This window comes from Sciurus carolinensis, chromosome 13 (genome assembly GCF_902686445.1).
Source record: "Sciurus carolinensis chromosome 13, mSciCar1.2, whole genome shotgun sequence".
In the NCBI taxonomy this organism is placed as follows: domain Eukaryota; kingdom Metazoa; phylum Chordata; class Mammalia; order Rodentia; family Sciuridae; genus Sciurus; species Sciurus carolinensis.
Window position 1 is genome coordinate 33,103,262 of NC_062225.1, and position 72,089 is coordinate 33,175,350.

General features: G+C 34.5%; 1 pseudogene; it reads right to left on the bottom strand.

Moving 5' to 3' along the window:
* Nucleotides 1-29,929: 29,929 nt before the first annotated feature.
* LOC124962855 (tubulin alpha-1C chain-like) lies at nucleotides 29,930-30,636 on the bottom strand (annotated as a pseudogene).
* Between the last annotated feature and the right edge of the window lie 41,453 nt (nucleotides 30,637-72,089).

Genomic DNA, 72,089 nt, shown 5'->3' on the forward strand with positions numbered 1-72,089 from the left:
CCTCTTGAAATGCATTTGGTCAGGTGGCAAAAATACTGCCTCCTTTACCTCTCCTCCAATCTCTGGTAGCAGAGGTGGGAACAGGACTCCATCTGTTGGGTATCAGGGCACAAATGCTGGCAAAGGGTTTTGCCATAAAGTCTACTGCACAGCATGTTGAGGTCAGGCACCTATTAGAAACTCAAGGTTCCATATACACAACTCACAGACAGAGCCTCTAGACTGACTCTGGGAGAGATCTGTTTTCTGGCAAACAGACATGACTTTTGACCATTCAGTTCCAGCCTTGTAGTGGGCCTTGGGAGAAACTGTTCTTTTCCTGAGACTGTGCAGGTCCCTATGACTGTGAAACTCAGGTAAAACCTAGCTTAGCACCAGCATTGGTGGCTAAAGGACTGTCTCAACCTTTTATCCCTCAGCCTTGGATAGCATAGTTATTGCCAAGTCAGTAGTCCCAGATGGGGATCTAGAAGTGTCTCAGAATCAGACAGAGGCCTATGCTTAAGTGAAATCAAGTTGTATTTTTGGCTTATATCACTGTCAGTTGTGGAATGAGCCATAGTGTACACCTGATACTGTTAGTGTCCTTGTAGCTATAAGACCTTGGCATAAGCCAGTTTTGCATCAACCCAGGTAGCCAAGTGTCAGCTTTACTAATCCAATACCAACTTCAGCATAGTATGGTATAAGACCATATTCACTGGGGATATGACATGGTAGTAAGCCCAAGTTTGCTGTGCCACTTAGTGAAGGACTTGTAAAACCTAACACTGGACATTTCCTAATAGACCCCATTCCTAGGCCTACCTATGGATGAAATCTCTGAAACAACTCCATGTCAGGGGAAGACATGTGATCCCCATCTATCTATTACTTCTATTTCTTCTTGGGTCATGAGTTCACCTCAGCAATAGACAGTCCACAGATGTATGGGCTTTGGTCCTAAACCAGTGTTGTGCTGATATTGATGGGTTGTTAGGTCAGGCTGTAACTCATCTTGATAATGTTAGTGTCCACAAATGTGACATAGGAGCCCGAGGCTGGTCTATTCCTGGTGATCTTATCCATAGCCCGGTAGAGTCTTGCAGTGTGTGACCACAGATCAGTAACTGTGGATGAAACATCCAGACCTGTCCTGGCTCCAGGGAGAGGCTTGTGGAACAGACTACTCTTGTTTGTTTCTGAATAATATACCAACAAAGTAATCTAAATTTATATTATCCTCTACTTATTGAAACAATGACAACTCACCAATCAAAAACCCCTCAGAAATCTGGAGCCATCTATCAGCTAATGCTGAAATAGTGGAAATGATAATATAGTAAGATAAAATATGCAGCCTGCTCAGATTCTCTGGAGAGACAGGCACAAAGTTAGATTACAAAAGTATAATAAATATCTGCTTCTTCAATGCACAGATGATGTCATATACCAACAACCATCAAGAGCTTCCAGGAAACCATGATCTCACCTGCTATTCAAAATAAGATGCCAGAAACTGATGATGAAGTAATCAGTATAGGAACACTAAGAATTTAAACTAGTACTTGCAAGAAAACTCAATGAACTTGAGAATACATAGAGGAAAATTTCGATATTCTGATAGAAACTTAACAAAGCTGTGGAAACAATTAAAAAATCACTCAGAAATTGTTGAGTTGAAAAATGCAGTCAATGAAGTTAAAAATGTCATCAATGAAATAAACAGCAGGATAAATTGGGCAAAAGAAAGAATTAGTGAATTTGAAGACAAACTATTTGAAAATACATATTTAGAGAAGAAAAAATAATAAAAGCTTATGGGAAATTTGGGGAAATATTAAAGGAGCAAATATTTGCATTATTGGGGTCTAAAGAAGGTTTTGAGTGTCAAAAGGTTAAAATGCTTATTCAAAGAAATAAGGACAATAAATGTACCAAGCCCATAGAAAGATACATATATCCAAGTACAAGAAGGTCAAAGATCATCAGTCAAATTTAACTCAACCGAGTCTACCCCAAGACATATCAATCAAATTCTCATGGGTGGAAAGTAAAGAAAAGATTCTCAAGGATGTAAGAGAAAAGAACACATAGGAATATTTCAAATTCACTTGACTGCTGACACCTCAGCAGATTCCTTACAGTTCAGGAGAAAGGGGCATGAGATTTTTGCAATGTTGAAGGAAATATGAACAAAGAGTTGACTGAAAGTACTGTATTAAAAAAAAAATACTATCTTTTAAAAATGAAGAAGAATGAAAAGTTTCCCAAACAAAAGCTGAGAGATTATATCTCCACAGAACTATTTTACAAGAAATACTACAGGAAGTTCTTTAAAGTGAAAGAAAGATTAATGAGTAAGAAGAAAACATAGAGAGGTATGAAACTCACTGATAAGAGTACTTATACAAAATCAGAATGCTACAATATTTTTAAGCATAGTGCATAAATCATTTATTGCTTCAGTATGATGAATAAAACAATAAAAATGTTAACTACATAATATTCTAAGTAATAGATAATACAGTAAGATATGAAATGGGATATTAAAATTTCTAAACATGGAGAAAAATGGAATGCAACTGGAGGATATTTTTTACGAATATATTTTCTGTTGTTTTTTGTTATCTTTATGATAATGTGAATTTGTTATCATTTCTTTTTTTTTTATTGTATACAAATGGGATACATGTTGTTTCTCTATTTGTACATAGAGTCAAGGCATACCATTTGTGTAATCATACGTTTACATAGGGCAATGATGTTTATTTTTTTCCCTTCCCCCCCACCCCTCCCACCCCAGTTTTCCCTCTATACAGTCCTTCTTTCCTTCATTCTTACCGCTCTCCTTATCCCTAACCCTAAACCTAACCCTAAACCTAATGCTAACCCCTCCCACCCCCCATTATATGTCCTCATCCGCTTATCAGCGAGATCATTCGTCCTTTAGTTTTTTGAGATTGGCTTATCTCACTTAGCATGATATTCTCCAATTTCATCCATTTGCCTACAAATGCCATAATTTTATCATTCTTCATTGCGGAGTAATATTCCATTGCATATGCCAGTTTCTTTATCCATTCATCAACTGAAGGGCATCTAGGTTGGTTCCACAATCTGGCTATGGTGAATTGAGCAGCAATGAACATTGATGTGGCTGTATCTCTGTAGTATGCTGATTTTAAGTCCTTTGGGTATAGGCCAAGGAGTGGGATAGCTGGGTCAAATGGTGTTTCCATTCCAAGCTTTCTGAGGAATCTCCACACTGCTTTCCAGAGTGGCTGCACTAATTTGCAACATTTCAAAATGGCTTGTTATATTCAAAAGATGTTTCATAAGCCTCACTGTAAACACAAAACAAAATTCCTTAATAAACAAAACAAAATAATTAAGAAAGAATCACAACAAACTACTAGAATAATTCATTTAACCACCTAGAAAGACTGTAAGAGAGGGAGAAAAGAAGGATTTACAAAATAACCTAGAAAACAAGTTACATAAGGCATCGAATAAACCCTTAACTACCAATATTTACTTTAACTATAAATGGATTAAATTTTCCATTTAAAAGGTACAGAGTAACAGAATGAATTAAAAAAATAACTACATCTTGCTCACATGAAATTCACTTCACCTTGTAGTGCACACAGACTGAATGTGAGTGGATATGATAAGACATTCCTTGCAAATGAAATGCAAAGAAAAAAAACCCAAACAACAAAACAATAGCATCCAGAATAATGTAAGATAAAACAGATTTTAAATCAAAATGAGACAAAAAAGTTCATTATGAAAAAATGGTCAATTCAGCAAGAGCAAATAACAATTTTAATATATATATACCCAAATATCAGAGCACCCACAAATATAAAACAAGTGTCAAAAGGTGTAAAAGAACACATATACTGCAATACAATTATAACTGGGGATATTGACATTCCACTTTCATCAATGGACAGATAATCAGATAGAAAACCAATAAAGAAACAGCAGAGTTAATTTGTACTCTCTATTGAATGAATGTAAGATCTCTGGAACATGGCAACCAGCAGCTATAGAAAACAAATTTTTTCTCATCAGACATGGAACATTCTCCAGGATAGATCTTATGATATGCCACAAAACAAATCTCAACAAATTTTAAAAAGTTGAAATCATATCAAATATCTTCTGACAAAAATGCAATAAAGCTAAAATTTAATAAAAAGGAAAGCTTTCAAAATGGTAAAAGCCACAAGGAAATTAAATAACTTACTTTTAAACAACAAATGGATCAAGGAAAAAAACTTTGGAAAAGAAAATTAAAACAAAACTTCTTGAAACAAATGAAATGGAGATACCACTCAGCAAACACCCAAAACAGATGAATTTACTGCTGAATTCATTTAAATAAAAACGAATAATTGTTCTTGAGTTATTCCAAAACATAGAAGAGGAAGGAATTTTTCCAAACATATTTTATGAGACCAACATAATCCTGATACCAAAATCAGATAAGCAGATAAGATTACAACAACAAAAACAGTAAAAAGGAAGAAAAAGAAAACTACAGGAAACTATTCTTGAGGAACATAGAAGTAAGCATTCTCAATAAAATATTAATTGTTATGGTTTGGATAGGAGGTGTCCCCCAAAAGTTCACATGTGAGACAATGTGGGAAGGTTCAGAGGAGAAATGATTGGGTCATGAGAGTCTTAACCCAATCAGTGATTTAATCCCATGATAGGGATTAACTGAGTGGTAACTAAAGGCTGGTAGGGTGTGGCTGGAGAATGTGGAAATTGGGGGTGTGGCTTTGGGGTATATATTTGTATCTGGCAAGTGAAGAGCTCTCTCTCTCTCGCTTTCTGATCATCATGTGAGCCGCTTTTCTCTGCCACACTCTTCTGCCATAATGTTCAGCCTCACCTTGAGCCCTGAGGAATGGAGCCTGCTGTCTCTGGATTGAGTCTTCTGAAACTGTGATCCCCTAAATAAAATTTTCCTCCTCTAGAGTTGTTCTGGTCAAGTTCTTTAGTCACAGCACCAAAAAAGCTGACTAAAACACTCATAAAATCAAATCCAATAACATGTTAAAATTTTATTCATCATGACCAAGTGATCAAGTAGAATTCATCTCAGGAATGAAAGGATAAGTTTACATATGCAAATTGATAAAGGTGACACAACATATCAGCAGAATGAATGACAAAATCCACATGGTCATCTCAATTAACACCCAAAAGGCATTAAATAAAATTTAACAGCAACATCCCTTTGTGATAAAAATAGTGAAAAATTAGACCTATAAGTAATGTACATTAACATAATAAAGGTCATTGATGATAATCCAATAGCTAACATTATATTGAATGGGAGAAAAATTGAAAGCCTTCTAAGATATGGAATAAGATTGCCCTACACCACTTTTATTCATCATAATGCTGGAAATCCCAGTCACTGCTTTTAGGCAAGAAAAAAAGATAAAAGACATACAAATTTGAAAAGAAGTCAACGTTACAGGATACAAAATCAGTAGCATGGCTAGATGCCAATCAAGAGTTATATAAAACACAAATCAAGGAAGCAATTCCACTTCTGGTAACTATAAAACTTAATAAAATACTTAGGACTACAGAATCCAAGATGGCAGACTAGAGGAAAGTTGTGTTCCTTGTCGCTCCATAACTCCGGATTCAAGCAGAGGAAAATCTGTTTCTCTATGACAGTCTTTGCTGCTCATTCATCCTCTACTGTTCACCCCATTTGTCCACTGCAATTACCCACCATCTACCTGCATATCGCTTACTTTTGGAGTGTAGATCGCTCACTGACTGATACCTAGCATCCACCATTTGCCTGTTTGCCTGCCTCTTGACTGCCCATCACCTGTCTTTCACCTACCCATTACCCATTGCCTGATGTGCACCTGCCAATTGTTCATTTTTAGCCTGCTGGTCACTCACAGAATGCCAGTGAATTGTCTGCTGCCCACCGTTGTCTGGAAGTCCATTGTCACAGTACCTGCAGGTTTGGTGACACGTGGCTGCTACTATTTTTGGACAGTAGCCAGGACCTGCAGGACACCCAGCCAGCCAGACAGCACCCTGCCTTCAAGACCCCAGATCCATACCCCTCCCACACCCTGGGCTGGGACTCCCCATTTGCCAATACGTTTGGAAGCCAGTTCAGCCATCTTGGATTATCCTGGAAGTGGATAATCTTTATGTGGGGCAAATCCCATCCTGAGATGCCTGCTGGAGACTGGAAGCTCATTGTCAGGAGACGTTTTGGAATCCTGAAGTGTGTCTATAAGCCTATAGGGGGGAAACTGTAATACCCCAGATCCGCATGGGAAGAAAGTGTTCCAAACAAACCAAGATTCTATATTAATAGAATCCAATGACAGCATGGTAGAAGAAATGTCAGAAAAGGAGTGCAGAGTATACATAATTAAATGATCCATGAAGCAAAGGATGAGATAAGAAAGCAAATGCAGGGAATGAATGATCACTCCATTAGAAAGTTAAAAGGGCAACTGCAGGAAGCTAAAGATCATTTTAATAAAAAGATAGAGATTCTGAAAACAAACAAAGAAACAAACAAAAAACCCAAACCAAACAGAAATCCTTGAAATGAAGGAAACAATAAACCAAATAAAAAACTCACTAGAAAGCATTACTAACAGACTTGATCATTTGGAAGACAGAACCTCAGACAATGAAGACAAAATATTTAATCTTGAAAATAAACTTGACCAAAGAGAAGATGGTAAGAAATCATGAGCAGAACATCCAAGAATTATGGGATACCAAGAATATACTTAGGAAAAAAATGTAGCCAAAGAGGTAAAACATCTCTCCAATGAAATTTCTAAAGCATTGAAGAAATAAATTGAGGAGTACATGAAAAAGTGTAAAGTCTTCCTTCTGATCAGTATGGTTAAAATATTCATACCATCCAAAATTATTTACAGATTCAGTGGGATTCCAGTGAAAATGTTAAAAACATTCTTCATGGACCTAGAAAAATCAAATTTAAAATGTATATGGAACTACAACAAATTCAGAGAGACAAAGTCATCTTGAGAAAAAGGAATAAAGCAGGAGGCATTACGCTCCATGACTTCAGAACATACTGCAAAGCTGTAGTAGTCAAAATATCATCTTGTCATAAAAACAGACACACAGACAAATGAAACAAAATAGAGAGCCTAGATGTAAGCCTATGCATCTACAGCCAACTGATTTTGGCAGTGGGACTGAGAACACACATTGGAGAAAGGACAGTTTTTTACTAAATGACACTGGGAAATTTAGATATTCACATGCAGAAGTATGACGCTATACCCCTGTCTCTCATCACTTTCAAAAATCAGCTCAAAATGTACTAAAGACTTAAATGTAAGACCTGAAGCTGTTAAATTACTAGGAAAAAAAAAAGAAAAAGAAAGAAAAATAGAAAAATACTTTGGGACTTTGGGATTTTTTTTGGATAAGATTATAAAAAAACAGGAAATAAAGCAAAAATATACAAATTTTATTAAGTAAAACAAAATTTTTATACAAAGCAAATACTCAACGCAGTGCAGAAAAAATCTACATAATTGAAGAAAATATTCACAATATATACATATGATAGGAAATCTATATCCATCATATGTAACTAATTTAAAAAATCAATAACAACAACAATAGCAACAAAACCCCAAATAATCTAGTGAGAAACTAGGCAATAAATCTAAACAGACATTTCTCAAAGGAAGATATACAAATGGTCAACAGATATATGAAAAGATGCTCGATATCACTATTCATCAGGGAAATGTAAATCAAAACCACAGTGATATATCATCTCACCCAAGAAGAATAGCTATTATCAAAAAGACTTAAATAACAAGTGCTGGCAAGAATGTAGAGAAAAGGAAACCCTTGTACACCCTTAGATAGAATGTAATTAGTACAGACATTATGGAAAACAATACAGAGGATCCTCAAAAAATTCAAAATAGAACCACCACATGATGTACCAATATTAATCTAATGAAATCAGTGTGTCAAAAAGAGATCTATATTTCTTTGTTCATTCCCACACAATTTGCAACAACCAAGAAATGGAAAAAATCTAAGTGTCCATCAACTGATGAGCACATAAAGAAAATGTGGAACATACACACAATGATTCCATGATTTTATGCAGTCATAAAACAGAATGTAATTCTGTCATTTGCAGCAATGTGGGTAGAATTGTAGATGATTATGTTGGGTAAAATAGGTCAGGTACAGAAAGACAAAGACCACATGATCTCATTTATATGTGGAATCTAATAAAGTTGATATCAAAAGTTGAGAGAAGAATGGTGGTTATCAGAAGCTGGGTAATGGGGGATACTTAATCATTGGTTAAAAAGTTACAGTTAGTTATACCCAAGAAGCTCTTTGCTAGTATTGTGCAGTATGATGACAATAGGTAACAGTTATTTACTGTACATTTCAAAAAACTATAAGAAAGGAATTTTAGTTTTGCCACAAAGAATTGATACCTATTGTAGGAGACAAATATGTTCAACCAGATTTCACCATTATACAATGTATACATGTATTGAATATTACATGATATCCCATTAATATGTATAGTTTTCATTTTTATATAGCAATTAAAAATAGGAATCAATGCATCAATGAGAAATTATATTTCTCCTCAGCTGTACCACATACTGGAGGATAATCTATTATGAACCCTATAGTTCTGGAGAAAGATGATGCTCAACTTAGATATCTGGATCCAGGTCAAAATAAATAAATAAATAACATTATGTATGTATTTAAAAGACACAGAATATTGACCTTTCTTACAATTTTTATTGGCAAGTGATTTGAGAAGTGATAGAAGTCTCCTGAATAATGGTGTTGGGGGGTGTAGTGGGAAGTTAGGAAAATTAGTTTAAGATTAGGTATGCTTAAAAGTTAAAACGTTTCAAGGATGTTATGAGAAAAGTGTTCACACCAGTCTGTCAGTCCTTCTTCAGTGTGGCTAGCAGACAGAATCACCAAGGCATTTCTGTTAAAACCCGTTAATGACATTGATAAATATAAATGACATTACCAGTAGAAGGATACTTTGAGTTTTTTCTTGTAAAAGGTTTTCAGCAGGACATACCTGATTTGACTACACTGCTAATTATAAATATATCTGGGATTATAAATTTATGGGGCATCACTAAATAACTGATGGGACCTAAAAGGGAAGGATATTGGCATGGAGATGGTTTCTTTTCTGAACATGGTTTCTGCCTATATTGCTCAAGATTTATCTGATACTATGAAACCAAATCATATCATTATATGGAAAATAAATTCATTCAAAGCATACATATGGCAGTTTAGGATTTATGAGGGAAAATACTGCTTTGAGCACAACTAATACTCGTGCTTTTCATTGTTATCAGAATTTGGTGTTGAGTAAAAATTATCATATATGTGAGTCCTTTGCATCAAATTAACCAATCATATCAACATAGCATTAAATGCAAATAAAGGCAATTTAAAAAGTCAGAGAAAGCAATGGGCATGTGAGAAAGGTATTCCAATACTAATATATTAATTAACTGCATAGTAAATCACAAGCAGTCATAAGAAAGCAAACTGTTGATTTTCTATCTTTAGAATCAATCAAGATAAATAAAAGATAATAAAATTGGTAACTAAGAACACAGAAATACTAACATAAGCTTATATAAACCCAGATGAAGGTAATGAAAAGAAGACATGTCTCTTCTTTGTAAGACTGAGTATAGTGTAGAAGCACTAGTATGTGCGTACATTGCCTTGGCTACACACACATATGTACGTGTGAGAGACAAGAAAGAGACAAAGAAGGTGGGTTAAATCGGAATAGAGAAATGCCTAGAAAGTGGATGGAAAGTAATACTCTTGACATTCTTCAACTTTAGCAAACTTTGCTAAGGAGACAAAGATGTGACAATACAATGTCATAATCCGTAATAATACCAAAGGAGCAACATTTTCCAGTTACCCTAGTTGCAGAAATGTTTGCTAAATTCTCCTAATTCACCTGTATTCAAACTCTATATCCAAACAGGAATTTTATGAAACCGGATACTCAGACCAGAAAACAGAGGACATGTGAATTATGTATCAAAATCTCAGTGAAATTAATAAATTGGTATTTGGGTGTATATAAAAATCTCTTGTGAATATGATACTATTAAAACTTCTCTAGTTAAAAATTGATTTTAGAAACAATAGAGTGTCTTGACTTGGAGAACTGTGGAGCACTGGGTTACTTACTGCTCATGGTTCTCATGGAGATTGCAAGGGTGAAAGGAGCAAATCCAAGAGTGCTTTTCAAGCCGCCTCTTGTATCATATTTGCTAACATCTTATTGAAAGAAATAGGTCACATTAGCAAACCTAAAGTCAAGTCATGGTGAAGAACATTTGAGGTGGAAGAAAATGTAAAGTTACATGGCAAAGGGCATGGATGAGGGGGAGGTGAGGAATTCAGACCAATTGAGTAATCTGTGACATATCTTGGGACTTTGACAGTTACTTGTACATAAAGGATTAGTACTTGTACATAAAGGATTAGTATTTGTTGTTGAGAGTTTTTATAATAGGCTTTCATTCTGCATGCTCAAGAATTATTTCTTGTCCTTACCCATTCCTCTTGAAATAATGCATGCTAACAGACAAATTGGAAAATGAAGAAACATTAAACATAAAATTCAATATGAAGACATAGTTCATTTCTAATCCCCTGATAAGCAGGCTGGAAAAACTTATATTTGGGCCATGCAAGTCAGCATTTCACATATACTGACTTGGCAGAAATAATTAGTAAGTACGTAAACAAAATAACTAAAATTGTCCCATTTTTAGAAGTATGTTCTTTTTCATTTAGATAAGACAGGAGGCATCCACATGAAGTCTATTTCACCATATACAAAAGAAGACCCATGTATCTCTAAAGTTTCTGAAGTAGGACTCTTGGGATATGTGTGTGTGTGTGTGTGGTGGTGTGTGAAGTGGGTGGACAATTCAGGTACTCTGGAGAAGACAAAGAAATAGGAATGATTGAGATTGAAACTATAAATAAAGTTTGGCTTAAAAGAAGGCAGGTATCTCTTGTCTATCAAGGGAAGAAAATACTTGGAAGGTATGAAGTAATAAAAACAGAAAAATTTAGTCCTTGCCAAATTGATTGCCTATGTTAAGTCAGATTGCATAACATACGGAAGCAGTATAGATTGGCGGTAGACTTAGTCCTGGAAGAAAATGACTGCTATTATGGGACAGTATAAAATTTTTTCAAACACTTTGTGAAAAAGGATAAGCAAGAGTAGAATAATTTTGTTTATGCTAAAAAAAAACAAGCATCGGGAGTGAAACCAGACTGTTCAAAGAGCCTTTCATCCAATAACCAGAGTACCCATATGTAAGTTGACCTGATAAGTACATTAAAATTAATTTTTCAAATTACTTATTTAAATCTGTAAATGTGATTGTAAGCTGTCTAAAATTAAATAGTGTGTGGATCAAGAAGCACCTGCATTCAGGTATTATCAAAAAATAGTTTGACAGAATAGTTTGAAGAATAAGGACTGAGCCTAGGTTTTGTCGCTGCGTTCTAAATTGTGGTTTGAAATGGTGATTTAAATTGATTTGGTTTAAATCAAATTCACTCTAGATCCTGCTGCTTATGCCTGAAACCTTATATAAAGATTCTTGTGTAGTATGTAGAAATACCAACCATTAGCAAATGTAACCAGGAAACAGAGTGCTATAAATCAACCCCCACACTGACAACCAAAGCATGTTTTCCCAGTGACTGTGAAAATGGATATGTTTGCTGCAAATACAGTAAAGTAATGGTATGTATATTTGATCTATCTAAATGATGCCTTCAAATTAACCTTGGGAAACACTTGCCCCAGTATCTTTCATGTATCACATGCATGATTTTCAGGAACAGGAGCTTGCATGTTGTCCACTGCATTTTTAAAATACTACTTCAACAAATGTGCTTGAAATATTGCCTACAAATACCCATATGAATAAATGAGGGTCCTATCCTTAAGGAGAGGAGACACACATGGTAATAATTACTGCTACAACAACAGAAGTACATACAGAGTATTACGGAAGCACAGAGGACCAACCCCTAACCTCACCTTATGTAGCTATGGGAAGCTTTCTAGAGGAGCTGATAATTGAATTGAATCTTTAAAGAGACATAAAATTTAGACACCTGAAGAACAGGAAAGTGTATTCTTGGCAGAGGGAAGAGGATGAACAAAGTACAAAAATACGAAATAGCTTACTGTGTAGAAGAGATACTTACAATTAGGGCCACATGAGTGTGCACAAGACGGTCGCTGGCAGGGGACAAGACTGGGAAAGTCACCTAACAGCCTCACAGACCATGATAAGTTCTGTGCTTTGGCAAATGGATTCCAAAGTGTTTCGTTCAGTACTTTGCCACTAAAATATATTCTAAGAATGTACTTTTAATATAAACATTTATACATGAGTGCCACCCCAATATTATTTTTTGAAACAGTATAAAACACACATAAAATATGCACTTTAAAAGAAGATAAATCATAAGAGGAAATTTTAGTATTTTCTTCCTCAACACCAATAATTTACCATGTGTGTTATTGGAAGGGACTGGGATGCACCTATGTTGGGGATTAGTGTTCTAGGCACTAGAATAAGGGAAGGATTTTCAGCAGGGAATCTATTTGTTCACTCTTGCAGACAAACAGATGTTAGGAACAAGAAAGTCAAATTCAGAGAGGAGAAAGAATAGTTGGGAAAGAATATTAAGAATAATACTGGTAAGATAAGCAAATAAATTCTGAGAAAGAAAAATATTAATGACTTTGTATGACAATTCCTATATTCCTAACAGTTAATTAAATTATTAAGTTAAAGAATCCAGGAAGAAGGCTAAGTTTATAAGGTCAGTGTTCCATTTTTCCAGATCCTTACTCTCCATAAAAAAAAAAAAAAAAAAAAAAAAAAATTCTTGTAGATTTACCAGCAACAAAATGAATTCAGTTTGCTGTGTTCACCCGTTTACCAAAATAAAATCGACATTTAAGAACTTCTACTTCTTTAACTCACTAAGGAAGAAATAAATGAATATTTGAAGAGAATAAAAGAATGGCAAAAGAATAAAAGTCTTGGCTATTTGTCCTCAGTAAATCTATCAAATTCACTAACTAAATGCCAGCATACATCTGTCAAGATGCAGGAGTTGGCCATAGGTAGTGAACAGAGATTGGGGACCTAGGAATTTTTAAAAAATTTCTTCTTTTCAGGATGGTTTTTCAATTTCAGTGCTGAAACTCAGGAAAATTTAGAAGAAAGGGCAGATTTCAGTCTCTATCTACCTTCTAGAATTCTGAAATCATCTATGGTGTTTGAAAAAGCACCAACACCCAACCATAAAAGCAATTTTTTATTTAATAGCCTGTTATAAAGCTTTTCCTTTAGAGATCAAAGTTTTTTATAAATGTTCATTTCAACCGAACATCATCTTTGCAGCAGAAAATACATGAAGGTAGGCTAATTTCATTGAATGAGGAAGCCGGTTAAATGTAGAAGAATTTAGTTGTGGTCTGCAGTAGCATCTTCTGTCAAACTTCTTTAATGATGTGGAATAACTTTTAATGGTATTGAAAATAATAATATTTTCTTACATGTTCACGAGAAAAGGGAAGTAATTGCTTATGGAAAAGAATAGACCTAAAAGGGATAATGGGTATGTAGGTGGTTAAAATATTAACTCTGAGGATACCATGGAATCACAGCAGAGAGGTAGCTTAAGCTTCAGCAGGTACAGCTACCTGCCGGACGTGCAAGGTGTAATTGTTCTCATTCACCTATGACAAAAGTGCAATTGAGAGAGGTTAAGTTCTGTAATATCTCACTATTCAGAAATAGTGAGATATTGGTGATGGAATGAGAAATTAGGCCACCTATATTTTGCGCAAACCTGAGGTAGGTGTTACAAAACACGTTTGCTGTTCAAAAACTAAATTATGCTGTTCAAAAACTAAATTATGTTGTCCATGCTATTTGTTTTCATAGATGTTTTTAAAAACTTTATTTCTTTCCTAAGGAAACATTTTAACTCAAATACAGGTACACATGTATCTATTCATTTATGTGATTGCTATTTATCTACACCTTTAAAAGCCTTATTAAATAAAACCAATTAACTTAAAATTTATCTAACCTATATATTAATATTCTTACAAAATCACAGAATCAAATACTCTATGATATATTTTAAATGTATTGGTCTTTTTTATTTACTATTCAAATATTGAGAAGTAAGATGAAAGTAGGTAAAGATAATTTCAGGTGATTTCCTCACAGTTGACAATATTGTAAATCCTAGGTACAAAAAAATTGAGTGAAAAGATAAGTAGGTGAGATCAATACCCTGCACCTTTTGAGATTAGAATCATCATCTTCAGAGATGTCATGTCCTCTTTAAAAATAGTTTTGGGTAATCCATTGGTTTAGCCCAGGTCTTCAGAGCTTAAGAGAAATGCTGATATTGGAAAAGATAAGTTGGTCTGATTAAAAATCTGGAACCAAGTGCATTTTTGGAGGCAATGATTTTAGGAAACTATTTCTGGGGCCAATGTTTTGTTAGAACAACAATAAAAAAACACTATAGTTCTTTTGCCATATTTCACTTCATATTGGTAATCTTTTGGGATATTTTATAAAAAGTAAGGAATATTTGTAAATGACTTTTCCCATTCCAAGGGCAAATGAATATTCCATTAAGTATTTTTAATGGTGGAAATTTATATTCAGTATCACTGGAAGTGAAGTCTAGCATGCAATATTAGAAAATATATTTTAAAATAAAATTGTCAGTTCTTGTCATCCATCATTCACTATAATGTGCTCACCATTTGTTTTCTGCTTTAAATAGTTTCAAATTAAAAATGTGTATATTCCAAGCACTATGGAAATCAGTATGAAGTTTTCTCAAAAGATTAGGGTTGAAACTACATATGACCTACATTTACCACTCCTGAGTATTTATCCTAAAGAAATAAAGTCATTATATGACAGTGATAAATGAATACCTGTGTTTACAGCAGCACAATTCAGAACAGCTAAAGTATGGAACCAGCCTATGTGTCCATCAGTGGATGAATGGATAAAGAAAGTGTGGTGTGTGTACACAAAGGAGTTTTATTCAACCATAAAGAAAAATGAGATTATATAATTTGCAGGAAAATGGATGGAATTTGAGACAATTATGTTAAGTGAAAGAAACTAAACTTACAAGGTCAAGGGGCATACATAGAAACTAGAGAGTAAAACAGAAAAGAAAGGTGGAGTCCGATCTCATGAAAATTAAAGCGAGATCAGCAGAGTAGAGGAAAGTGATCATGGGGAGGGAGGAAGTGAGGAATAAGGGAAATACTGAGGAATGATGTTGGCCAAATTATATCGCTATGTTGTGTACATATATGAGTATATAACAACAAATTCCACCTTTATTTACAACTATAATGCACCAATAAGAATATGGAGAGGCTGGGGAGATAGCTCAGTCGGTAGAGTTCTTGCCTTGTAAGGGTTCAATCCCCAGCACCCAAAAAAAAAAAAAAAAAAAAAAAAAAAAGAATATGGAAAATATTTAAAATAAACAAAAAAATTATGAACTTCTATGTAAGTGATCCTTAAAGCAGAGATGTACTCTCATTTGGTTTATGAGCAAAAGAGGAAGTTAAAATGGAAGTTATCAACTTAGTTCATTTTTAAAATAATTTTCTTTTGTGGTGATATTCTTTAATGGCACTTGTCTGAAAAGTGGGGGTGATATACTTCAGGAAGAATATCAGTAGACCTTATTAGAAGCTCAACTACAGAACACAGATCTCTTCTTAGACTGGGTAAAGATTTCTGAGGACCATTTTCAGAGTCTTGTCACCTGTACTACAGTGAACGCTTATTGGAGGAGGCCCCTTGAGATGAAAGAGGAAATGAAATCAAGGGGTATTATTGAGCGGGATATTGCTATAGATTGTATGGTTTGCCATAATATCCCTGAGAATGAATAATTTGTAAAGAACAGATATTTATTTCTTCACAATTCTGTAGGCTGGGAATTCAATATCAAGAGGTCAGAGGTTGTCTTACCTGGTCAGATCCATTTTCTGCTTCCAAGTGTCCTTAGTTGCTACATCCTCCACAAGGAGGAGTTCTGTCTTCACATTGAGGAAGATGGAATAGCAAGTCAACCAAATATTGCCTGAAATTTCTTTCATAGGATTTTTAGTCCCATTCAAGAGGGAGCAGCTACTCCAGCCACTACTTAAAGCACCGACCACATAATATATCACATTAGCAACATTCAAATTTTGGAGAGGGCACATTCAAATCACAGCAGATGTCTAAGCAGAAAGAGATTAGGAATGTTGGCTTTATTTTTTTTTTAAATAATCCAATCTATTTGTGTAGTATTTTAGGTCATGTTTGTTTATCATTTAAAATTCCATTACAATAAAGAAACTTTAACATTTACCTGTTTTTCACAAATGCATTAGCTTTACTATTTCTGTTTAGAAATTGTTTCAGCTAATACAAAGCATTTTTTTTTGTTTTGTTATTTTGGTTTTTTTTTAATTGTAAACAAATGGGATACATGTTGTTCTCTGTTTGTACATGGCGTAAAGGCATACCATTTGTGTAATCATAAATTTACATAGGGTAATGTTGTTTGATTCATTCTGTTTTTTCCCTTCCCCCCCACCCCTCCCACCCCTCTTTTCCCTCTATACAGTCCTTCCTTCCTCCATTCTTGAACCCCTCCCTAACCCTAAATCTAAAACAAACACTAACCCCTACCACCCCCATTATGTGTCATCATCCACTTATCAGCGATATCATTCTTCCTTTGGTTTTTTGAGATTGGCTTATCTCACTTAGCATGATATTCTCCAGTTTCATCCATTTGCCTGCAAATGCCATAATTTTATCATTCTTTATGGCTGAGTAATATTCCATTGTATATATATACCACAGTTTCTTTCACATTCATCAATTGAAGGACATCTAGGTTGGTTCCACAATCTGGCTATTGTGAACTAAGCAGCTATGAACATTGATGTGGCTGTATCTCTGTAATATGCTGATTTTAAGTCCTTTGGGTATAGGCCAAGGAGTGGGATAGCTGGGTCAAATGGTGGTTCCATTCCAAGTTTTCTAAGGAGTCTCCACACTGCTTTCCAGAGTGGCTGCACTAATTTGCAACCCCACCAGCAATGTATGAGTGTACTTTTCTCCCCACATCCTCGCCAACACCTGTTGTTGCTTGTATTCTTGATAATGGCCATTCTAATTGGGGTGAGATGAAATCTTAGGTTAGTTTTGAGTTGCATTTCTCTTATTACTAGAGATGTGGAATATTTTTCCATATGTTTGTTGATTGCTTGTAGATCTTCTGTGAGGTGTCTATTCATTTCCTTAGCCCATTTGTCAATTGGATTATTTGCATTCTTGGTGTAGAGTTTTTTGAGTTCTTTATAGATTCTGGAGATTAGTGCTCTATCTGAAGTATGATTGGCAAAGATTTTCTCCCACTCTGTAGGCTCTTTCTTTGCATTGCTGATAGTTTCCTTTGCTGAGAGAAAGCTTTTTAGTTTGAATCTATCCCAGTTATTGATTCTTGCTTTTATTTCTTGTGCTATGGGAGTCCTGTTGAGGAAGTCTGGTCCTAAGCCGACATGTTGAAGCTCTGGACCTACTTTTTCTTCTATAAGATCTCTGGTCTGATTCCAAGATCCTTAATCCATTTTGAGTTTAGTTTTGTGCATGGTGAGAGATAGGGGTTTAGTTTCATTCTACTGCATATGGTTTTCCAGTTTTCCCAGCACCAATTGTTGAAGAGGCTACCTTTTCTCCATTGCATATTTTTGGAACCTTTGTCTAGTATGAGAAAATTGTATTTATTTGGGTTTGTGTCCGTGTCCTCTATTCTGTACCATTGATCTACCTGTCTATTTTGGTACCAATACCATGCCGTTTTTGTTACTATTGCTTTGTAGTAGAGTTGAAGATCTGGTATTGCGATACCCCCTGCTTCACTCTTTCTGCCAAGGATTGCTTTAGCTATTCTGGGTTTTTTATTCTTCCAGATGAATTTCATAATTGCTTCCTCTATTTCTGCAAGGTACATCGTTGGGATTTTAATTGGAATTGCATTGAATCTGTATAGAACTTTTGGTAGTATGGCCATATTGACAATATTAATTCTTCCTATCCAAGAACATGGGAGATCTTTCCATCTTCTAAGGTTTTCTTTAATTTCTTTCTTTAGTGTTCTGTAGTTCTCCTTGTAGAGGTCTTTCACCTCTTTTGTGAGATTTGTTCCCAAGTATTTTATTTTTTTCGAAGCTATTGTGAATGGGGTAGTTTTCCTAATTTCTCGTTTTGAAGATTCATTGCTTATGTATAAAAATGCCTTAGATTTATGTGCATTGATCTTATATCCCGCTACTTTAATGAACTCACTAATGAGATCTAAAAGTTTCCTGGTGGAATTTCCTGGTTCCTCTAAGTATACAATCATATCATCAGCAAATAGGGATAGTTTGAGTTCTTCTTTTCCTATTCGTATCCCATTAATTTCTTTGGTCTGTCTAATTGCTCTGGCTAGAGTTTCAAGGACGATATTGAATAGAAGTGGTGAAAGAGGGCATCCCTGCCTTGTTCCAGTTTTTAGGGGGAATGCTTTCAGTTTTTCACCATTTAGAATGATATTAGCCATGGGCTTAGCATAGATGGCCTTTACAATGTTAAAAAATATTCCCACTATCCCTATTTTTTCTAGTGTTTTGAGCATGAAGGCGTGCTGTATTTTATCAAATGCTTTTTCTGCATCTATTGAAATAATCATGTGATTCTTGACTTTAAGTCTATTGATATGGTGAATGACATTTATTGATTTCCTGATGTTGAACCAACCTTGCATCCCTGGGATGAAACCCACTTGATCATGGTGCACTATCTTTTTAATATGTTTTTGTATGCGATTTGCTATAATTTTGTTGAGAATTTTTGCGTCGATGTTCATTAAGGATATTGGTCTGAAATTTTCTTTCCTCCATGTGTCTCTGTCTGGTTTATGTATCAGGGTAATATTGGCTTCATAGAATGAGTTTGGGAGGGTTCCCTCCTCTTCTATTTTATGGAATACTTTGAGAAGTATTGGAATGAGCTCTTCTTTAAAGGTTTTGTAGAACTCGGCTGAGAACCCATCTGGTCCTGGACTTTTCTTTGTTTGTAGGCTTTTGATGACTTCATCTATTTCATTACTTGAAATTGGTCTATTTAAATTGTGTATGTCCTCCTCGTTCAGTTTAGGCAATTCATATGTCTCTAGAAACCTGTTGATGTCTTCGAAATTTTCTATCTTGTTGGAGTATAGATTTTCAAAATAGCTTTTAATTATGTTTTGTATTTCAGTCGTGTCTGTTGTGATATTTCCTTGTTCATTCCGAATTTTAGTGATTTGGGTTTTCTCTCGTCTTCTCTTTTTTAGTGTGGCTAAAGGTTTATCAATTTTGTTTATTTTTTCGAAGAACCAACTATTTATTTTGTCAATTTTTTGTATTGTTTCTTTTGTTTCAATTTCGTTGATTTCAGCTCTGAGTTTAACTATTTCCTGTCTTTTACTACTTTTGGTGTTGGTCTGTTCTTCTTTTTCTAGGGCTTTGAGCTGTAGTGTTAGGTCGTTTATTTGTTGAGTTTTACTTCTTTTATTAAATGCGCTCCATGAAATAAATTTTCCTCTAAGTACTGCTTTCATAGTGTCCCAGAGATTTTGATATGATGTTTCTTTGTTCTCATTTACTTCTAAGAATTTTTTAATTTCCTTCCTAATACAGCATGGCAGAAGAAATGACAGAAAGGGCGTTCAGAATGTAAATAATTAAAATGATCAGGGAAGCAAACGATGAGATGAAAGAGCAAATGCAGGCATTGAATGATCGCACCAATCGACAGTTAACAGAGCAAATACAGGAAGCAAAAGATCATTTCAATAAAGAGTTAGAGATATTGAAAAAAAAACCAAACAGAAATCCTTGAAATGAAGGAAACAATAAACCAAATTAAGAACTCCATAGAAAGCATAACCAATAGGATAGAACACCTGGAAGACAGAATTTCAGATATTGAAGACAAAATATTTAACCTTGAAAACAAAGTTGAACAAACTGAGAAGATGGTAAGAAATCATGAACAGAATCTGCAAGAACTATGGGATATCATGAAAAGGCCAAATTTGAGAATTATTTGGATTGAGGAAGGCTTAGAGAAACAAACCAAAGGAATGAACAATCTATTCAATGAAATAATATCAGAAAATTTCCCAAATCTGAAGAATGAAATGGAAAATCAAGTTCAAGAGGCTTATAGGACTCCAAATACACAAAATTACAACAGACCCACACCAAGGCACATTATAATGAAAATACCTAACATATAAAATAAAGACAGAATTTTAAAGGCTGTGAGAGAAAAGAACCAAATTACATTCAGGGGGAAACCAATAGGGATATCAGCAGATTTTTTCAATCCAGACCCTAAAAGCTAGAAGGGCCTGGAACAACATTTTTCAAGCTCTGAAAGAAAATGGATGCCAACCAAGAATCTTATACCCAGCAAAACTTACCTCCAAATTTGACAATGAAATAAAATCATTCCATGATAAACAAAAGCTCAAAGAATTTACAAAAAGAAAGCCAGCATTGCAGAACATTCTCAGCAAAATATTCCATGAGGAAGAGATAAAAAACAAAAATCAAATCAGCAAAGGGAGGAATTATCCTAAAGGAACTGTCAAATAAAGAAGGAACCAAGTTGTGTCAATAAATAAATAAATAAAATTTTAAATATGAACCAAATGACCGGGAATACAAATCATATCTCAATAATAACCCTGAATGTTAATGGCCTGAATTCATCAATCAAAAGACATAGACTGGCAGATTGGATTAAAAAGAAAGATCCAACCATATGTTGTCTGGAAGAGACTCACCTCATAGAAAGAGATACCCATAGACTAAAGGTGAAAGGATGGGGAAAAACATACCATGCACATGGACTCAGCAAAAAAGCTGGAGTATCCATCCTCATTTCAGATAATGTGGACTTCAAGCCAAAGTTAGTCAGAAGGGATAAAGAATGACATTTCATATTGCTTAAGGGAAGCATAAATCAGCAAGATATAACAATCATAAACATCTATGCCCCAAACAGTGGCTCATCCATGTATGTCAAACAAATCCTTCTCAATTTTAGTAACCAAATAGACCATAACACAATAATACTAGGTGATTTTAACACACCTATCTCACCACTGGACAGATCTTCCAAACAAAAATTGAACAAAGAAACCATAGATCTCAATAACACAATCAATAATTTAGACTTAACAGATATTTATAGAATATACCATCCAACCAAGAGCGAATACACTTTCTTCTCAGCAGCACATGGCTCCTTCTCTAAAATAGACCATATATTATGCTACAAAGCTAATGTTAGCAAATACAAGAAGATAGAGACACTACCTTGTATTCTATCAGATCATAATGGATTGAAATTAGAAATAAATGAAAGAGTAAAAAACAGAAACTACTCCAACACCTGCAGATTAAACAATTTGCTATTATATGATGAATGGATAATGGAATGTTGCCTTTAGACTCCTTCTTCCCACCCTGGGGTCCCTTGGTTTTCACACAGTCAGGCAGTGAGAAGGGGGAACAGGTCCTTATTCTGTTCAACCCCAGCTATCATGCAAAAGTATCATAGACTGAATAACTTAAGTAACTGAAATATATTTTCTCAAAGTTCTGGAAACTAGGAAGTTTACGATCATGATGTGGACCAATTTGTAGGGAGGACTTTCTTTCTGACTTTCAGATGGCCACTTTCTCACTCTATCCTCATCTGGAAAAGCACACTCTCTGATGTCTTTTTGTATAAGGGTACTAATGCCCTCATGGAGGCTCTTCCCTAAGGACTTCATTTAAGCTTGAGGACCTCCAGGAGCACATCACCAAATGCCATCACACTGTGGGGAACACAATTTAGTTCACAATAATCCTGCACTAAGAAAAAGAACATGTGCATTTAGTGATGCTACCACTGCAACTTATATGACTTTGAACAAGTCACGCTATCAGTGCGAAATTTTGTTGACTACTCCATGAAATGACAATGCATCTGCCTGATTGCCTGCATGATGCATGATTTCAGAATAGCTTGATTTCCTCAATCTATCTGTGGGGGATAACCAAAGTGGGCTCTTAAATTTTTTCTTGGACTCTTAACAAGTTTTACAGTTTAGATTTTATGTGTCACCAACAAGTTCATGTGTGAAACAATGCAAGAATGTTTACAGTTAATTAATCCCCTGATGAGATTAAATCTGTGGTAACTGAAGGCAGGTAGGGTATGTCTGGAGGAGGTGGGTAATTGGGGCCATGCCTTTGGGATATACATTGGGTATCTGGTGGTTGGAGTCTCTCTCTCCCTGCTTCCTGTCCATCTAGTGAACTACTTCCCTCCACCACACTCTTGCACCATGATGTTCTGCCTTACCTGGAGTGCCAAGGAATAGAGCTGGTTCATGGACTGAGACCTCTGAAACTCTGAGCCCCTAAGTAAACCTTTCTTCCCTTAAAATTGTTTGTTGTTAGGGATTTTAGTCACAGCAGTGAAAAAGCTGGCTACAACAACAAGTGATTGATTTATTTAAGAACTGTTGGAAATTTTTTTTTTCCTTTCTTATATCATAATGGTTACTTCAATGGCAAATTGGGTGTGAAATGTCTGGAATTTGATATCTGACTCAACATCTGTTACCATCTCAGTCTACAGATTTGTTTTCCACCTTTTCAATGATATGAGCTTCTCTTGCCTTTCTCATCTCCGTAGATAATTTACAAGGTACTGCCAATGATATAAACAAGTTCTTTCTAGTTAATTACTACCAGGGACATTTGCCAATACATATTTAAGCCATACCATGCCTTAAGATTATGTCTTAATGCTCTCCTGGGACCTGTGGACATATTTGGATAAACTTTAAAGTATCTGTGTTGGAATAAGTTGGGGAGAAGCAGGCATGATAAAATTTTATGTCCTTTAGAGAAGAAACAATGCTTTTTTTCTCATTTCCTGGAATATAAGTTCCACATCATAGACTCGGGCCTAAATTTGCAAAACAACTTGTACTTACCTGCTGTGGAACCTCAAAGAAATCAATAAAATAGTTTGAGTTCATTTTCTGAGTGATAAAATATAGTAATACCATTTACAGTGGAAATTCATCAATGTGAAATATAATAATAAAGAAGGTGTGCCCTGAATTATTTTTCTTAAGTAAATAGTAGCTGGCAAATGATTTCATGATTGTCATCATCATCATCATCATCATCATCATCATCATCATCATCTCTTGAAGATACAAAAGTTCTAATGTCATAGGAAATTCTATAATACTATGAGACATTGGAGTGGCCTCTAATATCAGACTTTTGTGAAAGTTGGATATATGTGATTGGAATTGAGGAGACTGGCATTTTTTCCTCAGAGAAATAATTTAATGTTTCTGGTTTTCTTTCTTTCTAGGTTGAAAACTTCCTAGGTATAAGCTTTTGTTTTATAAGAGAAAAGGTTGTATAAAGATACATTTTTGTGGGGTGCCTTTTCATTTTTGTATAGAGAATTTTGTTCAAAGCGAGGTCAAAATATAACATTTTAACATGTTAAGAGTGGTCTGCAATCCAATGTCATATAAATTATATTATTTATTTTGTTAATATTGGTCTGGAGGTAAATATTCTAAAGATCTTGCATAGCAGCTCCTTTGGACTAGCATAACTTCAGAAGATGTTATAGATTTAAGAAACTTTTATCAAGACAATTTTACTACCTAACAAATATAATGCTATCCACCAACACATTTTAGAATGTATTGGATCTTTGCTAATAGCATCCTATTTTCTTTTCCTACAGTCAGTGTTTCTTGGCTCTTATCTTCGAGTACAACCTCTATCCAATCAAGGGTAATATTGAAGTATTTAAACTCTCCATATCTTATTTAAAAGGATTTCAACTTTATGAAATCATCTAGTTTTGACTTGTAAGTAACCAAGTTATAATGATCAAGCCTTGCTTTGTTGCTAGAGCTTGAGTTTCTTCTAATGTTCTGGTTCTCTGTGTGTGTCTGTGTGTGTGTGTGTGCGTGTTTCTCAGAGGGCCAAGGTTTTATCTTCACAAATTATACATTTCTAAATTTCTCAGAAATATGCCACCTCTGGTGGTTATTGCCCCATGACCTGTTCAGGGATACGCAATACCAACTGCTCACCACCATCATGAGCATTCAGGATTCTCAGATTTGTGTAGATGTCTACACAAATCCTCCTTTGCATGGAACTGTTACCTGTTAAACATACTTGATTCCTATTCTGCACATTGTGCTGTAATTTATTCTAGTCCCAGCATTGGTTTGTCTTCCATGTATATTTCTGAACCCAGATTCCAATGCCTGTGAATTGATTCTCCTGTAGTTAACAAGGTTTTGACCTAATTTAGTTGTGCTTTCAGGTATAATTGTAATTCATTTACATTTTCTCAGAAACTAATTTTGAATAGAAGTTTGGGATATATGACTGGGAAAGGGTAAGTAATGTGGTTCTGGAAATGAGATGAACTGAAGAAGAGTAAATTGTAATTGTACCTTGTCTTATGGAACACTAAAGTGGAGTTCAAAATATTCAAGGATGATGAGGAACACCTGGAGCATATCCAGAACAATTGCAGTGTATGAAGTCAAACACAGGTTAGTCCATTCTAAATTAGCTGAATTTGAGATGATCTTTAGATATGTCTGATAAAGAAAAAATACTGATTACTGTCTGTATATCAATGGAATTGTCTGGTAGTTTATTTTATTGCATTATATTTATCTTCTGTATGTTTATTCCAATATTTTAAACATAGTAGCTATTTAAAAGTTCATTGAAAATAAACAAAAGGCATTATTTAAATCAATTCATTAAATAAACCCATAACAAACATCACAGAGGATTAGTGCCAGGACCCCATCAGATACCAAACTCTGCGTTGTTCAAGTACCTTATGTAACATGGCATATTATTTGCATATAACCTGCACATATCCTCATATTTTAAATCATCTCTATATTTATAATACCTAATACAACATACATGCTCTGCAAACAGTAGTTATACTGAATCGTTTAGAAAATAATAAAAAGGTCTGCATTTTCAATACAGAAGTAATTTTTTTTTTTCAGTGCTGGGGATTTGAACCCAGGGTCTTGCACTTGCAAGGCAAGCACTCCACCAACTGAACTATTTTCCCAGCCCTCAAGTATTTTTGATTCATGACTGGTTGAATCTGAGGATGTGGAGCCCATGAATTCAGATAACATTTTGAGTAGAGGCTTTCAGCTACACTTAATTACCTCATCCAAAGATGGAAATTTTAAAGAAAATGCCTTAGTATGTTGATCCATAATGTGTTTCCATCACTTGGGTAAGAACTGAACAAAATTGCCAAATAGAGAAGATAATGTTACCCATCATGGTAGAGAAGAAAAATCTAGTTGAAATAATAAAACATATAAGGTAAAGCAAATGGTGGGGTTAATTGTGAATGAGTTTAGGTTACAGGATGCAAAGTATTATTTGGGAAGATGAATCTGAGTATAGGTCAAAGGAGTGTTAGGAATGGAGCATCACTTCTGAAAACTGATAGGATTCACTTAGGAAGAGGGAGGAAAAATAATTCTTCACAGGGAAGAGCAAAGAGGAAGTTGTATAGGATGGCTTGTATTGTTGGTAAAAGGGTTATTCTTGGGGATGGACAAAAAACAAAATGAGAAAATTTTACATAATTAGAGAAGGATACTGGAAGATATCAAAAGCCAATCTGAAATGCTCTATAGGAAAAAAAAAAAGCTGACAGTTATTTAAAATGTCTATGTGCTGTGAAGTTATTTTCTCTATTAAAATTTGAAAGTAAGTTTAGAAAAGCATGCATAGAAGTTGGAGGGTTAAGGGAAAATAATCCTTTGGTACATCTTGATTTTCAGCCAGATTCTATTGTCTTAAATATATTAATTATTAAAGTCACCAATTTTAAAGACCACACTACTTAAGGGATGTTCAAATAAAGAGATCATTTAAGCTGTTCTTCAAGGAAACTAGAAAAAAAAAAAACAAAAACAAAGATTTTGTTGTTGTTTTAGTTGTTTATTGCCGTGAGGCAATAGTTGCAAATTGCTACTTAAGTGTTTTACCTGGTTCTTAAAGATGGTTGTCACTGGGATTCTGGAGATTATAACCCAAAACTCAAACTTTACAAAAGCTTCATATTTTGGATAACATAAAATGATGCAGTTGTTACCAGCAAATTAGTTGTCATCAAATTACTAAAAGAATATGGACCAGAAATTGATTCAGTTATCTCATTTACAGAGTGTGTGTGGGGGTGTGTGTGTGTGTATGTGTGTGTGTGTGTTTGCAAACGATATCTAAAAAACTGTTAGAATTTGACTTTGGGACATTTCCCAACCTATTACCAACACCTATCTCTATACATATTCATTATATTCCTGGAAAGATGCCTTCGTTGCTTTTAATTTCAAACCTATTTTCATAAGATATGAAACTTTAAAGCTGGAAGAAAGGAACTTTATAGAACCAGATCTCATCATTTTCAATGTGGAAACACTTAGAGGTGAGGCACTGATGAGAGTGAACTGGAGAGCTGCTTATTTTAGTGTTTCTTATTAATGGTGCCACTGGATATCACTTAAAGGCACAAATTTCAAAATCAACCCTTCCTCTTTTTCCTTCTTGCCTGGAATTAATTATGAAATTGAAAAGTTTCTGATTCTTTCTGTAAACTCCCCTTGAAAGACTCTAATCCAAACCTCCATCTACTGTTACCTGGGCAATCTCAATAGCATCTGTTTTGGTTTGGATATGAGGTGCCCCCAAAAGGTCCTGTGTTAATGCAGCAATGTTTAGAGGTAAGGTAATTGGATTGTGAGAGTTCAGCTGTAACAGTACTCTTTTTGATTACCCCAACACATTTCTGCAACTTTGTGCCTTATGTATATGGAAAAGTAACTATAAGCCACACTGCTTGTAACTGGACAGATATGCTTCATATTTCTAAACTCTCGTAATACCTAACACTAGAATGAATATTTATAACACAATCTCTGAACAATGAAATACCTTATTTATATTTATTATATGTTGAAATAGAAAATTTGTACAAGAACACTTGTGAATACATATATACCTATATACACATATGTACCTGCAATCTGACTTAGATTGTCATCATAAGTGGTTACAATTTACAACATTTTGGTATTTCAAAAATAAATTTAAACAAAATGCTTCAAAGACTTGCAAAGAATTGTTCTTGCAATTATTATACTGTTTCAAATGTTACAGTTTTCCATTGTTTTTCTGACTTTAAAAATCAATTTTTAAAAAAAATCCTAATTTTGATAATTGCAACATTTACTTAAATCTCAATTGATATTCCATAGTCTACAGTGGTGATTTTCCCTTAAGAAGCAAATCTCTTTTCACAAACTAGTTAATATTTATCAGATGATCCCATGGAGATTTTTGCTTCTTAATGGTGAGCTTTTGCTCAAATATGGAGAGTGGTTCATTGTTATGGTTAAGAGCTTGGGATCATCTCTCCTGTAAAAATGGTTCTTCTTCTACTTTGCTTATGACATTAAGCAAACTACGTAACCTATGAATGCCTCACTTTTCCCATATAAAAATAAGAACAACATATCCCTATTTTGAGTTTAAACTGACTATAAATGCATGTATACATACACATGTAGACACACATATACGTATACATACACACATGCATGCACACACATATGTACAAACACATACACATCTCCACAATCTGACAGTCATGACTTAGTAAGTATCAACTGTTATTATTCATAACTAGCTGCTCTAAAACTTTAAAAGTCAGATATCCCCTTGAGCTCTTTTATTCTCAAGTTCTATTTGAAAATGTATAGCATGCTCATAGAAACTTAATTTTTTTCACATTATGTTTTAGTTAAATATGCTGGTACATAAGGAAAAATATCATACTAAACTATTTCAATAAATGTAGGTCAAGTAGGTAACTGTTGTAAGAATGAAATGACTAAATACTTGAAAGTGATAGTTACTGCCTCAAGGAGTAACAGGCTCCTTATTAAAGTGTTTGTTAAGAATTTTGACCTCCTAATCATGATTCTTCTGCCAACTGGCAGCAAGTTTGAATGGTTTCAAAGAAGAACCAAATGCTTGGGACAGTTAGGTGCCTGAATATTGTCTTTCTATTTGTCAACTTTGTACTTGATATTGGAGATTAGCCCTGTATTGTGTAGATACATTCTACACAGGCTGATTTTGTTGAAAGAAAAAGGAAAATATCTTTGCAAGCTGTTTGCTGTTCTGTTACTATGTTTCAGGCTCTCTAGAGGGTTTTGAAATTGTGCTTGCTAAACCTCACCCCTAGAAATGCTGGTGAGTATTTTGGGGGTGAAATGAAAGGATGTGCATTTCTCAAAAATTGTGAGGTGCTGCTGTATTGTTGCTCTCTGGGATCTTCCCTTTGAGAACAACTGCTGTTCTCTCATCAAAGTGTCATCACCTTTACATCATTGTCTGCTCTTCCTCATTATTCCTCTCCTGATGATCACACTTTTAGTTGGGGGGACTTGGGCTTCCATTGAACACAGTCAACAGCAGGTCCTGAACTTACCCAAGTCACAGATGTGAAGGAGTCACGTGGTAGTTGGAAGCACACTTTTCCCAGACAGGCTCATGTTCCAACTTGGCCTCCTTTCCATTCCGCTGGTACATCTTCTCTTGCTAGTCATTATTGTTTTGATTGCCCTCTATTCTTAACTCACAATCTAATACTTTCTAGCTCATTTTCTTCTATTGTTCACTGCTACTTTTTATGGGGTTTCTCTGCCTGACTTGATTATGAACTCTTTGAAAGTAAAAGACCTTGTCATGTATCTTCTGTCTCAGCACAGTTCTCAGCAAGTAGAGGTTGCTTCTCTTTAAGTTTCCAATGATTATCAAAATTTTTCAGAAACAGATTTTCATGATATCAACTAAGGTGCAAAAATTTATTGCAAGAAGGTTCAGGGGAGAAATTATTGTGTTGTGAGAGTCTCAATCCAATCAGTGATTTAATCCCCTGATCAGAATTAACAGATTGGTAACTACAGTGGTAGGTTGTGGCTGGTGGAGGTGGGCATTGGGGGCATGACTTTGGGGTACATATTTGTATCTGGCAAGTGGAGTAGCTCTTTGCTTCTTAATTATGACATGAGCTACTTCCTTTCACCACACTCTCCTGCCATGATGTTCGACCTCAACTTGAGTCCTGAGGAATGGAGCCTGCTGCCTATGGATTGAGACCTCTGAAACCATGATCCCCTACATAAACCTTTCCTCCTCTATAGTTGTTCTGGTCAGGTCATTTTAGTCACAGCAGTGAAAAAACTGACTAAAACATATTTCTTATGTAGTACTGCACTTTTCTAAATGTTGGGTGGGATATACTTACACTAAAAATGATTTCATTTTTATGAAATTCAAACTTAGTTTAGCATACCATAGTTTATCTGTCAACCTTCATAGGTTTTCATAACTTGATTTTCAAAACTTCATTAACTGTCCTTTGATATTTAAAATGGAAATATATTTATTGATAGTTTAGGTCTAAACCAGACAATTAATTACAAAGAGCAGAAATAAGATGAATCCAAGACAATGAAATGTGAAATTGCAGCAGAAAAGTTAATACTCTTCACCCTCGTCCTGTCCTTCAGCACTATCTCCTCCAGTCTCTTCATAATCTTTCTTTAGGGCAGCCATGTTCTTTTGGACCTGAGCAAATTCTCTTTCCTCCATCCCTTCAACCACACGCCAAACTTTTAATCCAGGTAAATCCAAGCCTCAGCAATAGCTGAGGTGTTGTTAAATGTACCTATAGCAGGCTGCACCTTGGCCAGGCCTCCACCAGTTACCACAGTGGGAGGCTGGTAATTAATGCCAATCTTGAAGCCAGTGGGACATCACTCCACAAACTGGATAGTACACTTTGTTTTGATGTGGCAATGGCAACATTGCCATTTTTGGAGACCACATCACCTGGGTACACAGGCATGAATTTACCAAAGGGAGGAACATATTTCACCAGCTGGTTGGTAGATTCAAAGCAAACATTGGTGATCTCTGCTACAGAAAGCTGTTCATGGTAGGCTCTCTCAGCAGAGTTGACAGGGACTATGCAGCGAGTGGGAAGTGGATGCCGGGCTAGAGCACCAAGTTGGTCTAGAATTCTGTCAGGTCAACATTTACGTCTCCATCAAATTTGAGGAAAGCGGTGATAGAAGACACAATATGACTAATGAGGCAGTTAAGGTTAGTGTAGGTTGGGCATCAATGTCAAAGTTTCTGCAACAGATATCATAGATGGCCTCAAGATCTACCATGAAGGTACAATCAGATTTCCCCAGGGTACATCTTCCTCCAAGAACTCTTCCCTCTTTTATCTGTCACCATATTTTAGTAGTATGGCTATGGAAAAGACATCTAATCTCTGATTTTTTGTTGGCACATCTGATGAATGGAGATAATGAATATAATTGCCCAAACAGGTAAGTCATAATTTCTCCAGTAATCCTTTTTATTTTTGTGAGTAGTGCTTAGTGTGTTGATATACACGATGACCATTAACATCTTTGTGATTGTTAATAAAGGAGAAGTTCAGGGTATTATATTTTTAAAAAATCTATATCTATGTCAATATAGATACATACAGATATATCTATATATACACACATACACTGCATTTTATATTTAAAGTTTATGGTAAATAAATACAAGAGGCATATTTCTGCCTTCTAGGAGCTTAACAGATTGGTGAACCTTGGGATATATAAAATCTTGTGAAAGAAATAATAACAATTTTAGGGCTCCTGCCCCACTGACCTAGTTTGAAGCCAAGTCAGTTGATAAAAAGAGACAGTGACAAGCTAGACTTCGGGTATTTCCTTGGATCAGGTTCCTTGTGATCAAACACCATCCCCACCACCCCTGACACACACTATTTTTTTTTCCTACTATGTAATCACAGTTTCTCAAATTAGTTTCTGAGGTTAATTGCCTTGACCATATACTTGAGCTAAGTTGCTCTCATTGACAGAGAATGAGGAATCTAACCATAAGGTAGTATCTGAGACTTTTGATTTCTTCTAAATGTAATATTAATCAAGAAATATTCTGATGCAAAAAAAAAAAACCCACAAGCACACCTTATGTATTAGTTAAAAGATATCTTTTAGTAAGATTTCATGAAATTGGAATTTACAAATCAGACGTCTGAGAGGAAACTAGGAGTACTGATGTTATTAATACTCAGGCCCCAGAGGCAATCTTTATGTCCATCACTGTTTTCCCAAGGCTGATTCTGTTCCAGAAATATGGACAATTGTCAGGTTAGACTGTACGAAGATAATAAAATACAGAAAGATCAACAACTCCAGCCAGTTACATATGTCTCAATACCTACATTTTTGACCTAGTTTTGTTTCAGTTTCTGAACCCCACACATGTATACTAATACTAATTCTGGGATATTTGACCTTCTTTAAAGGAGTGAATAATGATTTGGGCTCTACTTATATTGAGAAGAGAGCTGTAAATATTTAAGGGTCTAAAAAGTACCCTAGATTCAAATCGATGGCTTAGTGAATAATAAGCTAGGACTTCCTACCGTTTGTAGTTATTTCTCAGTCTAGAGAGTATTTTGACTGGTTTCTTAGGAATTGAAGTTTCTTCATTTTGTTTTCAGTCATGTATTTATTCACTGCTGGAGAGCTGAGCATTATTTTTTCTCTCTTTGTTCCTAATGTCATATGTCCTTCTCAATCAGACTGTAATTGTCACTTCCCTTTCAAGTTTCCATTGCAGACTCTTTCCAAATGTGTTCAGTGGTTTATTGTGAAATTATTATTTTCTGTCAAAATGTGTTTTCTTTTTTCTCTCATTGAATTTTTAAGTCTTCTTATGTTTTAAATTACCTCAAGTCAAGCACTAGGTGTGTTCCATGCCCTCTTATTTAAGAACTTGTTACAGGAAAGCACCTATCCCATACAGTTACATTTTGTGACATATATTTTTGTGTACTGCAAAAACTTGGCTAGACTCTATTTAATTATTTCCATCCCCCCCTTAAATTGAACATAGCTCTAACCTTGGTGTAAAAGAAACAAAAACAAAAACAAAACCTCCTTCAGGGAGTGGATGACACAAGACACAACCTTGTACTACCAGCTATTTCAGAAGCCAAGGCAGGAGGATTGCAAGTTCAAGGCTAACCAGGAAAACTTAGTGAGACCCTGTCTCAAAAGGAAATAAAAAAAAGGTGCTGGAGGTGTTAACTCAGTGATAAAGTGTCCCGGGGTAAACTTACCCCTCATCAATTAAGGAATTAAAGCAGCATGTGATAAAAAATAATTTTGGTGTTCTTTTAATAGAAATCGTAAAATAATACCTAACCCCACTCTTCTTTTAAATAGAGCTTCATTTAACCCATGGTAGCAATATAATTATGCCTTCCTTGTAAATATCTAGAGAACTAAAGATTTTACCATTTCTTCTTATAATCATCTTAGCAGTGAGATATGGTGAGATGCGGATTCTTATATCTGAAGGATCCAAAGAATGAGACTTATAGACAATGGAGGGTAAGGGCAAAGTAACACAATTTATTTTTGAAACAGAGAGGAAGTATACTCCCACAGGAGGGGTCCTGAGTGGTTGTTGCTCAGAGGTGTTGCTGTCTAGGGGTTTATAAGGTATTACTGTAGTTGACTGCTAATGCTACTGGCTGATGACTTTTAAGGAGGGAAGTTTTTTCTATAGTCAGAGTGATATGCTCAGTGATCATGTACCCCCTATCCAATCAGGATGTTGATCATGTACTGTTCATGGTGCTTGGCCCATCAGATATTTTGTACACAGAATTGTTGCAATTGAGGTCCCCACCCTGTTTATCGTGTTTTTGGCTTCTGCTTTCAGTGGCAATAATCAAGGGACAAATAATGAGTGCTAAAATTCACAAATGAGCAAATTCAGTAATTTCTCTCAGACTCCATGTTAGTGTACAGTTTGAAGAATCTATACATTTTCCAGTTTTGGACCAGAAGAATTGAAGTTTGTCTATATAGGCTATACATACAAATGTTTTCAATATTTTAACAAAAATGTATATTTAAGTCATTGAAGATTTTACATGATTTTGTTTCTATCCAAATAACTAAAACAGATCTAATGTATAATTTTCAAAGATTCATTCATTCACTGGTAAATTGATGGAGTTGGAGTATACCATGCTATGCAAAATAAGCCAAACCCCAAACAACAAAGGCCAAATGTTTTCTCTGATATGCAGATGCTAATTCATAATAAGGTGGCAGGGCAATAGGGAAGAATAGAGTTACTTTATATAAGGTAGAGGGGAGTGAAAGGAGGGGAAGGAGTGTGGGGTAGGAAAGATAGTAGAGTAAAACAGACATTATTACCTCATATACATATATGACTGCATGACCAATGTGATCCTACAATATGTATAATCACTGCAATATGTATAATACACTCCATTTATGTATGATCTATCAAAATGTATAAATGCATTCTACTGTTATGTACATCTTATTATAACAAATAAAAAAATTTAAAAAAAGAAAATTAGCCTGCACGCTTAAAAACATCGATATCCTGGGGAAATGTGGAATAATTGTTCAAGATTAAAGAAACATACCCCCCAAAAAAGATTCATATCCTTATAAAATATTTGAATGAGAAATTATGTTTTAAAATGCATAGTCCTGTAATCTCAGGGGACTAAGTGTTACATTCACTATCTTAATTCTCTTTAAATTCCTCAAATCCTCTTCTCTAATATGGTCCCCTGCATTTACACATTCAACACCATAGAGTTTTTCCAATTTCCATTGATAAAGAGGTAAATCCTATAACATTTTTTTTAGCCAAGGTGAGCAGCTTTCACAATTAGAAATCTTAACACAATTATGTTGCAGGTAAATCTACTTTGAGAAGTGACCAGCCAGTGTGACTTGTTACGTATGGGGACAAAAAAATTAATAAACTGATCAAGAAACAAATATAAGCAATTCTGACATCGAAGGTCATTAGCAATATCTTATGTGGAGATTCAAGATAGGTGCAATAGTGAGATACTGTTGGAGATGTGAAGTTGAGGTTGTTAATCTTTGAATTTTCTAAAGCCTTCAAAAAGACCAGCAAATTTTAAATTATTCTAAGCAATCATGCCACCATGGTATTCACTGTTTCAGTATCTACAGATGGCATGCTAAGTATAGTGAACTCTTTTTCACTAACTTGGGACATGTTCAAAATGAAAGGGTGTATTGCCAACAAAGAAGAAAGAATTAACTTGACACTTCTTAACAGCTCTAAATGACAGAGGCCAAATGAACATCTACTGAATTTATAAAATTAATCTTAAAGATGTCTAACTTATACAAAATAAATTCACCCATTTCTAGTGTAAAGTTAAATTTTTATAGTAAGCATAGCCTAATATTCATATATCCATGAAACTAGAGAGCATTTCTATCACCTCAAAAATGTCACTTTTGACTCTTCCTAGTCAATCCTCTTCCCCATCCCTCTGATACCAAACCAAGGTTTTTCTATTTCCCCTCAGTGCAGTTTTGAGCTCTTATCTGATGACAAATTTTACTGAGCTTTCTTTCATGGGTTCATTTGCAATTGGTATATGTCTTTTCTTTTTTTAAAAAAAATACAACAAATTATTTTTGGCTTAAAATTTTATGGCATCACATAAAATAGTGCCTTTATTTAATTATTTGTTATTCAAAAAATATTGGTAGAATTCCTGTTGCAGTTGGTATATTTTCTTTCACCAAATGTCTTTTCAAATGCCCTTTTTAAAATTGAGTTATTTATATCATTAATATTGTGGCAAGATGATTTAAAAATAATTTTGGATATGAATTTCTTATATGATATTTAATGTTTCAATTTTCTCTGGGGCTTGTAACTTCACTTATTTTTAGTCTTACAAAAACTAATTTCTTTCTCTCTCTCTCTCTCTCTCTCTCTCTCTCTCTCTCTCTCTCTCTCTTTCCTTTTGTTTTGTTTTGCTTGTTTCTTACTGGGGATTGAACCTAGAGGTGCTTTATCACTGAGTTACATCCCCAGCTTTTTTTTGTTTTGTTTTGTTTTTGTTTGAGAAAGTGTCTTGCTAAGTTACTGAGGTTGCTGAGCTGGTCTTGAACTTGTGATTATCCCATCTCCTGAGCCTTCTGTGTCTCTGGGATTATAGGCATGTGCTGTGTGCCACTGCCCTTAATATGTTTTCATTCTGGGGAAGCTTAATTTAGAATATTTTTGCATGCTTTTTTGTGTATTTTCTAAAAATTGTCTGCCAAATCTGATGTCATGAATTTCTCCTATATTTTCTTCTGAGTGTTTTCTTCTTCAGTTTAAAGCTGATTCATTTTCAGTTGTTTATCATATATCAGGTGAATTAACACTTGAGATTCATCTTCCTCTGCTTCCATATGAATATCCAGCTGTTCCAGCAGGATTATTGAAAAGAATATCCTTTTTCTTAAGTTACCTTGGCAGCTTGGTTAAAATCAATCGCTCATACAAGGGTGTCTGAATTTCTGCTTCACTGATCTATCCTCATGCCTTATGCCAATGCCATACTCTCTTGATTATTGGACACTTACACTAAATCTTGGAATCAGGGAAAATAATTTAGTTCTTCTTTTGCAAAACTGATGTGGCTACTCTTGGTCATTTGCATTTTGATATACATTTTATATTCACTTCTCAACTTCGAAATGATGGGGAGTTTCAAATTACATGGTAATTTACACATCAATTTTGGAAGAATTGCTTTCCTTACAAAAGCTTAAAACAACAGCAAACATTTGCTCATCATCTCTTTTGTTCCCTTGTATTCTTTAAGTTTATTTCTATGTATTTCAAATTATTGGAACTGTTAAAAATATTTAAAACTTTTAACTTATAATTTTTTAGTATATACAACATTTTGCATTGTATTTGTATTTTGAAAGCATGCTAAATTCTAATTAGTTCTAGTAGCTTTGTTGCAAATTATTTAGGAGTTTCTGTTTATGCAAATAAAGAATGTTTTACTTCCTTTTCCTTTTCATTATTTTATCCTTACCTATTGATTAAATCTCCAGTTCAATCTTAAATAGAAATGATAAGAAGGAAACTTCTTGCTTTGTTCCAGTAAGCTATGTGATAATGTCCTCTATTTTATTCCCCAAATCAATGTTTCCTCTTCATTTTCTCTTCTTTCCTCCCTTCCCTCTCCATTCCTCCCACTTTTCTTCCTATCTCTACCCATCCAGTGTGTGTGAGAGCAATATGTGTGTGTATACGTAATGTATATGGTTTTATACATAATAAACCTTTACATCTATGTAGTCATATATGTAGAGTCGCGTACATATACAACTATAATGCATATAGTTGTCTATTAACATATGAAATCTAGAGATTTAGAACAACTTTTGATCTTTTTAAAGATTGACTTTTGATTGCATGAACATTCTTTATTATTCTGCTTTCTATTTAAAAGAAGACTTTCAATCTTCCAAATTTCCTTTAGCTTCTTGTGGTTTAATTTGCTCTTCTTTATTTAGTATTCTAAGATACAATCATAGATAACTAATTCTAGAATTTTCTTTTTTCTAATGCAAATATTTTGTATATAAATTTCCCCCCAAGTTACATTTTATTTTTTTTTATATGATATGCTTTCATTTTTTCCTTTACTTCAAAATACTTTTAGATTTTCTTCATGATTTTCGAGTTTGACTCTGATCTATCTGGTTGAATTTTCCATGAGCACTAAAAACTAATGTGCACTATTTTGCTCTTGTTTTTAAATGATAATTAAGTGAAATTGTTTTATAATGTTGCTCAAGTCCTCCACTTAATCATTTACTGAAGAATAGAGTTGAAATTTTAAACTATACTTATTCATTTTCTCCTATTTGTTGTATCAATTTTTGCTTCATTGTTATAGAAATCTGTTATAATAATATAAACATTTACTATTGCTATATTTTCTGTATTAATTGCCCTTTTCTTTTCTCTCTTTACCTCTCTGGTAATAGTCTTTGTCATTGAATCTCTTTTGTCTCTTAGTAGTAAAATTTCTAATATTTTCTTTAGGTTACTGTTTTTATGATATATTTTTCATCCTTTTATTTTGATGAATATTTATTAATTGTACATATTAATGGGATTCAGTGAGATATCTTCATACATGGAGAATGGTGATTATAAAAATAAATATATAACAAATGCTGTCTACAATGTGGAATAAAAGAAACTTCATACACTCTTGGTAGAAATGTAAATTAGTTCAGCCATTATGGACAACGCTATAGAGGTTCCTTGAGAAATACAAAAATAAAACTACCATATGATCCAGCTATCCCATTTCTGGGTATATATCCAAAGGAAATAAAATTATCCTTACTTTCGGTATAACTGTATCTTTATATTTAAAATTTCTTATGGATGCCATATTGTTTTTACTTTTTATACACTCATGTCTTTGATTTTAAATAGAGTGCTTAGATAATTTATATTTAATGAAATTTTGAAACAGATGAGTTTATTCATTACATTTTTCTCTCAGATTCCTATTTCCTCCATTTGGATTCCTTTTTGTCTTTTTTTCCAATAATCTTTGAGTTTTATTTTCATAATTCAACCTTATTTTTCTTTGGATAGTGAGTTAAAAATCTTATTTTTAGTGGGTGCTATTGTGTTTCTGCTCTACCTTAAAACTCATTTTATTAATAATAAGCCAATTTCCATATTGCATAAGTCTTAAAATAGTGAATTATTACTAATTTTCCTTCTAATCTTTTATACTATTCTTGTCATAACTTTACTATTTTATGAGTTAACTATCTGATGATATTATAATTTTTATTAATTCAAATGGATCTCAAATATTTTAGGTGACAAAATAATGTATATTATATTTATATACAAATTTACCCTATATTTAAGTGTTAATTTCTCTGTATAAATTTAAATTCCTACCTGGTATAATTTTCTTTCTGCCTGGGAATTTCCTAATATTTCTTGTACTGTTAGATCTGCTCTGCCTAAATTCTCTTAGTTTCTGTTGGTGTGAGGAAGCGGTATTTTGACTTCATTATGGAAATATAATTTAGTGAGTATGGTGTTCTAGATTTACCATTTTGTTTTTCCTTTCAGAGCTTTAAAATTATCCATTCATTGTCTTCTGTCCTGCACAGTTTATGATTATAATTCACTTGTAATTTTTATTTTAATTTCTCCAAATCCAATGTGCTTTTTCCCCTTCGGCTTCTTTTAGAATTTTCTCTTCATCACTGGTTTTCAGCAGTTTCATTATGGGACATTGTGAAGGGTATTGTGAAGGATATGTGTGTATCTGTTGCTTGTTTTTCCTTTTAACTCTCACTAAGCGTCTTTGATCCATAAAATCTTGTATTTTTATCAAGATGGATAAATTTGGGCAACCGTTTATTTAAATGCTGTTTCTGTTGCTTCCCTCTTTATTCTTTCCATTTGGAACTGCCATTATCTATATTACAACACTTGATGTTGTCACACATTTCACTGTATTCTTGGTGGTGTTCCTTTTTCATGATTGGTGCTTTTATGTGTGTGTCTTGGTTTTGATATGAGGTGTTCCCAAAACGTTCATGTGTGACACAATGCATGAATTCTCAAAGGCTAAATGATTAAATTATGAGACTGGTAACCTAATCATTGAATCAATCCATAGATATGTTTTAACTGGGCAGTTACTCTAGGGTGTGACTGGAGGAAGTATGTCATTGGGGGTGTGTCTTTGGGGTTTATATTTTGTCCTTGGTGAACAGAGCTCTCTGCTTCCTGGTTGCCAAGTTCTGAACTGCTTTCCTCCAACATGTCCTACCACCACAATGTTCTGCCTCACCTCTAGCCCAGATCGTTGGAGTTGGACAATCATGGATTGTCCAAATAGAAGACCAATATATGCCAATGAGTCAATGACTCTAACACCATGAGCCAAAATAAGATTTTCCTCTAATTTGTTCTTGGCATTTATTTTGATCACAGCAATGAAGAAGCTCACTAAAACATTATGGATATGTATATGATATATATATATATATATCTCATACCAGTGTGTTTTTCCTTGATGATACTATGCTTTTCAATTCCTAAAGTTGAATTAGATCTTTATTTTATAATTAATTTTTTATCATACTTATGTTTTTCTTCATTTTCTTGAGCATATTTTAAAGTTTTATAAAGGCATTTTTATTTTGAAGAACAATAACATAATGTTTCCATTGATAGAGTTTTTTATGGTTATATGTCATATTTTCCCGCTGTTTTTCCATACCTGATAGCTTTTTATAAATACTAGACATTGTGATTTTTTTTATGGTGTTCAGTGTTAGATTTGGCTACATTCCTAGAAAATATATTGAATTCTGGTCTAGCACATAGTTAACTGGAATCAGTCTGATAATTTCAATCCTTGAATTTTCATATGGCATATTTAGAGCAATCTTTATTCTGAAGCTAATTTAGCTCTATTACTGGGGCTTGATCCTTTTAAGGAATGAACCCAGAGATCTTGCCTCACCTATAGGATTTAACGGGCCTGTTCTACAGTTGTTCTTTTTGCTCCTTAGAGAGTTTTATCCTGGTCCTTCATATATAAGAACTCATTGAAAAAAAAGATGGGCCTACACTGTATCTCATTCAACCTTCTTGTTTAGCTATGGCCTCTTGGCCTTCTACTGCACACATTCTACCAACCTAAACGTCCTCAAACTCTGGTCTCTGTTAACTCCCTACCAAATTCTGATCACAAATGTAATGGTCGAAATAAGCCATTATGTAGAAAGTGTATCCATGTTTTTCCTTTTTGAATCATAAAAAGTTTAGAGAATTTGTAAATTTTGGGTATAGATAGAACTATAAAGTTTCTGAATACAGTTATACATTTAACATGAGAATGGAATTATAAAACCAAGGGTAAGGAAAACCTACCAACTCTTTATTGCCATGAATGAAGGTTTTTGACTTATATAACATTTTAATAAATCAAATAAAGTGTTTAATATAAATACTCAACAAAATTATCAAGTAAAGTTTACTTAAAATTGAAGAATGATTCATATTAAAAATTATAGAACTAAAATTTCTTTCTTTCTTTTTTTTTTTTTTTCTTTTTTCTGATGACTGTGGTTTTATTGTAAATCTTGAAGTTGAGTGGGTATTGAAAGCACCCAGAAACCACTCCGGTCTCGGGAACTGACGCAAGGGATTTTATTAAGGGGACAGGCAGAGTGTCTGCCCGCAGGGTGAGAGAGAGAGAGAGAGAGAGAGAGAGAGAGAGAGAAAGAGTGAGAGTGAATGTGTGTGTGAGAGAGAGACAGCGAGAGAAAGAGTGCGCATGCAAGAGCAAGAGCGAGGGAAAGAGAGAAAGAATGACGTGGATACATTCTTAAGTAGTAGAATTTCGCAGGGTAATAACAATGGATCAATGGCTGGTGAGGAGGTTTACAGGCTAAAAATCTGGACCAATTACTGGCTAACAATCTGGGTTGTAAAGTGGTATGCGGGGGGAGAATAATGACTGCAAAATAGCAGATCTGATGCCAATAGGTATAGTCCTCTAAGTACTTCATTATTACATGGGCTATAATGGATTTTACTTACCATAAATGTTAGAATATTCATCAATATCCACAAAATAACTTGAGATTTTTTCTTTTTGATTGTTGAATCTGGATCAAGTTGGGAATATTCAACATCTACCAATATTCACTCTTCCTATCTGAGAATATGGACTATCTCCTCATTTAGTTCCTTGATTTCTTTCATCGGAGTAATTATAGCTTCCCTCATGAACATTTTGTACACATTTTGTTAGCTTTATACCGAAATATTTTATTTGGGGGAGTGCTGATGTATATGATATTGCTGTTAACTTTAAATTTCAATTGTTCATTGCTGGTATATAGGAAAGAAATTATCGATTTTTTTGTGTATTAACCTTGGATCCTTGTCTACTCTAATTGCTTAGTAGTTTCAGGGGATTTTGTTGTTGATTCTTGCAGACTGTCTACATAGACACTCAAATAATCTGTGAACGAAGTCAATTTTCCTTCTTCCTTTCCAATCTATATACATTTTACTTCCTGATCATGATGTTGAAAGGAGTAATAAGAGGGGACATGTTTGCCTTGTTCCTGATTAGTAGGCAAGTTCCTAGTTACCATCAAGTATGTTAATTACATAGTTTTATGATATTGCTTATCTTGTTGAGAAGTTCCACTCTAAGTTTGCTCACAGTTTTAATTATGAAAGGCTACGAGACTTTGTGGAATGTTTTCTTCACTCATTGATATGGTCATATGATTTTCCTTCCTTAGTGTGTTGATACGATGGATTACATTATTAATTTTCAAATGTCAAACTTGTGTATTGAGGTATCTATTTATTCCCATTCTGTTATTTTCTGCCTTCTGATTCAAAATTTTAGTCCATTTACATTTAAAGTAGTTGCTGACAATGAACTTCCTTCTGCCATGTTGTTTTCTGTACATTTTGTAAAATTCTTATCCCTCATTTCCTTTATTTACTACTATCTCATATTTAGTTAATCTTTTAGTGACAACTTTTTATTCCCTGCACAATTCCTTGTTCTCTGTATTTTCAGATTATAATGAGCATTATATATGTAACCTAAAGTTACAACAATCTGATTTAAATTGATACATAACTTCAATAGCATAGAAAAACTCTATTCCTGTACATCTTTGTCCTCCACCTTTGTCACTAAATCCCCAAAGACATGCTTTGGATGCCCAATGACGTATTTATATTTTATGCCTTTGTCACAATTTTTATAATTAAAAATGGAGTTACAAAATTACAATAATTCTAATATTTAATTTACCCTTGCATATATCTTAATTGAAGATTTTTCTTTTAGTTTTAGTGCATGTTTATTTATTGTTTTTTTTTCATTTTTACAGACTCCATTTTGATTCATTGTACATAAATGGGGTACAACTTTTCATTTCTATGGTTGTGAATGATGTAGATTCATATCATTCATGTACTCATACATGTACCTAGGGTAATGATGTCTGTCTCATTCCACCATTTTTCATACCCCCACTCCCTCCTCCCTCTCATTTCCCTCTACATAAAGTTCCTCCATTCTTCTCTTACCCCTCACCCCCATTATGTATCATCATTCACTTATCAGGGAAAACATTTGGCCTTTGATTTTTTGGGATTGACTTATTTAACTTAGCATGATATTCTTCAATTCCATCCATTTATCTGCAAATGCCATAATATTATTCTTCTTTATGCTGAGTAATATTCCATTGTATATATATACCACAGTTTCTTTATCCATTCATATGTCGAAGGGCATCTAGCTTGGTTCCACAATCTAGCTATTGTGAAATGACCTACTATAAACATTGATGTGGTTACATTACCGTAGTATGCTAATTTTAAGTCCTTTGAGTGTAAACTGAGGAGTGGGATAACTGGGTCAAAAGTGGTTCCATTCCAAGTTTTCTGAGGAATCTCCATACTGCTTTCCAGAGTGGCTGCACCAATTTGCAACTCCACCAGCAATGTAAAAGTGTGCCTTTTTCCCCACATCCATGCCAACACCTATTATTGCTTGTGTTCTTGATAATAGCCATTCTAATTGGAGTAAGATGAAATCTTAGATTTTTTTAATTTGCATTTCTCTCTTATTACTAAAGATGTTGAACACTTTTTCATATATTTATTAATCACCTGTATATCTTCTTCTGTAAATTGTCTGTCCAGTTCCTTGGCCCATTTATTGATTGGGTTCTCTGTGTTTTTGGTGTAAAGTTTTATAACTTTATAAATTTTGGAGATTAGTGCTCTATCTGAAGTGTGTGTGGTAAAGATTTTCTGCAACTCTGTAGACTCTCTTTTCACATTATTGATTTCATCCCTTGCTGAGAACATCTTTTTAGTTTGAATTTATCCCATTTATTGATTATTTCTTGAATTTCTTGTACTTTGGGAGTCTTGTTAAAGAAGTCTAGTCCTAAGCCGACATGATGAAGATTTAGGCCCACTTTTTCTTCTGTTAGGTGCAGAGTCTCTGGTCTAATTCCTAGGTCCTTGATCCATTTTGAGTTGACTTTTGTGCAGGGTGAGAGATAGAGGTTTAATTTCATTTTACTACATATGGATTTCCAGTTTTGCCAGCACCATTTGTTGAACAGGATACGTTTTCTCTATTGTATGTTTTTGATTCCTTTGTCTAGTATGAGGTAACTGTATTTATGTGGGTTTGTCTCTTTGTCTACTATGCTGAATCATTGGTCTGCCTGTCTATTTTGGTGCCAATACCATGCTGTTTTTGTTACTATTGCTCTTTAGAATAGGTTAAGATCTGGTATTGTGATGCCTCCTGCTTCATTTTTTCTGCTCAGGGTTGTTTTGGTTATTCAAGGTCTCTTAGTTTTCCAGATGAATTTCATGATTGCTTTCTCTATTTCTATGAGGAATGTAATTGGGATTTTAGTTGGAATTGCATTAAATCTGTATAGTACCTTTGGTAGAATGGTCATTTTGACAAAATTCATTCTGCCTATCCAAGAACTTGGGAGATCTTTCCATCTTCTAAGATTTTCTTTAATTTCTTTCTTTTGTGTTCTGTAGTTGTCATTGTAGAGGTCTTTTACCTCTTTTGTTAGATCATTCCCAAGTATTTTATTTTATTTTATTTTTTTGAGGCTATTGTGAATGGAGTGGTTTTCCTAATTTCTCTTTCAGAGGATTCATCACTTATGAATAGAAATGCATTAGATTTTTACATATTGATTTTTATCCTGCTAATTTGTTGAATTCATTTATTAGTTCTAGTAGTGTTCTGATGGAGTTTTTGGATCCTCTAAATATAGAATCATGTCATCAGCAAATAGCGATAGCTTGAGTTCTTCTTTTCCTATTTGCATCCCTTTGATTTCTTTGGTTAAATTGCTCTGGCAAGTGTTTCAAGGACAATGTTGAAGAGAAGTGGTGAAAGAGGGCGTCCCTGCGTTTTTCCCCATTTTTAATGTGAATGCTTTCAGTTTTTCTCCATTTAGAATGATGTTGGCCATGGCTTAGCATAGATAGCCATTACAATGTCGAGGTATGTTCCTACATTCTTATTTTTTCTAGTGTTTTGAGCATGAAGGGGTGTTGTATTTTATCAAATGCTTTCTCAGTATCTATTGAAATAAACATATGATTCTTAACTTTAAATCTATTGATGTGGAATTATGTTTATTGATTTCTGTATGTTGAACTGACCTTACATCCCTGGGTAAATCCCACTTGATCATGGTGCACTATCTTTTTATTTGTTTTTGTATGCCATTTACCAGAATTTTATCAAGGGCTTTTGCATCTATGTTCATCAGGGATATTGGTCTAAAGTTTTCTTTCCTTGATGTGTCTTTGTCTGGTTTTGGTATCAGAGTGATACTAGCCTCATACAATGTGTTCGGAAGGGCTCCCTCTTTTTCTATTTCCTGGAATACTTTGAAGAGTATTGGAATGAGTTCTTCTTTGAAGGTCTTATAGAATTTGACTGAGAATTCATCTGGTCCTGGGCTTTTCTTTGTTGGTAGGCATTTGATGCTTCTTCTATTTCAGTACTTGAAACTGATCTGTTTAAATTGTGTATGTCTTCCTGGTTCAATTTGGGAGGATCATGTGTCTAAAAATTTCAATGCTTTTGATATTTTCTATTTTGTTGGAGTATACATTTTCAAAGTAGCTTCTAATTATGTTATGTATTTCAGTGGTGTCTGTCATGATCTTTCCTTTTTCATCACGAATTCTAGTGATTTGAGTTTTCTCTCTCCTCTTTGTTAGTGTGGCTAAGGGTTTATCAATTTTGTTTACTTTTTCAAAGAACCTATTTTTTGTTTTGTCAATTTTTTGAATTTTTTTCTCCTGTTTCAATTTCATTGATTTCAGCTCTGATTTTAATTATTTCTTGTCTTCTACTACTTTTGATGTTGATCTGTTCTTCTTTTCCTAGGGCAATAAGATGTAATGTTAGGTCATTTAGTTGTTGACTTTTTATTCTTTTAGTGTATGGGCTTAATGCAATGAACTTTCCTCTTAGTACTGTTTTCAGAGTGTCCCAGAGATTTTGATATGTTGCATCACTGTTCTTGTTTAACCTCAAATAATTTTTTTTATTTCCTCCCTGATGTCTTCTGTTATCATTGCATCATTCAGTAGCATATTATTTAGTTTCTAGGCGTTTGATTCTAATTTTATCATTGATTTCTAATTGTATTCCTAAGGTCTAATAGAATACAAGGGAGTATCTTTATTTTTTTGTATTTACTAATGACTGCTTTGTGGCATAGCATATGGTCTATTTTGGAGAAGGATCCATATGTTGCTCAGAAGAAAGTGTATTCACTCGATGATGGATGAAATACTCTATATATGTCCATTAAGTTTATATCATTGTTTGTATTATTTAATTCTATGATTTCTTTGTTCAGTTTTTATTTGGAGGATCTATCCAGTTGTGAGAGTAGTGTGTTAAATTCACCCAGTATTATTGGGTTGTGATCTATTTGATTCTTAAAATTGAGAAGGGTTTGTTTGATGTACATAGATGCACCATTGTTTGGGGCATAAATATTTAAAATTGTTATGTCTTGCTGTTTTTTGGTTCCCTGAAGCAGTATGAAATATTCTTCTTTATCCATTCTGACTAACTTAGGTTTGAAGTTCACCTTATCGGTTATGAGGATGGAAACCCATGCTTTTTACTGAGTCCATGTGCATGGTATATGTTTTCCCCATTCTTTCACCTTTAGTTTGTGAATGTCTTGTTCTATGAGATGATTCTCTTGTAGGCAGCATATTGTTGGGTCTTTCTTTTTAACCCTATCTGTCAGTCTATGTCTTTTGATTAATGAGTTTAGGTCATTAACATTCAGAGTTATTATTGATATGTGATTTATATTCCTCATCATTTTGACTTATTTTGGATTTTGAACTTGACTTCGTTTCTCCTTTAATTTGCTTTCCCTTTAGGGTAGTTCCTCCCTTTGCTGACTTGCATTGTTATTTTTCACTTCCTCCTCATGAAATACTTTGCTGAGAATGTTCTGTAGCACAGGTTTTCTGTTTATAAATTCTTGTAACTTTTGTTTATCATGGAAAGATTTTTTTTTCATCATCAAATCTGAAGGTTAGTTTTGCTGGGTATAAGTTGGCATCCATTTTCTTTCAGAGTTTGAAATATATTGTTCCAAGCCTTTCTAGCTTTTAGGTCTGGGCTGAGAAATCTGTTGATATCTGTATTTTTTCCCCCTATATGTAATCTGACACTTTTTTCTCTTAAAATTTCTTATTGATAAGACAAAAGAAAAAGGATAAGTTTTTGGTGGCCAGAAACCAAGAAAATACTCATTCCTACCCAGCACAAGTCCTTATTAAATAAGCAATAAGATTATATTTTCCCAACATGAAGATTGATATCTCTTTCCATAATAGCTAGTACAATAAACTTTGCTCGATGGTAGACTTTTAAAATGACAGATTTTGAAAATCAAGTGTTTTGTCTTTAAAAGCTCATTACTATAACACTAGTCATTGGAAAGCTGTATCTTTAAACTTATTTTACTACCAGGTGGCATAGTTCTTATCACTTTCCCTCCTTAACTTTTCTTTGACTCCTCCTGAGGATAACAATATTAATTATGGATTCCACTTCATCTTTTCTATTCATCTAATATAGGGTTGGAGCCTGCCACATAGGTGCCAACCTTGTTGGGGGAACAACCTCTATCTGTTCATTTTTATTGCTGCTAGTCCCCACGTTTGTACAAGTATCTGTAGTTTTGCTAAAGGAGTACTAGATTCTGGCAATTAACCTTAATGATCTTCTTTATATTGTTTGGTTTCTTTGTCCTATTTAAGTATTTTAAAATTTGAGTCATAATTCACATACTGTGCAATTGTCCAGTATTTAAAAGTATGGTTTTGTGAGTCTTAGTATATTGTATTTAACCACCATCTTATTCCTGACATTTCAATCTCCTACTGTCAGAAAGAACCTACGCCCATCAGCAGTCATTCCTCCTTACCCACTTCTATGCAGGTCCTGACAACTCTGCTGATTCTATACAGTTTATATAAATGATCTTATACTTTATGTGGCATTTTGTATTTTGCTTCTTTCACTTAATATGCTTTTATTCACGGTTCATCCATGTTCTACTGTGTAGAAACATTTCATTTATTTTTACGGTGGGAGAAACACTCCTTTCTACATGTATAACACATTTAATTTGTCCATTCATCCATTGATGTGCATTTGGATTGGTTACATTTTTAATTATTCTATTATTATTATGAGTAATAATACTATGGAAATATATGTACTGGTTTTTATATAAACATGTTTTGCATTATTTTAGTTATATGTTTAGAAATGTAATTGTTGACTTATCAAATCATTAAGGTGTAAGGATGCTTCATATATTCTGTATAGTAGATTCTAATTAGACATTTTCAGAAATTGCAAATACAAAATACATTCTATTATTACTTGGGTTTCATTTTTGGATTCTTAGTAATGTCTTTTGAAACAAAAAAATATTTCTTTTGATTAAATTTCATTCATATGCATAAACTAAGAAATCATTGCTTGGGCACAGTTCTTATTTCCTTCTAAGAGTTTTAGAGATTTGTTATTTCAGTGAGACCTTTGACGGAAATCTAGTTAATTTTTAATTTTGATTTTTAATTTCATTCTTTTGTATGTGCATGTCCTATTGTCTTAGCAACATCTGTTGAAAAGATAATTTTACCCCCACTGATTGGTTTTGTTCCCTTTGTCAAAAATCAATTAGCAATGTATAGGTTTAATTATAAACTCTTATTTATATTCCTTGATCTTTAAATATTTATTCTTATTCCTCTATTACATATATATGACCTTTATTATTATAGCTTTGTGGAAAATTTTGAAATCAAGAAATGTGAGTCCTCCATGTTTTCTTTCCTTTTTCAACATTGTTTGACTTATTCTGAGTTTATTTCATATTAATTGTAGGTCCAACTTGTAAATTTCTATATCCTACAAAAAGTAGCTATGATCTCAAAAAGAATTGAGTTGAATCTATCCATCAATTTAGGGTTTATTACCATATTAATAATAACCTACTAATCTATGAATGTGGAATGCCTTCTCATTCTTTTTAAATTTCTTTCAACAACATTTTGTAGGTCTTTTTAAATTTTTTAATTTCTTTCAACAACATTTTGTAGGTCTTTTTAAATTTCTTTCAACAACATTTTGTAATTTTCAGTTCGCAAGTCCTGTTGTTGAAAGTGGTGATGGAGGATGGGAGAGCAGTTAGAGATATCGGGGTTTCTGATGCCCTCATGGCTGTGGTATACCCAGTTCCTGGGAATGTTTCTGTGCAAGGGCACAGGATGTTTAAATTCTGTATCAATGCCCTGCATGAGGAGGCTCTGTGCAAGAGCCCTATCATTTCTAACCCTGATCTCAGGCACACAGCTCCAGGGAATGGAGTTCTTATGCTAGACAACCATAAAGTTTCACCAGCTCTGCTTCTCCAGTTTCTGCCCACCTTAGAGTAACTTTAAACAATGGACTTTCTTGAGAGATACACAAAACTCCTAACATTGCATTTTGCAAATATGGACTGCAACTGTAGGAAAGCTATACAGGATGTCCTTGTTTCTGTAACTTTTTTGAATACAAAGAATTATGGTTGCACAGTCTTTAACCTGATAATGAGACCTATATAAATAAAGATTGGTGGCATAACTCTTTAGACCTGCATCTCTGTCAGAGAGCAGGCTCCATCTGATCCCAGCTTAATCTTCAAGATCTGTGTCTGTGAATTTTTAATTTTACAATCCCCCTTCGACTTTGCCAGATTCGAGAGTTTGGTCCCACTGGTCTCCACATCCTGTATTTCTTTTATTAACTAATTGCTAAATTTTACTGTTTATGATGCTATTTTAAGTGGAATCATTGATTAATTTTAAGTTGTTTGGAATGTAGCTGATATTTGTACATTGATAGTGTATCCTGAAACCTCTCTAAACTCACTGATAAACTGTAATATTTCTATAGATTTCTCAAAATTTTCTATACATGTGATTGTATCATCTGCAAATAGAGATTTTTATTTCTTCTTTCACAATCTGGATGTATAGAATTTATTTTTATTTCCTAAGTGTTCTAGCTTTAATTTCCCATGAAATATTGATAGGGTTGGTGAAAGCAGATAGTTTTTCCTTATTTTTGATTTTTAGTTAGTAAGAAAGATCAGGATTTTAGGGGTGGAGAGATCTTCATACTACCTCAGTTTTTTGGAAGTCCCCAGCCCTGAAATAATATTACATTAATTTTTTTTATGAAACAACTTTCATTCCTAGGATAATCCCATTTGGTCATGATGTATAATTCTCTTTATATGTGCTGCATTTTTTAAAAATTTAGTTGATGATTGATTTGAGTGTATTCATAAAGGTTATTAGTTTATAGAGTTTTGAAAATGTATTTTTTATTATTTTGGTAATACTGGACTGAATAATGTATGTGACAACATTTCTACCTCTTCTAATTTTCAGAACAGTTTGGAAAGTATTGATGTTAATTTTTCTTTAAAAGTTTCATGGAATTCACCAGTGAAATGATGTGGTCCCAATATTTTCTTGGTAGAAAGTTTTTTTCTTTCAGTTTTTAATTTCCAACATAATATCTCTACATGTAAGCCTATTCAGATTTTCTGTTTTCTTAAGAAACCTTAATTAGTTTGTGAAATTCTGGAATTCACTCATTTTACATGAATTCTCTACTTCCTTAAAAGATAATGATTCATACTATTCCTTATAGCCCTTTAATTTATATACAGTCCATAAACATGTTAATAATTTGATTCTTTTCTTTCTTTTTCTTATTATATCTACCTATTGATTTTCCACACTGTTAATCTTTACAACTAAGTTTTGGTTTTGTTGATCTTCCTCTAGTTTTCTATTTCCTATTTCATTTATTCACAAAAACATTTTTAATTTTTTTCTTCTTTTTTTTTTAATTTTAATATAGACATTTATATCAAAAGTAGCTATTTTTTTCTCTGTATGCCTATAACTTTCTATCTCTGCACTGCTTTAACTTTATCCCATAATTTTTGGTATGCTAGGAATATATGTGTTCATACGTTTTATATTAGCAAATGAAACAATCAAAATGTGAAGAGAGAGCCTATAGAATGGGAGAAAATCCTCTCCACCTGCCCCTCAGATAAAGATTAATCTCCAAGATATATAAAAAACTTAACATCAACAAGCCCAAGAAATCCAATTAATAAATGAGCAAAGGAACTGAACAGGAACTTCAAAGAAGAAGAAATGCTATTGGTCAACAAATACATGAAAAAATGTTCAACATCTCTAGCAATTGGGGAAATGCAAATTAAAACTACCCTGACATTTCATCTCACTTTAGTCAGAATGGCAATTATCAAGAATACAATCAACAATAAGTGTTGGTGAGGATGTGTGGAAAAAGATAGATTCATACATTGCTAGTGGTACTGCAGATTGGTGCAACCACTCTGGAAAGTTGTGTGGAGATTCCTCAGAAAACTTGGAATGGAACCGCTCTTAGACCCAGTTAGAATATAATGCCCACTCCTTGAGGTATAGCCAAAGGACTTCAAATCAGCATACTACAGTAACACAGCCACATCAATGTTTATAGTAGCTCAATTCACTATAGCTAAATATGGACGCAGCCTAAGTACCCTTCAACAGATGAATGGATAAAGAAATGTAATATATATGCACAATGGAACACTGCTCAGTAATAAAGAGATATGAAATTATAGCTTTTGCTGATAAATTGATAAAACTGTAGATTATCATGGTAAGTGAAATAAGCCAATCCCTAAAAACCAAAGACTGAATGTCCTCTCTCACAATAAGATAGGAGCGGGGTAGAAGAATAGAAGTACTTTGGATTAGACCAAGGCAAATAAAGGGAAGAGAGAGGGAATAGGAATAGGAAAGATAGTAGAATAAATCAGACATAACTTTCTTGTTTGCATCTATGATTACATGTCCAATGTAATTCTATATCATGTACAACCAGAAGAATGTTATAGTCCATATATTTATAATATGTCAAAATACATTCTACTATTACATATAACTAATTAGATCAAAAAAAGAACTAATTTAAATTTTTTCTGAATGAATTGACTTTTTATGATAAATAAATATCATTCTCTGTTGATACAATTTTTGATCTAAAGTTTATTTTGTCTGATATCCTTATAGGCACTTAATTTCTCTTCTAGTTATTTTTCACATGGTGTATCTTCTCCATCCTTTCACTTTAAACCTATTTGCATCTTTAAAGAGTATGTTGCTTTTATAGAGAATATGGTTATCATTTTTTTTCCCAGTTTATTCTGATAATCTCTGCCTTTTCACTGGAGAGTTTAATTCTTTTAACTTTGATGTAACTGCTACTAAGTTTTGACTTACACTGCATTTTGTTATTGCTTTTCTATGCCTTATGTCTTCTTTATTCCTCACTCCACCACAGCATTCTTTCATATTAAATAGATATTTCCTTACACTACCTTATAATTCCCTTGCAATGTCCTTTACAATATATCTTTGAGCTATTTTCTTAATGATTGCCCTGAGGATTACTATTTATATTTTAATTTAGTGTACCTTAGCTCCAATATTAGACAAAAAATTTCTGTAACTCTTTTAACTCTCCTCTTGTTTTTGCTCTTCTCACAATACAAATTAGAACTATATACATCGTCAATCAGTTTAAATTTATATGTATGGTATTTAGTTATCTTTTACATCTGATAGAAAAAGTAGTTACAAACAAACCTTCAAAATTCACTAGTCAGTTACTAACTCCAGTTATTCTTCACTTTTTTTTTTTTAATAGAAGTTAAAGATTACCTACAAGTGAAAGTTTAGGCCAGTTTTAGACCTTTCTTGAGCATGCATATATGCCTGGGTATCCATACCTCCCTGAGTGCACCTGTGACCTTTTGGATCCTAAGAATTATTGGAACTTTCCAAAGCTACAATACAAATTTAATTCCTCAGATTTTAATTTTAGTTTTTTTTTTTTAATTTTCCAATTGTTATCCAACACATGAGGCAATCTTTCAATTAATCATTTGCCTTTAATTTATTTTTAATAATTGCTCTGTAGAAAAGGCTTTCTCACTGGAGGAATTCCAAATTAAACCAAATGAAGTGCTATCAGTGCTTGCAGACTTGCAAGTACTATCATCCTTGCAAATGATGACAGTTGTCTAGGTGAAAGAATTTGAAAGCACTCTCCTTCCATCTTGCTCCCTATGTTCTGCTCCATCCTTTGAATGAGAGGTACTCGTTTTTACTCTGAAGGTAGGTTGGTTGGTTGGTTGGTTTTTGGTACCAGGATTGAACCCAGAGGCACTTATCCACTGAGCCCCATCCTTAGCCCTTTTTGATTTTTTTTTTTTTTTAATTCTGAGACTAGGTCTTGCTATGTTGCTGAGGACCTTGCTAATGTGCTGAGGTTGGCTTTGAACTTGGAATCCTCCTGCCTCAGCCTCCCAAGCGACTGGGATTAAAGGCATGCAGAACACCCAGCTATTATTTTTTAATGCTACCTCAAAAATGATGACTGGGGGAATGAGACTAGGAAAACTAAAAGCTCCATAAATCTCACTGTTATTGAGAAATATTCACTGAATTGAGTTAAAAAGTTGATATTGATGATATCTGTCATTTTTCTCATTGCTCTTTTAGAGGAGTATTTTCTGGGACTCTGTGCTCTGTCATTTTCACTTATTTTACCCCTGTGATTAGTCTTGACGATACTTTCACCAGTCCATCTTCCAGCCCTACTGCTCCATTCTGGTGTTCCAAATCACCTTATAGGTGAGCGCCCCCATGGCCTCTCCCTGTTTCTAATAAATTAGTTCCAGGGTTACCATTCCTAGGTCTCTACTGAGTTACCTAAGTCTCGTATTTCCCTGAGGAAAGAGAATTTTACTACATGTATTACTTCCTTAAGTTTTGAATGTGCTGCAAGAAAACATCCTTGACTCAAATGATGTACAAGTCAGTTCATTTCTTTCTGTTTTCATGCTTGCGGTCCTTTTCCTTACAGATTTCATATACCGAGTTCTTTCCCTTATGATAAGCCCATATATTTTTTTCTGCTGAGTGGCCTCTGTCAAGACCCCTTTAAGTCCTCTAAACATAGTAAAAGTGTTGACCCTTATAAGGAAGGCTTTAGGGTTGTCAATAGTATTCTTTATCCCAGAGCCTACTACAACATCTCAATATATTTTTGATACAACTACTCAATTATGAAGGGAATCTAGGCTATTATTCCTAGATGGACAGGTATACTAAGAGCTATGAATATGTAGCAACGAGAGGCTGGCCTGCTGTCTTTCTAACTAAAGCTCTAGGTCTTTGAGAAATTTTCAAACTATTTTGCATATATAATATTTATATATGGAGTATTGTGAGTTCATTAAGTTTGATATAAAATGAATGCTCATCTTAAATCCTAAAGAACACAAACATAGATGTGAATCCTGCATATTTTTTAAGCGTTTGACACTAGTAGGTGAGGTGAGTGATTTTTGTTCGTATATTTTTGCATAATTTATGTTTTCTTTTATTTTCTTGTCATATAATAAATTTGTATTAATTGCTGATAAAGTCTTGAAACTGAAATATATACCCACACAAACACAAAAGTAGATACAGATAGACCTACAAATAGTCATCCTACTTTATGTAGTGAATGTTAGTTCCAGTTCTTACTTTCAAATAGTAGAAGCAGGACTGTGAGTTTTGACTTCTGAAGCTAGGGTATGTGATCATTCTGCATTTCCACAATGGTTTTGGGGAATGTTCACATCTGAACACATTTGAACTTGGTCATTATGCATAAGAAAGCCCCAGAAGTCTACATGAAGACCCATATAGAAGGAATCTGTGGGCCACAGATTTGACTGAGCTCCCACCTGAGAGCAAGCATTAACGTGCCCATCATGTGAGGCATCCACCTTGAAAATGTATCATCCTGGCTTCCAGGCCCCAGCTCAATAGAAGTTCATTTTTTTTTTAAGTTACGTGTTGTGGTTTAGATATGAAGTGTCCCCAAAAAGCTAATGGGAAAGACAATGCAAGAAAGTTCAGAGGTGAAATGATTAAGTTTTGAGAACCTTAACCTAATCATTGTGTGAATCCACTTGAGTGGAATAATTGGGTGATAACCGCAGGCAAGTAGGGTATGTCTGGAGGAGGTGGGTCATTGGTGCATGCCTTTGGGGTATATATTTTGTCTGTGGTGAGGGGATGTGTCTCTCTGCTTCCTGATATGATGTCCTGAGCTGCTTTATTCTGCCACACCCTTCCACCATGATGTTCTGCCTCCCCTTGGGCCCAGAGCAATGGAGTTGGTCAAATTGAAAATGTCCATAGGGGAAAAAATATAAGATATATATATTTTATATATATATGTATATATATATAGTTATTTTATAACATATATATAAATAACTATATATAACTATATAAAATATATGGTTATTTTGAGACACTAATTTTTGTAATTATTTGTTATAGTTAGAAATAAGACATTTTGGTACCTGTAAGAAGGAGATTACTGTGAAAAACAAAACAAACTTCAGCCAAGACATGTGGCATCAGCTTTGCCACACGACAGGAGGAAGCTCAAGGGTTTTGTGCTTGCTTAATGAAAGCCTGAAAATCCTCAAGGAAAGTGTGAGTAAGCACTAAAAGAAAAGTAAGAAAAATACTTTTCTTGTAGCTTAAAGGAAGAGAGATCCTTGCTATGTAGTCACAAAAAACTCAGCAGCAGTCTTTGTAGAAATGTAAAATTTGTGCTTCACATTGGTTAACTAAGTGATTAAAAAAGATTTTAAATCAGAATATTCCAAGTAACACTTGGCTTAATGTGGTTGTCTATAATAAATGACCTGTAGGACAATTGGCTAAATATCTAAGGCAAGATCACCCAGCTTTGAAAATAAATTCTTTCTTATTCTTTGCCTTTTCTAATTAGAAAATTATTCTTAGATTAACGAAATATCTCAGAACTAAAAGTATATCCATGGAATCAGTATAAGAGTGTGTTTATAGCCTCAGGATGATCTGTAGTGTTGCCTCATTGGATTGTTCAGACAAAATGCTCTATAAGAATATCAAGTAATATTAAGCATATTAATATTGCAAATATTAAACCACGAAACCTTACAAAGTTTCTTTATGTAATAGGATATCTACCACCCTTAATGATATTTTCCTATTGAAGTCAAATACAAAAACCCAGACAAGGAAGGACTTAGCTAGAATAGATTTACGGGTATGGCTTTTGTGCAATGGAGCACATTACAAATTGTTATCTAATAAAACTACAATATATCTTATAAATTTATACTAAATGCGACTTAGAAATGTTACATTGTTCAGCTGGAGTTCAAATTGTGACAAATAGGAAATTGCCATGCTCCTTCTGTTTTCCAATTTTTAGAAGAAAGTGGACTTGGGCAGTTATTAAAGTCCTCTCTGCCACTGTATGCTGCCTGTGTGAAGACACATGACTTGTATTGTCAGGTCTGTAGATACGGAAGAACAGAATGAGGAGTTTCTTCTCTACCTGAACCTAATTTAGGTTATGATTTCCCAGACTTGGAGCTGATACCACAAGAGCAGACATGACAATCTTGATGGAGAGATAATGTAGTTTTCATTTGGAAGGGCTAACAATTGCAGTAATCAGAAGTGGACTGTGGCAGATTAATTTTCCCAAGATGGTTACCCGTGTTCTTAGTGAATATTTTTTTTATTTTCTTAATCTGTACAATATGGAAGAAGTGAGACTACATGAATTCCGAGATTAGATTAGTAATATGCCATATACTTTGTTCATTTTTGTGGGGGGGAAATGCTTGCTTTTGATAACCAACCATTTTACTATAAAGAAACCTAAACTATCTCGGGGGGGGGGGGATCACATGGCAAGGTGTCACGCAGAGGATTTGACCAACAACCCCAAATAAGATCTCAGTTGTCATCTTGCACCAACTGTCAGCTCTGTGAGTGAAGACATCCCCAGAAGATTCTAATGAAACTGGCCTTCAGTTTTCACAGATGAAACTTCAGTATTGTGGAACAGAAGCAAGCTGTCTATTCTGTTCTTTCTCTGAATTCTTGTCCCACAGACAAGAGTGCAATAATTTTTCTACACTTCTAAATATGGTGATGTTGATTATACAGCACCAGTCTCTGAAGCACCTTACCTTATTTGTTTCTTTGCATTTATTATTAGTAAATGTCCTTCCAGATGAAAAGAGGTTTTATGTAGACAACAGATACAGTCCACTCATAGCCAGTAATTCCACAGTGAAAAATCAGTGGTAGCAATTTTAAAAGACAACAAGAATGCTTCAGAGAAGAAACAACGGAAACAAGAAACCAGCTGGAAATAAAGACGTGAGGATGTGGCTTCTCAGAATTTTTATCGTCCTCAACAATCTATAAAAATCTTACATCTTTGAACGCTGTTCTAGTGGGGTGATGAGATAATGTGTCATTCATCTTCATTACAGCACACTCATGTTTACTGAACTTTTGTACTTCACGTATACACAAGTTCTCTATGCTTTGTTTACTCAAGTGTGACTACTACCTCTACTACATTACTTTATCCCTTTCAAAAGTTCAAAGACAAGCTAAGAATTCAGGCAGTGTCAAGCACTTTCCCGAAAAGTTAGCAATCTGATTGGGAAACAAATACTGTGCCATCATGGCTGAAATGGCACTTTTTATTAAAAATATGAAGGGAAGAAAACTGCAGGAGACCAGGTTGGGGGATTTTATAAGTATTTTGGTAGCAAAGACTTAAAAATATCTCAATAGAAATCCAAATTATAAAGCAAAGTCTGAGCCAAGTGGTGCATGCCTGTAATCCCAGTGACTAGGGAGACTGACGCAGGAGACACACAAGTTAGGGGCCAGCCTCAGCCACATAGGGAGGCTCTCAGTAATGTAGTAAGAAACTGTCTCAAAATAAGAAATAAAAAGAATTGAAGATACAGATTAGAGGTAGAGTTCAATCCCCTGTACCAAAAAACTAAAACCAAAAATACTCAAGTCTGAGACCTGAATGCATATGGACATGATTGAAACTCAGTGGGTGAGCTCCTCTAGATACTTCCTGGTACCTCCAAAAGAAACATAGAAAATTACTAAATTACACAATAGACACAGCCCCATCCTGCTCCAGTACTTTATGGATAATAGGCAATTATTATTACATAGGAGAATAAGAAAAGTTCATGAGAAGCCTTGCAACTGGGCAGAACAGTCATCAGTTTGCTTAATATGCTTTGAAAATGTTGAAAGAGAAGACTTTTGAATCTCAAAGTAACTGCCCATCTGCCCCATGACATCTGCGAGTGTTAAATGCTGCACTTTAGAAATGGTATAATTGACATTAAATTCAGCCAGGGTTCACACAGAACAAGTTATTTTCAGCCAATCTGAGTTTCTTCTCTGACAGACTAACCAACTGCTTATGACAAGGATTCAATAGTCAGAGCTGAATTCCAGTGAAGCATTTGTCATAGTTCTTTGCAATAGCCTTTACGATAACAGGGACTGGGTAGAAAGCAGTTAGAATAGAATAGAATCCAATCACCAATCACCTATACTAGTTAAACAGCTGTCAATCTCAGTGATGTTCCTAAACATTTCAGGGTTTCAAGACCTATCCCTTCATGACCACTTCAATAATAGTTTAGAGAGTCACAAATGCAATGTACAAATCAAAGTACAGAAAAATATGGTAAATGTCCTAATAAGAATTCCAAATACCCTTGATAGACTTGAACAAGATATAATGTAATATGTAATTTAACTAAAATAAATTCATTTGATTTATTGAACTAATTATAATAAAGACTGGAACAGAATGTTTTAGGGATATTGCTACCGCCTTTAGGGGCTATGAACTCAATGTTCATAGTGATGTGGCATCCTCACAATCATTTTTGGTGCTTATTACAAATTTTGAGCAAATATTGAGAAAGCGACAAAGAAACAAAGAATAGTTTTGTAATAAAAGTTGTAAAATACAGTTTACATCACAGATAAATAGCATTTACAAAATGGAAGTCTGTCCAACAATGAAATTTGAAATGAAATGTCATGCAATAGTATTAATGAATCTTGTTATGGTGTAGATGTGGTGTCCCCCAAAAGCTCACATGTGAGACAATGCAAGAAGATTCAGAGAAGAAATGATTGGATTGTGAGCGCCTTAACCCAATCAGTGATTTAATTCCCTGATAGGGAATAACTGAGTGGTAACTGAAGGCTGGTAGGATGTGGCTGGAGGAAGTGGTTCACTGGGGGTGTTGCTATGGGGTATAGATTTTTTATCTGGCAAGTAGAATCTTTCTCTGCTTCCTGATCATGACCTGAGCAGCTTCCCTCCACCATGATGTTTGCCTCACCTTGAACCCTGAGGAGTGGAGCCTGCTGTATGTGAACTGAGGCCTCTGAAACCATGAACCTTCAAATAAACCATTCCTCCTCTATAGTTATTCTGGTTGGGTCCTTTAGTCACAGCAGCAAAAAAACACAAGACTCAGGAATGCAGTATTTTGTAGGAGGAAAACCTCAAATCATAGGAATATAGACTTTGAATTACACTTATCATTTATACAAGTTATCAAATATCAAAACTATCATATATGGTTTACAGATGAAATTATGGACACTTGTATTTTAAAAAATAGAAGGATAATCATATACCAGAAGTCTGTGAATTGTTCTTCATAAGACTGAAGTTGAACAGTATTAGAAAAGGAAGCACACACTAAATGTAAGCATGTATGTTTTAAACTGTGTGTTTGAGGAAAGTGCTTCATAGAAATACCACTTTGAATTTCTTATAAATATATTTCTACCTTTCAGATTTGATAAAAGCAATGATTAAAAATAATGGTTAAATTTTAGGATTTCAGGAAACCTTATTACATGAGTAATGATGAAATATTTTGGGGATAGGTTTGTTAGGGTTAGTAGACTTCTGTTAATGAAAATTTAAGAATTAATGGGTTACCAAAATTAGCTTCCAAATTCTTGAATAAATTGAATATGATATGATACACATCTGGGTACCCACTATCACTGCAAAATCCCAGGGTTATTGCTCCTACTCCAGATTTCCTCTACTGCAGACCCAGCTAATGTCTACTTCTGCTTTTCCTGACAATGCTAATTACCTGGTTATTTATCGTCTTAAACGTACACCCCCAGAGAATGTTTCCAGCGCATTGGTGAGGCAGTCACTGTTCAATATAGACTGACCCTGATAAAAAGGTCACGTTATAGACTTCAAGGTAACTAACAGAGACCCTTTTTAAATTAAGCCCCATCTCTCATCCAATTAGGAAAATAGAGTCAGCTTTTTTTTTTTTAGAGGGGTAACAGGGGTTGAACCCATGGACACTTTACCACTGAGCTACACTCCCCAGCCCTTTTTACATTTTATTTTGAGACATGTTCTCACTAAGCTGTTGAGGTTGGCCTCAAACTTGTGATCCTCCTGCTTCAACCTCCCTGTTCACTGGGATTACTGGCATGTGCCTGGCCGAGAGTTAGCCTTTGTATCTACAAAGCAGAATTGTGAGTATGGCTATCACTCAAAGAGTCAGGTGATAGACATAGGGACACATATACAGGCTATAAAAGAATTGGTCTGCAGGGTTATTTTTTGGTTTTCAAATTTACTAACTGATTTTTCCAGGGCCAGTTCCATGCTTTATTCATCAGTGAGTTCTAATGCCTATCATTGAATGATGTAGTGTTTTGTGAATAAATTTAGAGCTTGGTAAATGCAAGAATTAATAAGTTAACACTTAACCAAAGTGAGTTATTTAATCACCTCATTGGCATGTATATTTTAGTAAGATTATTATGTCAAAAAGGAATTAACAGATCAGTTCCATTTTTTATTTTGAAGATTGGTCCATCTCATGGCTATAAAGAATACCTATGTATCTATATATAGATTCCTATGTATCTTTATATAAAACTGTTTGCAGACAGTTCTATTCCTACTTTAAAATATACAATGTCAAAGTCCAAATTTTTTCTAGGCATCAAGGAAAGAAAATAAAAAATAATATGGGAAACTCAGAAAAGATCACTGGTTCTGCTCTCATAGGAGAACATTTCTTATTTCAGAAATTATATATATACCATATATAATGATAATGTATTATACTTATAATTATATGTTATCTATTATTCTGAGCCAAAAAATTAAATTAATAGGAAAATTCATCAGGTTTACTACAGACTATACAGGGTGTGGGTAATAGTTATAACACTGAGCAGCAATGTGTGGATTTCTGTGTATATTATAATTATCTTATAGGAAATTTGGCACTCTGTTTTTCTCTTTTTAGCTCATACATTTTAAATGTTGGGGTTAATATTTTCCAATGGTATCTAACAAACATACAGAACTCCTGACAATCTCTGAAACTTAGGCTGTCAGAGCAATACTTAAAATGTCATGTTGTCAAGACTGTGCTAGTTATGCCAATCACAATGTGCTCCCCATCCCCCACAAATCCTACTTAATGTAGTAATTTTAGAGTATAGACATACATGAAGACATTAACTGTTGTATTCTGATTTCTCAGAAAACATGAATCAATTGTAAATATTCCTATATTATGGTTTTAGTGCAATGACACAGTGTACCTGTTAGCAGATTGAGATCATAGAAACTATTCTGAGCTGCAGACCCTAATATCAGGGTGTTAATGAGATGCACATTACCCAGATGGGTAAAGTTAACTCTTAGTTTCCCTTGGAATGGAGCTGACTCTGCAAATCATCCTATTTCTGTCCTGGTGAGCTGGTAGGAGCTGAGAAACAGGCAGGATCTCAGAAATAATTTCTCAGAAGTTTGTATATTTATTTGAAATTACCTAAAGAAAAATAACTTTCATTTTATGAACTCAGGTAAATGCTATTACAACTACAGGAATTTTTTTTGATGGACTGTTAAGTATACCCCTATTTCCACCTGATTATATGTAACTTTGTAATAAATTATAATAAGAAAAGAATAAGAAATTAAATACCCTATAGATAAATGATAAATGGATAAACGGATTGGTAGATTTTAATAATGTGATATTGTGGCTTGGTGAAGAGAACAAAAGGAACCTTCTGATATTCTAAAAGGCTCGATCTTGGAATCCTTGTCTAGAGAAAATTGGTTCTGGATAAAGTTTATTAAATCAGTCAGGTAAGGAATATGACTTAATTCACCATCTGAATAAATTGGAGATCCCAGATTCTCTGGAAAAAAGAAGAGAAAATAGCCTTTAAGTTTGTTTCTAGAATTTTTGCTTGTCATCTGGTGACAGAATAATAAAGGGAGCTTTGGAAATGTTAATGTGGCAAAGAGAGAAGGGGAGAGGAAGGAAAGAAGGAAAGGAATTGGAGTGGGGTTGGGAGGCAGACTGACAGACAGGGTCAGGATTCTTTTTATTGGTCCAAGAAAGACTGTTGAGTTTGTGAGAGATTTCCTACAGTTACCTTGCTTAAGTAAAATGAGAAAAACCCTAAAAAGACATGTTGGCAGGTAATCTACACTGAAGACAGACTTTAAATAATGAGGGAGAGAGTAATTAGCTAATCACTTGATGTTATTTGCATTTCTTTTCCTGACTATTAATAAAAAATTTATCCCATTGTTTGGTGCCTATGCTACTGGAGGCTTTTCAATTAAGCAAAATTCTGTCTAAAAATTTTGGTACAAGAATCCATTTAATACTGCACTTACCAACACTTTTATGAGATGTTACTACATTCATTGTGAGGAATCTGTGTAGGGAGTACATGCCCAGGGACCCCTACTAAGTCTAATTAGCATTAGTGCTAAATTTTCATTATATTTTTATTATACATTTAATAATCCTCTGAACAAAATGATGATTCATTCTACAAAGGAAGGATAGTTACAGACGGACTCCACTGAGCACTGTGAAGCTCTGTAGTACCACCTTGTCAAGGAAGCAAGGACTTGTCACTTGTTGGCAAACTTCAAGTATTTGGTCAGATCCCCAGTCTATAACTCTCAGAAGACTGATTGCCAGAAAGAGGGGATTCGAACCTTTGTATTTTATCCCTTCTTTGTAACTAGGTCTGAAGATCAATTTATACCCTTTGATGGTAATGAAAAGTGAAAGTTAAAATAAAAGCACAAATTATAAACTTCCAAATTGCAAAAAGAAATTTCAAAAAAGGAAATGTGTAACATAATCTACATAATTCAAAGGGAATTAAGCAAAATAGAAAAAAAAATATTAGTAGGTGAGTTTCTAAAAAAGATGATTAAATGGTATATGTAAGAGGCATATGTGTACCACATCATTTAAATGGCTAGGTATCAAGGGATAAGCAAAGGTATATCAGACATATTGAAACTAAAGAAATTATAGATAGTGGTAATGATAATAAAGTAGAATTTGAACCAAAAAGCAGTATATGTTGGGAAAATGAAAGCATTTAATACTAAAGCTCACATTTCTTTTCTTTTCTTTTCTTTTGATTACTGGGAATCTAACTGTAACACTGAGCTACAACCCCAGCCCTTATATTTTTTGTTGTGAGAGACAGAGTCTCACCAAGTTGCTGAGTCTGGTCTCAAACTTATAGCCCTCCTGTCTCAGCCTCTGGAACTGCGGAGATTACAGGCATGCATCACTGTGCCAGGCTAAACCTTCCATTTCATGATGGAGAAATAATAATTATGAGTATCTATTCATCAGAAAATATACCAACCACTTATAAGAGTAAATCTTACCAGATGTATAATGATATATAAATAGAAACATAATGATAAAAACATTAACACTTCAGTCAGTAAATCAGATCAAATAGACATATATTGAAGCTTACATACTAATTATAGAGAGTGACCATCTTCTCAAGGGTATATGGACACTCACAAATAAACAAAAATTGGTCATATGTTATGCATAAAGCAACATAAAGATCTATAAAGATTTTACAAACAGCACTTTTAAATCACAGTACATTAAAATTAGAAGTTCTTAACAAAACTTAAAAAGTCAACCAAGCTACAAATGTAATACATTTCTGTTAGATAATCCTTATTTAAAAGAATAAATTAATATTCAACGATAACATTTTAAAGTTTATTTCATGTAGGCTTTGTATACTTCTTGTTAAATTTAATTCCAGACTTGTAGTTTTTAAAATTTTATTTATATATTTATATTTGTATTTTTACAGACTGCATTTTGATTCATTATATACAAATGGAGTACAACTTTTTGTTTCTATGGTTGTACACAATGTAGATTCACACCATTCATATAACCATACATGTACATAGGATAATGGTGTCTGTCTCATTCCACTGCCTTTCATACCTCCATACCTCCCCCTCTCATTTCCCTCTACATAACCCAAAGTTCCTCCAGTTTTTGAAAATATTTTTGTGTCTATCTTTAGCAGAGTTTTGCCTACCATTGTATCTTTTAATTTATCATTGTACATGTAAAGGCTATTGGTTTATATATGCTAACAATATAATTTGATTTTTTTATTATATAGTTATATTATTTGTGTTAGGTTTTTCATTGATAAGCACATAACATATAACTTATCTTTGGAAACACTTTTAAGTTATTTCCCTCCAATTTGTATACCTTAGATTTCTAGCTCTTATATAATTGCATTGGCTAGTACACTGTTGAACAGTAGTAGAAATGTGGATGGACTTGTTTTATTTCTAATCTTAGTATTGTTGGAATGGAATTACAGATATCTCAATATAAATTTATAACTAAGAGTCAAAAAAAGCTAGATATAGAAATGAATAAAAATGTGTGTATTCACAAGTTTGTATACATGCACTCATATGTGTATGTATCAATATACTTACAGATACTACCATGCTCTCTATTCTGAGAGCATCAAAAAGGAATCAAATCTGGGTATCAGTGAACATATTTAGTGCCTTGATCTTCATTTCATATGGAAAGGTGTCAGTGCCCCTCAAAGAAATGTGATTATAAAGTTATGGCTTAGACTTAGAAAATGTTATTTTGCTCCAAAGTAAAAAAGTATTCAAAAAATTACGGGACATTTCATAAGGATGTAAGGGGTCAATCTGAAGAGTCTTCCATTGTTTAAATTCAGAATAATAGTTTTACACCACAGATACATTCACACACACACCTATGATAGAATCAATAAAAAAAAATGTATAAAGATATTTGAAAATTAACATTCATCATGCATAATATTAATACTTCAAGCAGGTATAACTAATGGATACAAAACTGTGAAGTTTGGGATTAACAAGATAATTTAAATAGTCTCAAAATAGCACATCAAAAATTATTTATCTGGGGCTGGGGAGATAGCTCAGTCGGTAGAGTGCTTGCCTTGTAAGCACAAGGCCCTGGGTTCAATCCCCAGCACCCCCCCCAAAAATTATTTATCAACTTGAAAGAATAAAATAGTATTGTGTATGCAGGGATAAACTGGCATACACCACTTTAAGAGGTCAAACTAACATTGCTAACTATGAGGGTTAGCAGTGCAAACCTCTAATATGAAGCACCAATATTCACTTGGTCCTGTTCTGTGATTTTGTTGACATATGCACAACCTGAAACTATTCATGATAAAACAAGGCAATCAAAATTAAGAGGTATTCTAAAAAGTAACAGTCCTCCTTTGTTCAAAAATGTCAATGCCAAGAAAAATAAAGATGGACTCAGGAGCTTTCTGATTAAAGCAGACTGAAGAGATGTGACTAAATAAGACATCATTAGGATAAATTATAAAATCAAAATATGTTTTTCAGGTGCATATATTTTCATTTCTGAATTTTAATAATTGTCGTGTGTCTAATAGAGATAATTCTGTGTTTTTAGGGAATATACACCAAGATTTCTGGAGAAATCTGGATGGAGTCTTCATTTTCATGTATTGTTTTCTTGATTTTTCTAATTCTGTAATTGTGTAAAGAGTTTGTAGTGAAAAAGAGCACTTAGGTGACATAGTAATTATGAGACTGAGGTTTCCTTTGCTTTACTAGTGTTCTGGGAGACACCTAGTCCTAAAGGACTTCTGCTGAGTGCAAGTCTCCAGTTGAAACTCAGGTTAATAATGCCAGTAGTGCTTCCAGTGTAATGTTTCAAAATTCCTAAACTACAGAAGCGTGCATTCATCAGTCCTATAATTTTGAGTACAGCAAAACAAATAGCCGTGTTATGATTTGAAAGAATTTTGTTTATTTTTCAATCTCTTCAACTATACATCTGCAAACTATTTACTGAATCTATATGAAACAGTTGAGACTGTCAAGTACAAGTTTTTACTTTTAAGAAGGTTTTTAAATATTTGGTTTGTGTATATAACACACAATTCCACACCACGTATGTGTGCGAACTCACTGTCTCATCTCTGACACTTTTGTCTGTTTTCACAATATGCTGGAATAACAGTTCAAAAGGACTCTTGAAGGTGATGAAGTTCTTTTATTTTGTTTAGAAAGAAATCCATATAGTAATTCTTCATGGACTTAAGGAAAAAGTAAAATAGAGTAACGCAATCAAAAAATACCAGGCCTAATGCTTGCTAATATTTAATTGAATATATTCTCTAGTCCTGCCACAGTCAGAGGGAAAGGGACTGAATATTGTGAGGAATATTGTGAGTGCAGAAAGCCTAGTGTGTGTGGTGTAAAGTAAAAGTACCAACATTCATCCATCTTTCAATACTTCCACAACAATTGCTGTGCTATTCTTATGTACTGGTCAGTGTACTATGACATCTTTTTTTTTTTTTTTTTATTGTAAACAGATGGGATACATGTTGTTTCTCTGTTTGTACATGGAGTAAGGTGTACCATTTGTGTAACCATAAATTTACATAGGGTAATGTTGTTTGATTCATTCTGTTATTTTTCCCCTTCCCCCACACCTCCCACCCCTCTTTTCCCTCTATACAGTCCTTCCTTACTCCATTCTTGCCCCTCTCCCTAACCCTAAATCTGACCCTAACACTAACCCCTCCCACCCCCATTTTGTGTCATCATCCACTTATCAGCGAGATCATTTGTCCTTTGGTTTATTGAGATTGGCTTATCTCACACTTAGCATGATATTCTCCAATTTCATCCATTTGCCTGCAAATGCCATAATTTTATCATTCTTTATGGCTGAGTAATATTCCATTGTATATATAGACCACCGTTTCTTTATCCATTCATCAATTGAAGGGCATCTAAGTTGGTTCCACAATCTGGCTATTGTGAATTGAGCAGCTATGGATATTGATGCGGCAGCATCTCTGTAGTATGCTGATTTTAAGTCCTTTGGGTATAGGCCAAGGAGTGGGATAGCTGGGTCAAAAGGTGGTTCCATTGCAAGTTTTCTAAGGAATCTCTGCTTTCCAGAGTGGCTGCACTAATGTGCAGCCCCACCAGCAATGTATGAGTATACCTTTCTCCCCACATCCTCACCAACACCTGGTGTTTTTTTGTATTCTTGATAATCGCCATTCTAATTGGGGTGAGATGGAATCTTAGGGTAGTTTTGATTTGCATTTCTCTTATTAATAGAGATGTGGGACATTTTTTCATATATTTGTTGATTGCTTGTAGATCTTCTGTGAAGTGTCTGTTCATTTCCTTAGCCCATTTGTCGATTGGGTTATTTGTATTCTTGGTGTATATTTTTTTGAGTTCTTTATAGATTCTGGAGATTAGTGCTCTATCTGAAGTATGATTGGCAAAGATTTTCTCCCACTCTGTAGGCTCTTTCTTCACATTGCTGATAGTTTCCTTTGCTAAGACAAAGCTTTTTAGTTTGAATCTCTCCCAGTTATTGATTCTTGCTTTTATTTCTTGTGCAATGGGAGTCCTGTTGAGGAAGTCTGGTCCTAAGTCGACATGTTGAAGATCTGGACCTACTTTTTCTTCTATAAGATGCAGGATCTCTGGTCTGATTCCAAGGTCCTTAATCCATTTTGAGATTAGTTTTGTGCACGGTGAGACATATGGGTTTAGTTTCATTCTGTTACATATGGATTTCCAATTTTCCCAGCACCATTGTTGAACAGGCTATCTTTTCTCCATTGCATATTTTTGGCACCTTTGTCTAGTATGAGAAAATTGTATTTATTTGGGTTTGTGTCCGTGTCCTCTATTCTGTACCATTGATCTATGTGTCTAGGCAATTCATATGTCTCTAGAAACATGTTGATGTCTTCGAAATTTTCTATTTTGTTGGAGGATAGATTTTCAAAATAGCTTCTAATTATGTTTTGTATTTCAGTCGTGTCTGTTGTGATATTTCCTTGTTCATTCCAAATTTTAGTGATTTGGGTTTTCTCTTGTCTTCTCTTTGTTAGTATGGCTAAAGATTTATCAATTTTGTTTATTTTTTCAAAGAACCAACTGTTTGTCTATTTTTTATTGTTTCTTTTGTTTCAATTTCGTTGATTTCAGCTCTGAGTTTAACTATTTCCTGTCTTTTACTACTTTTGGTGTTGGTCTGTTCTTCTTTTTCTAGGGCTTTGAGCTGTAGTGTTAGGTCGTTTATTTGTTGAGTTTTACTTCTTTTATTGAATGCACTCCATGAGATAAATTTTCTTCTAAGTACTACTTTCATAGTGTCCCAGAGATTTTGATATGATGTTTCTTTGTTCTCATTTACTTCTACGAATTTTTTAATTTCCTTCCTAATATCTTCTGTTATCCATTCATCATATAATAGCATATTGTTTAATCTCCAGGTGTTGGAGTAGTTTCTGTTTTTTACTCTTTCATTTATTTCTAATTTCAATCCATTATGATCTGATAGAATACAAGGTAGTGTCTCTATCTTCTTGTATTTACTAACATTATCTTTGTGGAATAATATATGGTCTATTTTAGAGAAGGATCCATGTGCTGCTGAGAAGAAAGTATATTCACTCTTGGTTGGATGGTATATTCTATAAATGTCTGTTAAGTCTAAATCATTGATTGTGTTATTGAGATCTATGGTTTCTTTGTTCAATTTTTGTTTGGAAGATCTATCCAGTGGTGAGAGGCGTGTTAAAATCACCTAGTATCATTGTATTATGGTCTATTTGATTTCTGAAATTGAGAAGGATTTGTTTGACATACATGGATGAACCACTATTTGGGGCATAGATATTTATGATTGTTATGTCTTGCTGATTTATGCTTCCCTTAAGCAGTATGAAATGTCCTTCTTTATCCCTTCTGACTAACTTTGGCTTGAAGTCCACTTTATCTGAAATGAGGATGGATACCCCAGCTTTTTTGCTGAGTCCATGTGCGTGGTATATTTTTCCCCCATCCTTTCACCTTTAGTCTATGGATATCTCTTTCTATGAGTTGAGTCTCTTGCAGGCAACATATTGTTGGATCTTTCTTTTTAATCCAATCTGCCAGTCTATGTATTTTGATTGATGAGTTCAGGCCATTAACATTCAGGGTTATTATTGAGATATGATTTGTATTCCCGATCATTTGGCTCATTTTATTCATTTATTTATTTATTTTTTGACACAACTTGGTTCCTCCTTTATTTGACAATTCCTTTAGGATAGTTCCTCCCTTTGCTGATTTGCTTCTTTGTTTTTCAGCTCTTCCTCATGGAATATTTTGCTGAGAATGTTCTGTAATGCTGGCTTTCTTTTTATAAATTCTTTTAGCTTTTGTTTATCATGGAAGGATTTTATTTCATCGTCAAATTTGAGAAGTTTTGCTGGGTATAAGATTCTTGGTTGGCATCCATTTTCTTTCAGGTCTTGGTAAATGTTGTTCCAGGCCCTTCTAGCTTTTAGGGTCTGGATTGAAAAATCTACTGATGTCCATATTGGTTTCCCCCTGAATGTATTTGGTTCTTTTCTCTCACAGCCTTTAAAATTCTGTCTTTTTTTTTTTTTTTTTTGTATGTGAGGTATTTTCATTATAATGTGCCTTGGTGTGGGTCTGTTGTAATTTTGTGTATTTGGAGTCCTATAAGCCTCTTGAACTTGTTTTTTCATTTCATTCTTCAGATGGGAAATTTTCTGAAATTATTTCATTGAATAGATTGTTCATTCCTTTGGTTTGTTTCTCTGAGCCTTCCTCAATCCCAATAACTCTTAAATTTGGCCTTTTCGTGATATCCCACAGTTCTTGGAGATTCCATTCATGATCTTTTACCATCTTCTCTGTTTGGTCAACTTGGTTTTCAAGGTTAAATATTTTTTCTTCAATATCTGAGGTTCTGTCTTCCAGATATTCTATCCTATTGGTTATGCTTTTGATGGAGTTCTTAATTTGGTTTACTGTTTCCTTCATTTCAAGGATTTCTGTTTGTTTGCTTTTTTTTTTCAGTATCTCTAACTCTTTATTGAAATGATCTTTTGCTTCCTGTATTTGCTCTTTTAACTGTCGATTGGTGTGATCATTCAATGCCTGCATTTGCTCTTTCATCTCATCATTCAATACCTGCATTTGCTCTTTCATCTCATCGTTTGCTTCTCTGATCATTTTAATTATGTACATTCTGAACTCCCTTTCTGTCATTTCTTCTGCCATGCTGTCATTGGATTTTATTGATGTAAGATCTAGATTTGTTTGGGGCATTTTCTTCCCTTGTTTTCTCATATGGTTCAGATATCAGTGGACTGCTGAGACATTGCAGATTTCCTCTATTGACTTACAATGTCCCTGAAGATTGCTAGTATATCCCCTCTTATCCTTCAGTAGCCTGAAGTCTTGGAGGAAGTTTATAATGCGGTACTCCACAAGGAAGCTGCCTCTGTAGGGGTGGTGGCCTCATGTGGGGTATATTCCCTGCTAGTGGGCAGAGGTGCCTTCCCTTGTTGACCAATGGTCATCCAAAGGGGAACTAGGCTGTGGGCTTAGGCAAGGCCTGTTTGTGCCTGTGTCTCTGGTTTTACTGTCCTTGTGGGAAAACCTCACCCAGCGGGGAAGACTCACCTGGTGGGGAGGTCTTGCTGGTCAGTTCCCCTCCTAGAGTTTCCCCTCAATCCACAACTACTGCCTGGCCTGGGCAGCCTTCCTCTGCAACGTTCCCAGGGGCCCGGACCTACCTCTTGGGCCTCGGAGCCTCGCCCTTCGCAGACAAGTCCCCTTAGGCTACCCCTCTTCAGAGAAGCTGCCCGCAGTCCTGGAACCTTTGCTCCGTCCCTCAGCTTGTCTCTGTGTGGCTCTTCCACCAAGAAGCCGCCTAGGTCCTGGGACCCTGCTCTGCACCTAATCACCTGGCTATGCAGCCCCTCCTCTGAGCAGTCACCTGGAGCCCCCCTGTACGGTTTCTCTGAGTCCCAGCGACCCGCCACGCACTTCCTCCTCCTCCAGGTAGCCACCCGGAGTTCCGGTGCGGTCCCTACGAGTCCAAGCAACTCACTGCACACCTCCTCCTCCCGACAGCCGCCCGTAGCCCTGGTGCAGTCACTCCAAGTCCAAGCGACCCACCACTCGTCCTCCTCCTCCCGGCAGCAGCCTGGAGTTCAGGAGCGGTTGCTCTGAGACCAAGCGACTCGTTGCATGTTTCCTCCTCCAGGCAGCCGCCCAGAGCTCTGGTGCGACTGCTCAAAGTCCAAGTGACCTGCCGCGCTCCTCCTCCTCCGGGCAGCCCCCCCCAGTGTTCAGGAGCTGTTGCTCTGAGTCCAAGCGACCCGCTGCACTTCTCCTCCGGGAAGTCCCCTGGTGTTCAGGAGTGGTCACTCTGAGTCCAAACAGCTTGGCGCGCACCTCCTCCTCTGGGCAGCCGCCCGGAGCCCTGGTGGGTTGCTCCAAGTCCAAGTATTTTGCTGAGTGGCCTTCTCTACGATGTTCCCAGTTGTCCAAGTTCACTACTCCAGCGGGGGGAGGGGTGTCTCGTTGGGCAAGTCTACTTCACAAAGTTCCCTGCGTTCTGGGGCTACCGCCCCATCCGGGATGCCTTCCCAATGGGAGACACTCACCCGGCGGCTTTGAGTTGGTCCCAAGTCTCTCACTATCTCCTCTTCTTGAATCCTGAGTCCTGGAGCAACATGAAATGCAGCCACCCTCTAGTCCACCATCTTGAAAAACCATACTCTGACATCTTTGCTGTCGTAGGTGAAAAATGGAATGGATAGTCACCTTTTAATAGGTCATGCAACTAAAATATTCATTCCAAGTCTTTAAACATCTTTGTAAAATATAATTCAACCAGAATCATATTGCTAAGGTGGAAATATATTCAATGAAAATATAACTTTCTACCTCTTGATTAATTTAATAAATTTTATTAAATACCAACAGAAAAAAAATAAATTTAAGGTAAATGAATACATTGGTGAAAATTATGAATTTACCGATGCCATGAAGAGAGAAGATTATTGGGAATAAAAATATTAGGAGAACATGGATTAATTCCATAGTGTTCTGAATGCCAGATAGATATAGTTTTGATGAACATCCACTCAGAATCCTTTTTGATTCCTTAGTAGGATGGCAAGTATAAAACTCCCATAAAGGGCTTCAGAGTCATCTATAAATAAAAATTCTGATGAGCTTCAATAATTCTTCTAGCTGTGCCTTCCAATAGCTTTAACACAA